This window comes from Salmo trutta, chromosome 21 (assembly GCF_901001165.1).
Source record: "Salmo trutta chromosome 21, fSalTru1.1, whole genome shotgun sequence".
In the NCBI taxonomy this organism is placed as follows: Eukaryota; Metazoa; Chordata; class Actinopteri; order Salmoniformes; family Salmonidae; genus Salmo; species Salmo trutta.
Genome location: NC_042977.1, coordinates 35,763,709 through 35,833,804, shown reverse-complemented (window position 1 = coordinate 35,833,804; position 70,096 = coordinate 35,763,709). Strand labels below are relative to the sequence as shown.

The 70,096-nt window shown below is 44.0% G+C and overlaps 5 protein-coding genes across 16 annotated transcripts; all 5 read left to right on the top strand.

The window, feature by feature from the left end:
• The first annotated feature begins 8,923 nt into the window (after positions 1-8,923).
• trim110 (tripartite motif containing 110) lies at positions 8,924-14,459 on the top strand. Of its 3 annotated transcripts, XM_029705468.1 has the most exons (9): positions 8,924-9,155; positions 9,659-9,785; positions 10,382-10,921; positions 11,005-11,100; positions 11,250-11,483; positions 12,297-12,319; positions 12,424-12,569; positions 13,560-13,831; positions 14,066-14,459. In XM_029705468.1, exons 3-9 carry the CDS (start codon positions 10,424-10,426, stop codon positions 14,333-14,335), a joined length of 1,539 nt encoding a protein of 512 aa, XP_029561328.1. In that variant the 5' UTR covers positions 8,924-9,155; positions 9,659-9,785; positions 10,382-10,423; the 3' UTR covers positions 14,336-14,459. The 3 variants fall into 3 exon arrangements, with proteins under 3 accessions (XP_029561328.1, XP_029561327.1, XP_029561326.1); XM_029705467.1 differs by lacking the exon at positions 9,659-9,785 and having other exon boundaries at positions 8,924-9,021; XM_029705466.1 differs by lacking the exon at positions 9,659-9,785.
• Positions 14,460-15,297: 838 nt separating this feature from the next.
• On the top strand, positions 15,298-20,023 carry LOC115156444 (cerebellin-1). The gene is made up of 4 exons (XM_029703870.1): positions 15,298-15,825; positions 17,201-18,060; positions 19,625-19,731; positions 19,831-20,023. The coding sequence occupies exons 2-4, from the start codon at positions 17,770-17,772 to the stop codon at positions 20,021-20,023; spliced, it is 591 nt and encodes a 196-aa protein (XP_029559730.1). The 5' UTR covers positions 15,298-15,825; positions 17,201-17,769.
• A 6,706-nt stretch (positions 20,024-26,729) lies between these two features.
• Positions 26,730-29,711, top strand: LOC115157313 (uncharacterized). The gene is made up of 2 exons (XM_029705465.1): positions 26,730-27,028; positions 27,829-29,711. The coding sequence occupies exons 1-2, from the start codon at positions 26,843-26,845 to the stop codon at positions 29,527-29,529; spliced, it is 1,887 nt and encodes a 628-aa protein (XP_029561325.1). The 5' UTR covers positions 26,730-26,842; the 3' UTR covers positions 29,530-29,711.
• A 2,024-nt stretch (positions 29,712-31,735) lies between these two features.
• Positions 31,736-61,740, top strand: LOC115157310 (chromodomain-helicase-DNA-binding protein 8). 4 transcript variants are annotated; one of them, XM_029705455.1, is made up of 39 exons: positions 31,736-31,849; positions 32,794-32,877; positions 33,161-34,229; positions 34,399-34,668; positions 34,793-34,903; positions 36,585-37,078; positions 37,177-37,291; positions 37,425-37,649; positions 37,755-37,823; positions 37,938-37,993; positions 38,173-38,290; positions 38,443-38,520; positions 38,656-38,793; positions 38,950-39,071; positions 39,146-39,389; positions 39,603-39,779; positions 39,970-40,212; positions 40,317-40,476; positions 40,732-40,942; positions 41,392-41,587; positions 41,953-42,123; positions 42,230-42,523; positions 42,619-42,839; positions 42,998-43,200; positions 43,554-43,710; positions 43,797-43,886; positions 44,003-44,106; positions 44,228-44,351; positions 44,469-44,544; positions 44,628-44,902; positions 46,559-46,791; positions 55,538-56,200; positions 56,284-56,396; positions 56,579-56,806; positions 57,023-57,118; positions 57,304-57,447; positions 57,594-57,701; positions 57,815-57,919; positions 60,674-61,740. In XM_029705455.1, the coding sequence occupies exons 3-39, from the start codon at positions 33,249-33,251 to the stop codon at positions 61,016-61,018; spliced, it is 7,758 nt and encodes a 2,585-aa protein (XP_029561315.1). In that variant the 5' UTR covers positions 31,736-31,849; positions 32,794-32,877; positions 33,161-33,248; the 3' UTR covers positions 61,019-61,740. The 4 variants fall into 4 exon arrangements, with proteins under 4 accessions (XP_029561315.1, XP_029561314.1, XP_029561316.1 ...); XM_029705454.1 differs by having other exon boundaries at positions 32,794-32,935; XM_029705456.1 differs by having other exon boundaries at positions 32,794-33,065; positions 37,428-37,649.
• Positions 61,741-62,913: 1,173 nt separating this feature from the next.
• LOC115157312 (TOX high mobility group box family member 4-A) lies at positions 62,914-69,616 on the top strand. Of its 7 annotated transcripts, none has more exons than XM_029705460.1 (10): positions 62,945-63,013; positions 64,962-65,021; positions 65,095-65,160; positions 65,298-65,594; positions 65,682-65,936; positions 66,063-66,416; positions 67,259-67,339; positions 67,579-68,343; positions 68,436-68,590; positions 68,745-69,616. In XM_029705460.1, exons 1-10 carry the CDS (start codon positions 63,008-63,010, stop codon positions 68,800-68,802), a joined length of 2,097 nt encoding a protein of 698 aa, XP_029561320.1. In that variant the 5' UTR covers positions 62,945-63,007; the 3' UTR covers positions 68,803-69,616. The 7 variants fall into 7 exon arrangements, with proteins under 7 accessions (XP_029561324.1, XP_029561323.1, XP_029561320.1 ...); XM_029705462.1 differs by having other exon boundaries at positions 62,946-63,013; positions 65,301-65,594; XM_029705464.1 differs by lacking the exon at positions 64,962-65,021 and having other exon boundaries at positions 62,914-63,013; positions 65,301-65,594.
• The last annotated feature ends 480 nt before the right edge of the window (positions 69,617-70,096 follow it).

The following is a 70,096-nucleotide window of genomic DNA, read 5'->3' as shown; positions in this document are numbered from 1 at the left end:
GCTCTCCTGCTCTTATCTCCCAGTATTGAGTCCAAATCAATGAACAGGAGGGGGGCCTGGGGGACACAGAGACACACTGTGCAATACCTCTGTCATCACCAGTGCCAGGTCTTCCACCATCCTAGAGTTTCCACTACGGTGAGTTGCCACTTTCCCCCAACGTCCCCCTGTCCCCTTACATTGTCCACGGTCTCGCTGTTGATTTCAGACTCAACTCGGGCAGGTATGGTGTTGCCTGCCTGACACTTATCAGCCCTTTTCTTACCCAGGAGAATGATCCGCATCTCTGGGAGGTGATTTGGGTCAGACATCTCTGTCTGTCCCAGGGAAACACAGTACTGCGGCTCCTCGGCTGTGGAGCACACTCCCAGTCACTGTCAGGGCTGCAGAGCCTCTGGTCTCGTTTAAGGCACAGCTAAAGACTGGGCTGTTCAGAAAAGCTATCCAAGGACCTTCTATGCTAATTCTGTTTGACAACACCTGTTTATAGCTTTGATCGTTGTCTGCTAACAATGCTCTGTTTTGTTTTTATTGGCACCCTTAAAGATTCTTATAAATAAAAGCAAACAAAATGACATTTGCATTAACATTCTACTTTTTTAAGTTAATCTCATTTTAAGGAAGTGTACAGTATTGTGGCCTTCCATGGCGTCCTGTTTCACTGGGGTATAAAAAGAAGCTAACACGAATGTGAAATCCCTTTGTCATCCATTAACATGGGAAAATGGGAAATCCCTTTGTCATCCATTAACATGGGAAAATGGGAAATCCCTTTGTCATCCATTAACACGGGAAAATGGGAAATCCCTTTGTCATCCATTAATGACTCAAAATTAACATGGGAAAATGGGAAATCCCTTTGTCATCCATTAACATGGGAAAATGGGAAATCCCTTTGTCATCCATTAACATGGGAAAATGCAAAGAACTCAAACAAAAAGAGACAAATGGTTGTTGACCTTCATAAATCAGGCAATGGGTACAAAAAATTGCTATTTTTTTTACTCCTGAACTTATTTAGGCTTGCCACAACAAAGGGGTTGAATACGTGTTGAATCAAGACATTTAAACTTTACATTTTTAGTCAGTTTGTAAAAATGTCTAGGCCAGTGACACATCTCAATTTATTCAATTTTAAATTGGGTGGTGAATATTTTCTGAAGGCACCATACATTCATACTGTACATCCAAAGTACAATTCTATAATGTGTTGTATTTTGTTGAGTGAATGGTCAGAACATTTTCTTTGTTAATTCACAATGCCTGAATTCTCTTGTGCTGTGTTACCAGTGAGCTCAGCTGAATACCTGAGGGTATCCGATTGGCTGACAGAGGGGAAGTCTGGAAATGCTGAAGATATTCCGGGATATAGGACCAGTGAATATAAATCCAGTGAGTCTCATATGAGACCAGTGGGTCCAGTGAAGTGGAGAGCTGGGACAACAAGTTATATTTTAGAAGGGAAAATACACTTTTTAAATCTTGAAAGTGAACTCTTTTATCCACACGATTTAGCTAGTTTGACGAAAACCGAAGCTGACTATGTAATGTAGGCTTATTTTTTTTATTGTGAAATTGACTAATGTTGAAAACATTAGTGAAATCAAGTAACATTTTACAGAGGAAACATCAGCTTTATAAATATTGAACGTGAAACCTGTTATCGATATGGTCATACTGTACATACCATACCACCAAAAACTGACTTTATGTCATGTATTTTTATTCTGAAGTTGCATAATGTTCTTTCTACATGTACAGTCTTACCATGATTTTCTGTGTACTTCGTTTGGTGAACATCATAGAGACATTGTAACACAAGTAAAGGACTTTATAGATCTGTATGGCTGGCATATAGGTAGGTTCCATGTGACATATTGTATACTAACATTTCTGAATAATACTCTAATAACAAGGTAACAGTAAATGTAAATGTAATTTTTTTGTGATACAAAATAAATGTCAATATTTTTGCAAATATGAAATGTTTTTTTCTCTGCATAAGTTGGTGCAGTGCTAAGAGACAGTTCCCTCGTACTGTAGAACTTGGTGCCCACATAGAAATACCAAATAAATTAACCACACAAATATGAGAGGATAGGAAGGTGCCATAGCAGAAAGCCATGTGAATGAAACTGGACATTTTCATTGCACAAAATAATGTTCTCAGACACGATCAACCGGCCAGTCTTGGGCCAGTCTGTGTATCTCCCTGATCAGTCTGTCTACTGCTCCTGTTACCGTCTCCCACACTGAGCAGCCTCCTGCAGCAGGGGAAGGCATCCACAGTGTCTCTGAGGTCCCTCCTCATGAAGATATAGAGGAAGCAGTCAGTGAGAGGGCTTAGGTACAACAAGGCACTGGTTATCACAGAGGACAGGTCCCTGACTGGGTCTGACACTGAGGGGGCATGGGCCTTGATGGAGTAGTACAGGTTCCTGATGCTGTACGGGAGGAAGAGGAGTGTATAACTGCCCAGGACCAGACCCAGAGCTCCCAGAATCCTCCTCCTTCTTTCTGCCCCCCTGAAAGCCATACTCCTGGAGAGGGCCCTCTGAGTGACCAAGAACAGCAACACCAGGAAAGGGGCAGGCAACAGGGAGATGGCAGAGAAAGTCATCAGTGTGTACCGCATGTCGATCAAGAAATTGTAATCAAAGGTAACGTAAACCAGTGCCAGTGCCCAGAGGCTCAGAGAGACCAGGGTGGAGTTTTTGACTGAGCGTCGGCGGCGGTACCACAGAGGACAGACCACCACCATGTACCTCTCCAGGGAGATCAACAACATGAAGCCCAGGCTGGTGCAGAGGCCCAGGCGAACAAAGATCCTTGACAGGCAGCGGGCCTTCATGAAAGGCAAACGTGGTGTCAAAGAACCTACTGAAAATGAAGACCAGCGTGATGGTGATCTGGAGAAGGTCTGAGATGAGCAGGTTGATCACGTAGACGGGAGCCACTCGGCCGGCTTTGACCAAACTGAACAGGGCATAACTGGCCAGGCAGACGGCAGGAAATCCTATGAGGAATATGATCCAGTCCACCACGATACCTATCATGTTTGTGTAGTAGGGTGGATCCAGACCACATGGAAAGGCAGTGGTGTCGTTAACGTCAGTCATCTGATTACCGATGAGTAGTATTTCAAAAAAGCTAAAATGTAGAGTTATGTCCTTTCCTGGTCATTTGAGATTTATAGGTTAGAGTCCTTACTTGGTGATGGATGGAGCAGTGATCAGCTTTAGTCTGTATGATCTATTAGGGTAAGTTGAAGAGGGTGATTGTCTTACCCAACCCCTTTACAATTCCCTGTGAGAAGTGAAAATAATTTAAGTACAAAAAGGTTAAATTCTTCAACACTTTTCAATGACTCTGTTTTTGCTCATCTGTTGCTTTACTGCAAACTGCCTCCCATCTAAGATGGTGAAACTCCTCCCTGTATAATCCCTAGATTTTTTTACTCTGTTTTACATGGTTATGTGCTTACCTAGTCTCTCCGCGTCTGTCAATCCTAGTCACGTTTTGTCCTCTCTCTCTAGACAACATTTAGTTATTAAGACTTATCTACATCCTGGGCAGAACCATTCCAGTACTTACCCTGGTGTCATTATTACATAGAAACATGCAAACCATGTTTACCATTTAAGGTCAGTGCTAGAGAAATAAGTCAGGCGACTGACATCACTCTGTCTGCTGTTCTGGTGTTTCTCTTCCTTCCTATCCATCTCGCTCATTCAATAATAGGCTATCAGGTTAGACATATTTGTTTATATCCATTTTGTGCATACTGTAAAACAGTGACTGGTTGACCTGACAAAATGATAACATACATAATGATGGCTTAAAGCAGATGCCATAAAAACATAGATGATGAGCATATGCAAATAACAAAGGGTTTATAAAGACCGCATGCTCACCTCTACTGTTGTCAACCATGTCACATTGTGGCCAAAAAGGCACAGCTAAAACCTGAATAGTGAGCTTTGCAGTGAAATGTAAATCTTTTAGTGTATTGGAAGTTTGTAATTTCCACTTTGAAATTTCAGATGAAAAATGTATGACGAAAATTATGAAAAATGTATAAACACCTACAAAAATGTCCATACATAATAATCCACATAATAATTCAAATTTCCTGTTGCTGCAAGATTATTTTCCTGCTTTAGCAAACTGTGCTCAAATTAAGATCCTACACCTGTAGTTGTAGAGCACCACAAATGTGATCACTTAGGCCGTCACACTCTCTTGCTCTCTCTTTCACTCTCTCGGTACCTCTCAACAGGCTAAAGTGTTTTTCAGCTCTCATCTGAAAACTCAAGAAAAATAAATAAAAAGCTACCCACTCTGCACAAACTGGTTAAATCAACATTGTTTCAACTTAATCTTTCAATGTATTTTGACGTGGAATCTACGTGGAAAATAGATTGGATTTTGAGTGTAAAATTTCAACCGCAGGATTATGTCATCATGGTAACCAATTTTCAACATAGACAACCCTTGTAAAAAATATGTTGAATTTGTACCTTTGAAACAATGTCAGATCTTCAACGCAATATCCACTATACAAAAAAAACTATAGGCTGGGCAGCACCTCCTACTTAACTCTTTCTTGAACTGCACTGTTGGTTAAGGGCTTGTAAATAAGCATTTCACGGTAAGGTGAAATGCTGTTCTATTCTGCACATGTAACAAATAAAGTTAGATTTAATTTATCTACAGCTATCCCTTGTGGTGGATGAATCAGAATTAGTTGGGTAACATAGATAATTAAGATGTTTTATTTGCATAATATGCTTATGTGAGATACTTGTCATTAGAATGTATCCCTTCGGATTCTGGTGTTGGCAGTTGTACTTCTTCCCTCAGCTGGGGCTCAGTCACTTGGGGCCCAGAGGGGAGAGGTCAGAATGGAACATTGTCTTCATATGTGAATGTGTCTTTACCTATTCTTAAACCATGTGAAGGGATGGCGTGATTAATGGGGAACCAGTTACTTGTCTCCACAATGTCTGTGCGCAAGTCACTCCCTCCTTTTCTATTGGGGGAGGTGTATGGCAGTGTCTAGAACCATGTATGTGTGTGTCCTGTCTTAGATCTTGCACTTATCCTGGGATAGTGTATAACCTAGAGGCTCACTCCCCTCAGTGAGCTTGTCCAGGAGTGGGGTCAAGAGGGGGTTTGCTTGAGATGGGAGTATCTAGAGTTGACAATTGATATATGCCATTGGATGAGCTAATGGTTCTGTTCTATACCGTACCAGGGAGAGGCTTCCAGTTTGGGGTAGGAGGACCAGACACTGGTCTATACAATGAACACTGTTGATACAGCAGTTGCTGTCTGCTATGTTTTATAGATATCTTTCATACAAAACGTAACCTTTGTGAACTGTTCCTAAGATCTGTGGTTTGTCATGTACGTTGAAGGGCTGCATCTTGGCTATAAAAGCTCTTCGTACATTTGTGTAGTCACTTTTCAATGGTTCATTAGAGATAGCGCTTCATTGAAAGTCAAGTGCTTTTGCAAAAGCATCTTAATTATTAATGATGTAGTTTTAAGTATAACTCTGACTAGTGTGTGAAGTTTGTAACTCTCCTCATTTGGTAATGCAGAAATTAGCCACCACACCCTTCCCATCCAGGGTTTTAACCAAGCCCAGCCCAGCTTACAGTGGCTTGCGAAAGTATTCACCCCCCTTGGCATTTTTCCTATTTTGTTGTCTTACAACCTGGAATTAAAATAGATGTTTTGGGGGTTTGTATCATTTAATTTACATAACATGCCTACCACTTTGAAGATGCTAAATATTTTTTATTGTGAAACAAACAATAAACAAGACAAAAAACAGAACTAGAGCGTGCATAACTATTCAACCCCCCAAAGTCAATACTTTGTAGAGCCACCTTTTGCAGCAATTACAGCTGCACGTCTCTTGGGGTATGTCTCTATAAGCTTGGCACATCTAGCCACTGGGATTTTTGCCCATTCTTCAAGGCAAAACTGCTCCAGCTCCTTCAAGTTGGATGGGTTCCGCTGGTGTACAGCAAACTTCAAGTTATACCACAGATTCTCAATTGGATTGAGATTTGGGCTTTGAGTAGGCCATTCCAAGACATTTAGATGTTTCCCTTTAAACCACTCGAGTGTTGCTTTAGCAGTATGCTTAGGGTCATTGTCCTGCTGGAAGGTGAACCTCCATCCCAATCTCAAATCTCTGGAAGAGTGAAACTGGTTTCCTTCAAGAATTTCCCTGTATTTAGCACCATCCATCATTCCTTCAATTCTGACCAGTTTCCCAGTCCCTGCCGGTGGAAAAACATGGATGGTGTTCTCGGAGTGATGAAAGGTGTTGGGTTTGCGCCAGACATAGCATTTTCCTTGATGGCCAAAAAGCTCAATTTTATTCTCATCTGACCAGAGTACCTTCTTCCATATGTTTGGGGAGTCTCCCACATGCCTTTTGGTGAACACTAAACGTGTTTGCTTATTTTTTTTCTTTAAGCAATGGCTTTTTTTCTGGCCACTCTTCCGTAAAGCCCAGCTCTGTGGAGTGTACGGCTTAAAGTGGTCCTATGGACAGATACTCCAATCTCGGCAGCTCCTTCAGGGTTATCTTTGGTCTCTTTGTTGCCTCTCTGATTAATGCCCTCCTTGCCTGGTCCGTGAGTTTTGGTGGGCAGCACTCCATTGGCAGGTTTGTTGTGGTGCCATATTCTTTCCATTTTTTCATAATGGATTTAATGGTGCTCCGTGGGATGTTCAAAGTTTCTGATATTTTTTTTATAACCCAACCCTGATCTGTACTTCTCTACAACTTTCTCCCTGACCTGTTTGGAGAGCTCCTTGGTCTTCATGGTGCAGCTTGCTTAGTGGTGCCCCTTGCTTAGTGGTGCCCCTTGCTTAGTGGTGCCCCTTGCTTAGTGGTGCCCCTTGCTTAGCGGTGTTGCAGACTCTGGGGCCTTTCAGAACAGGTGTATATATACTGAGATCATGTGACAGATCATGTGACACTTAGATTGCACACAGGTAGACTTTATTTAACTAATTATGTGACTTCTGAAGGTAATTGGTTGCACCAGGTGTTATTGAGGGGCTTCATAGCAAAGGGGGTGAATACATATGCACACACCACTTTAACGTTTTTATTTTGTAGAATTTTTTGAAAGAAGTAATTTTTTTCATTTCACTTCACCAATTTGGACTATTTTGTGTATGTCCATTACATGAAATCCACATAAAAATCGATTTAAATTCTTGTTTGTAATGCAACAAAATAGGAAAAACCCCAAGAGGGATGAATACTTTTGCAAGGCACTGTAGCTGTGTTATTTGTCACTGACTAAAACCAATGTGCGCTATCGGGATTATGATTATTGAGAAATCTCCACTTAATACTGTAGATTCACTGTTGCTATCAAAGTCATTACAAAGGGTACGTTCAACAGAGCAAATTAAATGTAATCATACATTATCAATCATATATTGTATCATCAATGACGCTATTTAAGCCTATATAGCATTTGGGAAGTTATCAACAGCTATTGTTTAAATTCAGTTCAGGATTCAACTAAAAATATACAGTACATATAGGCCAAGAGTTTCAAGCTTTGGTTGATTTCAAATGGAATCTACAAGTTAATAATAAATATGTTGGATTCACGTCTCCACCTCAAAAAATAAATCAAAGCGAAAGAATAGGATTAAATCAAATCAAACTGTATTTAAAGGATATTTAAAATTTGATTTGATTTAGTCCTATTCTTTAACCTAGATTTTTGGTTGAAATGGAGACATGAATCCAACATATCAATTATTAATTTGTAGACAAACTGGAATTAAAGCCAGACTCAGTGGCACAGATGGAGCTATCCAAGCAGCAGAAACATCTCCTTCAAATGTTGATATTTGGTAGTGTTGACAACCAAACACAATTCAATATGACTTTTGCAATACTGTAAATAGCCTATTAACACATTTTATTGTGACTTTGGGACTATAAGGTTCTATCTGCGCAAAGCATAGTTCTGAGATATTGAGCATCAAAGTTTTCATATCCCAGATCTCAAAGATATTTTGTGCTGAATTCTTCTTTCTTAAAATTAGTAAGACATCCATTGCCACATTTTGAGCTTAATGTAACAATACATGTATTCTTATGTAATCATAGAAAGTGTGCATGTTCAGGCTCGCAGGTCTGGAAATCTTCACAATTGCTATAATAATCTGCACAGAATCTCAAAACGTCATTGATCACTTGCAGCATGTACTTTAATGTAGTCTCAATTACAATCCAGGTCATTTGGTTGTGGTATTAGATGAAGCATAGTGATAACACATTAAGTTGTTGTAAAAATTAACAAAATATCCGATATAACTTAATTCTAATGGAAAATCAATGTCAGGTAAAAAAAAGAAAGTCACCGAAATGTGTTATCACTGCACTTTCAACCATTTAAAAGCACAACAAAGTTAAAATGGTAATTTATTGTATTCCCATTTGAACTTTATTGTGCTTTTAAATGGTTGAAAGTGCAGTGATTAAAAAAAAGTAACCTAAATGTGTTATCTGACATTGATTTTCCTTTGGAATTTGGTTGTGCTTTTAGATGGTTGAAAGCATAGTGATAACACATTGGGAATTCAACAAACTTTTGGCTGTCTTTTTGAGTGGGTGAAAATAGGCTGGAATCTCATTGATCAACGTATCTACCAAATATTACCCAATTCTCCACGTTTACTGACGTGTTGTGCCCAGTGGGAATATGGTGTTTGCCTACTGGAGAGTTGCTTTCACTCCTCCACTTACTTCATAGCGCTGCAGATGCAGGAAAGGAGATGAGAAGAGGAAGCCTCCTTACAGATTTCAGATGGAAACTCGCTCTCTGAGTTGGTCATGTGACTCAGTGCTCTCAGAGGTCAGTCCCTCTGCTTAAACAGACATAGGTATGGGATTAGCCGGTTTCTACACACAATGACAGGACAACACCTAACGATGGCCACACTCTGACAGCCTTGGGACACAAACAGGTAGGGGGAATCTATACTGAACAATCAGAAGAAAGAAAGAAAGAAGAGTTTCATCAGAATGTGTATAGGACAGTTGTAAACCGGAAAGCAGGATCACATATGCAGGCAGGCCGGTAGTCCCGATGACTTCCATTGTGAGTAGATTGCCACACACATTTACATATATAAAAAAAAAAACGTAAACGTCCCATGTCTGTCACGAATGTTGAATAGAATTATATTTGAATTTACTCTGCCGATTATCCGTGGGGTTGGTCCTTCAGTGGGTCGATATTTTGAGACAAAATATCCACAGGAAGCATTATTAAACCTACTTCAAAATGCGGGTCTCTGTGTGTGGCAATGAAGATTTGTTTGCTCATGACCTAAGGCACGTGCACAAGACGAAAGTACATGCATGCATACTAACGAAAGTCTTGCAGGTGTTTACGTGGTTTTAAGCATGTGCCGGGTGATATACATTTCCATGCCAGTACCAGCACTCTAAAAAGTCGGGTAAATAATACTTTCCTGTGGATATTTGGTATAACAAAAATTACCCACTGAAGACCAACTGCACAGACAACCAGTAGAGTAAGATCAAATTACATTTTATTCAGCATTCTGGCTTGTAAGGAAACTTTCCATGTTTCTTCAGTGGTTTGTTTCAGACTGTTATACCAAGAATTGGTATCTCAGCCAGATTTTTTAGGCAAGCAGGCGGGCAGGGAGGATGATCCCTTGATCCCTCCATTGCGACAGACAGGGATTGGGATGAGCATCAGGTCAGTGTTACAACTCCATAGGATGAGAATAAACTCAGTGATACGGGTTATACCAGTTCAATACAGAATAAACTGTCCTGTCTGCCACCAAAGACAATGGAAGATCTTGAGGTGTTCTAATAATTGAGGACAATGGCCGAAGACCTTATAAACAGACTTAATGGTTGATTAGTAGGCAGATAAAGAGACCAGTTGGGCCCGTGTAGAGGACTACACATAGACTGAACAGGTCCTGTTCCTAATTCCTAGTATTAGTTTTTACATAAGTAACTTTGTTGTGAACACTCTTATAAAAAAGGATTCCAAATGGGTTCTATGGCTGGGTTTTGTTCTGGGTTTTGTTTGGTTATTTAGAATTATAAATGCTTGAGTATGGAGACAGCCAAAAACACTAGGGTTCTAGATAGCACCTTTTTTTTAAAGAGTGTACTGTAAACGTACCTGTCCCCAGGACTCACCGCTTATAACGGTCATCATGTGGCTTCTAAGACCTGTGGCTTGAAAATAAAATGTTGGGAATTAACATGATTTCAACTGCTCATTATTTTTGACAACTTGACACAAATGTTGACATTGTGATGTTTTTGTTTACAAAGGTGCCTTTTCCTTTTTGTGTTCCTGTTGACAAAACGGTTGTCATGGCGTCCCTGGAGGAGGAGTTGACCTGTTCAGTGTGCCGCGACGTCTTCAGCCAGGCCCAGCCCTTGCCGTGCGGCCACAGCTTCTGCCCAGCATGTGTGCGAGACGCCTGGGGCCACGGGGAGGCGGGGGTCAGGGGTCGCTTCACCTGCGCACAATGTCAGGAGGAACAGGGGGTTGTGGCGTGTGACTGCTGCCCCCCTGTGGGGGACGGGGACCAATCTGGGAACGCTGCAGCGGTGAAGACCTGTCTGCGCTGTGAGGTGTCTCTGTGTGCCGAGCACCTGAAGCCCCACCTGGAGCGGCCTGCCTTCAAGACACACCTGCTAGTGGAACCTCTGGGAGACCTGTCCCACCGCAGGTGTCCTGCCCATGAGGAGATGTTCCGCTACTACTGTGCAGACGAGCGGGTGTACGTGTGTGCTGACTGTTTATTGGAGGGTGGCCACGCACAGCACCGGGTTAAAGGACTGAGGAAGGTGGAGGAGGACCTGAAGGTCAGTTAGCGACCTGTAGTTCCTTACAGCTGGTGTTATAGTGTGGCTTTAACAGTTCTAAAGCCGTGTGTATGTTTCCACAGGTCATCCTCCAGAGCCTTCTCCAGAAAGCAGATGAGAAGCTGAATAAAGGTGAACAGATCCTCCAAGAGCACCGGAACACTGACCGCACTATAACAGTAAGTAACCACATACTGTATGCTTATAGCAGTCCATCAATTTACTGTTTGTGCTTATGTTGTCTATCCAGCCTTCTATTCTGCCCTGACGTTGAGTCTTGTTATGACCTTAGTCTTTGGTGGTGGTGGTGGTTGTTGTCCGCCTGCAGGACTTGTCTGCAGCAGATGACTCCCAGGTGGAGCGTATGGGTATAGCCCTGCAGCTGCAGGTGGAGAGGCTGGTGCTGGCCCTGAGGGAGAGCACCAGGAAGGAGAGGCAGCAGGCCGTGGAGCGCCTCCAGAACAACTGCAGCAGGGTTAGAGAGGACCTGAGCCAGACCCAGGACATCCACCACTACCTGGGCTCCTTGCTGGAGGAGACAGACCCCTTCCTGCTCATCTGGGTGAAATGTTTATTAATAACCCTTTTACCAGGTACCAATATGATCAGAGAGGGGGTTTGAAGGAGCCTATTAGTATCTGGGGATGATTTGGGGACCATGGTAGTAAGATGAGCCAGTTTGGGAATTCAGCCAGGCTAGTTAACACTCCTAGTTCTGGGGCAAATTCCATGGGATTATTTGTGACCACTCCAGAGTCAGTTTTGCAATATGGCGATACATATCCAACCTCACAGTAACCATTTCAGGCAGTTATTCTCTGTGCGTTAGACACAACCTTTGAGTAATGTCCAACAAACCAAATAGATCAAAGCCATCATCTCAAACCATCGGATTACATACAGTACGTCACTATTTTGGTTATCATTCTAAATCTCAACATTCACCTTTGTACTGTACTGCAATGTTTTAACCACCTACTGTATTTATTTATGAGACAGCATATGTTGTACACTACATAACGGAGGATTTAAACTAATCTGTTTACCTCCCTGTCCATCTGGGGGAGATTGACAGGGCCGTTTGTGCAGGATTTGTACGATGGCATTAAAGGCTTTGTGCTTCAATTCATTACCGTCAACGAATGTCTATTTTCTTGAGATGGAAAATTTGATTAACTTTATTAAAGGAATAGTTTGGGATTTTGAACATGAGGCCCTTTATCTACTAACCCCGGAGACTCTGGAGAAGTAGATAAAGGTCTTCATTGCCAAAATCCCAAACTATCCCTTTAACAGTTTTGTGTTATTGTCTTATAACAGTGCATTTTAAGTCTTACAACAGTCCTTGACTCCTTTTCTTTTGTTCTGTCCACAGGCATTTCAATCTGATGACTCAAGGTAAATAAAAAATAGGAATTCATTAGTATGATATTGTGTGTGTATGTTCGTGTGTTTTGAGCATAATATGATTTATGTCTAACCTGCTGTGCTCTGTTTAACAGGCTGCTTGCAGACCTTAACTGTCCCCAGTTCACCCCTGACTCCCTCAGCCTGGACAGGAAGTATATTATGGAGGATATCGAGAGCAAGTACAGAGAGTTCATCACCGAGACACTGCGCTGTCTCACTGAACTCAAGAGAGAGCTCTGTGAGTGCACAGGCCAAACCTTCAACCAATATATTTGAGATGGGAGGAATTCAGGCTGTTTATTCATTCATATATTTGTTTCCCTCTCTGCTTCGTACAGTGCATTCTGAAAGTATTCAGTCCCGTTTACTTTTTCCACATTTTAAAATGGATCAAATAGTGTTTTATCCTCTACACACAATACCCCATAAGGACAAAGCAAAAACAGGATTCCCCCCCCCCAAAAATGCAACTGAATTACCCCCCCCCCCGTCTGGCCACTCTACCATAAATGCCTGATTGGTGGAGTGCTGCAGAGATGGTTGTCCTTCTGGAAGGTTTCTCCCATCTCCACAGAGGAACTTTGTAGCTCTGTCAGAGTGACCATCGGGTTCTTGGTCACTTCCTTGACCAAGGCCCTTCTCCCCCGATTGCTCAGTTTGGCCGGGCGGCCAGCTCTAAGAAGAGTCTTGGTGGTTCCAAACTTAATCCATTTAACAATGATGGAGGCCTCTGTGTTCTTGGGGACTTTCAATGCTGCAGAATGTTTTTGGTACGCTTCGAGATCTGTGCCTCTACACAATCCTGTCTCTGAGCTCTATGGACAATTCCTTTGACCTCATGGTTTGGTTTTTGCTCTGAAAAGCACTGTCAACTTTGGGACCTTTATATAGACAGGTGTGTGCCTTTCCAAATCATGTCCAATCAATTGAATTTACCGCAGGTGGACTCCCAAGTTGTAGAAACATCTCAAGGGTGATCAAATGGAAACAGGAGGCACCTCAGCTCAATTCCGAGTCTAAAAGCAAAAGGTCTAAATATTTGTAAATAAGGAATTTTTCATTTTTAATACATTTGCTAAAATTTCTAAACCTGTTTTCGCTTTGTCGTTATGGGGTATTGTGTGTTCATTGATAAAGAAAAACTATTTAACGTGACAAAATGTGGAAAAAATCAAGGGGTCTGAATATTTTTCGAATGCACTGTATGTCTGTTTCTCTGTTTCCATAGTAACAAGTCCGTTGACTCTGGACACTAACTCTGCCCATCCTCTCCTGAGCGTTTCGGACGACCTGCGGTCAGCCATGCGGGTCAAACAGCGCCTTCCATGTGCCACTCACCCTGACCGCTTTGACCACTGGGCTCAAGTCCTGACCGTCCAGACCTTCTCCTCAGGAACCCATTACTGGGAGCTGGAGGCAGAGGGCTTCTGGGACATTGCGGTGTCCTACCGGAGCATCGGGCGGAAAGGGAAGGAGGGCACTGCCTTTGGAAATAACAAGGTACATTATCATCACCCTTCTTCTACATATGGTCTTTAATAATAGGAACAGTTGTGGTAATAAGAGTAGTATTAGATATTAGTTTATTTGATGGTGGAAGCCAAGCCTTTTGGAATTTCTTTGTTAACTGATCAAGGAATTTAATTGGTCTATTTAAATACAACTGACATCACAAGAGAGATTGGTTGGTTTCTCTAATGACTGCTAGATGATGGATGAGGTTTTGATTTGCAGATGTCTTGGAGCCTGACGCAGCAGCACGACAGGAAGCTGGCTGCCTGGCACAACCGCAGGAAGACCCGCCTTTCCAGCCGGATGTCAGGCAACCGTGTGGGTGTGGCCCTGGATTATGGCGTAGGCACAATCACCTTCTCAGAGGTGGGGCCTTCCAACACCCTGACCCACTTGCACACCTTCAGCACCTCCTTCAACCAGCCTGTGTGCCTAGGTTTTGGCCTCTACAAGGCTGAGCTCCACAGCAGAATCTCTATAGTGAGGGTGTGAGGGATCATAGGGACCAGAGAATAAAAATTATATTTCTGTAGCTGGGACACCTTCGGGGTGGGCCTCAGGGATGGAGACTTTGTGGGAGGTTTCCTTCTGGAACATCTCCCAGGATCTCATGAGGGATTGGACTATGAACAAAAGAGCTTGTGTGAGCATGAATAATTGTAAGACTACATTCTTACAGCACTCTGGACTTGAAATACTGTGAACTATGACTTTGAATCAGTAAGGAATGGATGTGTATGTCCTACTTTTGTCACAGTTTAGGGGAATTTGAAAGACCCAAGGCAGAGGGTTTTTTGATCAAATACATCCAAACTACAGGACAATATTCTGAAAGAATTAGAAAAGTTCACATTCAGTTGATAGTTCTAGATTATTGTGATGTAACAGCGATGAGAAACTCCCTTTCATGAGTTTGTTTAGACAATTATTTTATGCATACAATAATCAATATGGGCTCTATGTGGCACCCATGTACCAAGCTAAATACCATACATGATGTTGTTAAGAAAAGGGGGAAGGTATGTGGACTGAACCATATTGTAATATAGATTATAAAATCATCAGGCATTAGAAGCTTTCACAAAAGTTAAATTACACTGAGTGTACAAAACATCATGAACACCTTCCTAATATTCAGTTGCACCCCCTTTTGCCCTCAGAACAGCCTCAATTTGTCAGGGCATGGACTCTACAAGGTGTCGAAAGCATTCCACAGGGATGCTGGCCCATGTTGACTCCAATGCTTCCCACAGTTGTGTCATGTTGGCTGGATGTCCTTTGGGTGGTGGACCATTTTTTTTATACACACAGGAAACTGAAAAACCCAGCAGTGTGAAAAACCCAGCAGGGTGAAAAACCCAGCAGGGCTACAGTTCTTGACACAGAAACCGGTGCGCCTGGCACCTACTACCATACCCTGTTCAAAGGCACTTAAATATTTTGTATTGCCGATTCACACTTTGAATGGCACACACACAATCCATGTCTCAATTGTCTCAAGGCTTACAAATCCTTCTTTATCCCGTCTCCTCCCTTTCGTCTACACTGATTGAAGTGACAGCAATAATGGATCATAGACTGAGCAGGTGAATCTAAGGGAAGGTTATGTCATGAAAAGAGCATGTGTTCCTAATGTTTTGTACACTCCGTTTACATAGGCTATTATATTGAAAAGTATTCACTTGAAGATGGTCAAGGTATGACCTTCAACAAAATAACCTTCAATATTGAAACATCTCAGATGCAATACTTTCACTGGCACTTTTCATTTTTTTAGAAAAAACGAGCGAGAGCGCGTAGTGGGTCCTCTGGCATGGCCATTTAGATGCCTGTTTCAAAGGGAGGTGTCTGATACTGTAGAATGGGAGAACAGAGAAGAGAGAGGTTACGAAGAATGTGTTGCTATCACTACATCTCTAAGGACAAATGACTGACTTCAACTGATATGGAAAGCAAGGAGGACACCTTTCAAACTGAAACAGGTGATATCCTCATCTCTTTTTTTTATTAATATAAACCTAGACTCCGGGATTGTATTACAGTACTCAGTGAATAAATGCCTAGTTTTGCAAATCCCTACATTGCTTGTGTTTAAAATCTCAGATCATTCAGGAAGACTGTTCATCTTCCGACTATTTATTGAATATTGGGGACCAACTCTATAAAACAAACCGTGTTGGGTCTGTGTGAGGGAGTGCGTGGGTGTTTGAAGAGCGAGTGTAAGGTTGTTTATAACCGGGTTAATCACTAATGTCATAGTTTAAAAGGTTTTTTATAACAGGTTAATCACTAAAGTCAAAGAGAGTGTGATCATCAGAGATGTGTCTTTTTACACTTGAATTTATGAAATGTAGAGAGATTATTTTAGGAAAGGGATTCACATAAACAGAGTATAAAGTCTAAAATGTTGTTCTACAGGTAACTGCCAAAATAAAGGAAACACCAATTTAGTGTCTTAATAGGGTGTTGGGCTACGATGAGTTGCCAAAACAGCTTCAATGTGCCTTGGCAAAGATTCTACAAGTGTTGGAGGGATGCGATACCATTATTCCACAAGACATTCCATAATTTGGTGTTTTGTTGATGGTGGTGGAAAAAGCTGTCTCAGGGGCAACTCCAGAATCTCCTGTAAGAATCTCCCATAAGATTGTGTAACTGAGACGGCCAAGGCATATTGTGAAACATCAGCAAGTTAAGCAGTCTTCGTCGCTAAAGCCACTGCCAAACGTGCACCAACAATCACCGCACTTTCAAAGTCACTTGAAATCTCTTCTAGCCATGGTAGCAAACATAATGGACAACTGGGCCTGTCCAGCATTTTTATACATGACCCTAAGCATGATGGGATGTTAATTCCACACCTGTGTGGAAGCACCTGCTTTCAATATACTTTGAATTCCTCATTTACTCAAGTGTTTCCTTTATTTGGGCATTTACCTGTATGTATACTATCAATACTGGATGAAGTGCCATCTTCTCTGTGTGATATACAGTAACCATATATGTAGTTGTGAAAAGATAAACACCTGAGGAATTAAGTGAGTAAATAAAAGAGAAGGACAGAGACACTAAGTGATAACATGGTGGGTGAGAGGAGGAGAGGTGCATGTTGAACGTCAGGAGGGAGATAGCACGTGAAAGATGGTCTCAGTGGAGTTCCTCCCCCACTCCCTCTTTCTTTCTCACTACCTCCTGGATTGTACATCCTCCCCTGCTCCCCCACTAACAATATTCTCCTCTTCATCCTCCTCTTCATAAGCTTCTCTGGTAGCCAATGCCAAGATTCCTCACAGGTGCCCTTTCTTTACCTTTCTCAATTTATCCCTCCCTCCCTACCTTTTTCATTCTCTCTCTCAGGTCTTGTGCAATGAGGAAGTAGATTGGAACACACCCAAATGTCTATTTGTCCTTGCCATCCTGCCCCCTACTGCCGCAGTTGCAAACAAGCACAGAATCCACAGGAGACACATCTGTGAGAACAGAGTGAGAGAGAGAGGAAGGGAAGGACAGACAGATAGTGTGGGGGGAGATAGAGGAAGCGACTGTATGTGTTCTGAATTTGGCCCCTGCTGCTGAACACTAATAACCCCAAAACCTCCTGGTTGTCAGTCCTACCTGTTGACTCACCTGTTTTTATTACTGGGAGAATTCCTACATAGGGTCTACACTAGGTGGGATAAGAGACTGCTGTCTTAGATCAGGGTGTTCGACCAAGTTCAACCAATTGAGGACCCTAATTATCCTGCTGAAAATCAGACACAACATCAACAACATTTAGGGCCAGAGTAAGCAAAGGACAGAATATCTATTGATTTAAAAGCCATACACCTCTTTTGCTTGAGCATGTGTATCTATGTCTCTAAGTAACATTCCTCCATAATTGAATCAATCACAGATTTACATTCAAAACATAGCCAATTAAAAGCATGTATCCCAGGCTGGTTCATCCTTCCAACTTCGAGCCCACAGTGCTGCTAGTGCTGCTGTTCCTATGGGGGCCTCTAGGGGCCCAGGCCCAGAATGACACAGAGCCTATCGTCCTGGAAGGGAAGTGTTTGGTGATCTGTGACTCCACTCCCAACTCTGAGCCAGCGGGAAATCCCCTGGGCATGTCAGTACGCTCATGCACGGGCCGGGTGGCCTTCTCTGCCACCCGCCAGACCAACCATGAGCCCACAGACATGAGCAACCGCACCATGATCAACTACTTCGACCAGGTGAACAAATGCAAAGAAACATTGACCATATAAAGTATCACATCAGCAGGTGAAGTTGACTCATGCTTTCTGATTCTGATTAATGAATTCTCTTTGGTTGTTGATTGATTTCTCTTTGATTGATCATTGATGAATGATTGATTTCTATACCTTACAAAAAGCATGAGCTGGCGCACACCCAGATAAAATTATTGTATGTAGAGGTGCTGACTAACGGCGAATAAACTATAAGCTATAAAATAAAGAGAGTAGCACACTCTATATAAACTCAGGAAAAAAGAAACGTCTCTTTTTCAGGACCCTGTCTTTCAAAAATAATTAGTAAAAATCCAAATAACTTCACAGATCTTCATTGTAAAGGGTTTAAACACTGTTTCTCATGCTTGTTCAATGAACTATAAACAATGAATGAACATGCACCTGTGGAACGGTCGTTAAGACACTAACAGCTTACAGACGGTAGGCAATTAAGGTCACAGTTATGAAAACTTAGGACACTAAAGAGACCTTTCTACAGACCCAGGGTCCCTGCTCATCTGCGTGAACGTGCCTTAGGCATGCTGCAAGGAGGCATGAGGACTGCAGATGTGGCCAGGGCAATAAATTGCAATGTCCGTACTGTGAGACGCCTAAGACAGCGCTACAGGGAGACAGGACGGACAGCTGATCATCCTCACAGTGGCAGAGCAGGTGTAACAACACCTGCACAGGATTGGTACATCCGAACATCACACCTGCGGGACAGGTACAGGATGGCAACAACAACTGCCCGAGTTACACCAGGAACGCACAATCCCTCCATCAGTGCTCAGACAGTCTGCAATAGGCTGAGAGAGGCTGGACTGAGGGCTTGTTGGCTTGTTGTAAGGTAGGTCCTCACTAGACATCACCGGCAACAATGTCGCCTATGGGCACAAACCCACCGTCGCTGGACCAGACAAGACTGGCAAAAAGTGCTCTTCACTGACGAGTCACGGTTTTGTCTCACCAGGGGTGATGGTCGGATTTGCGTTTATCGTCGAAGGAATGAGCGTTACACCGAGGCCTGTACTCTGGAGCGGGATCGATTTGGAGGGGGAGGGTCCGTCATGGTCTGGGGCGGTGTGTCACAGCATCATCGGACGGAGCTTGTTGTCATTGCAGGCAATCTCAACGCTGTGTGTTACAGGGAAGAGGAGGAGATGCACTGCAGTACTTAATGAAGCTGGTGGCCACACCAGATACTGACTGTTACTTTTGATTTTGACCCCCCTTTGTTCTGGGACACATTATTCCATTTCTGTTAGTCACATGTCTGTGGAACTTGTTCAGTTTAAGTCTCAGTTGTTGAATCTTGTTATGTTCATACAAATATTTACACATGTTAAGTTTTCTGAAAATAAATGCAGTTGACAGTGAAAGGACGTTTCTTTTTTTGCTGAGTTTATAAACTCCCAGTAAATGATTGGGTAAATCACCAACGTTTCGGCATCACTGTGCCTTCTTCAGGGGGATTTCTATACCACCACTCCCCATCTCTCTTATTCTCCTGTATTAATTCTCTCCCTTTCTCTTCTTACCTCAGATCCTGGTGAATGTGGGCAATCACTTTGACCAGCAGAGCAGTGTCTTCCTAGCCCCCAGGAGGGGAGTCTACATCTTCAACTTCCATGTTGTGAAGGCCTATAACAAGTGAGATACACACCACACATACATATGTAGCATCCACACATGTCTCACATACGGTTAGTTATTTGGCATTGAGACTGTGGTTTTTCTTCCCCAGGTTAGTCTGATTGTGAATGGGTGGCCAATGATCTCAGCCTTCGCTGGGGACCAGGATGTGACGCGGGAGGCAGCCACCAATGCAGGCCTGGTGATCATGGAGAGGGGAGACAAGACCTACCTCAAACTGGAGAGGGGAAACCTGATGGGCGGCTGGAAGTATTCCACCTTCTCCGGCTTCTTGGTTTTTCCCTTATAGGGAGACAGTCAGCAGGAGGGAGAGGAGAACAGAGGGAACAGGGGATGAGAAAGGACAGAGGGAAATACGTAGTGAAAGAGCAATAGGGTGGGAAAACGGTGCGACTGAGAAAGAGATAGGATTTCACGTCTAAGAGAGGCAATTATAGATGAGGGATGGAGTGAAACAGAAAGACGTAATGAACATTGATAGCTGCGGGGATGTGAATTGTCTCATACCGTGTCCAGTTTATGTGTAACTTGTCCTGTAGGATGAAGGATTGAGAGACTATTTTTGTTCAGATACCAGAGTTGATGATGAGCAGTATCTGCAATCAATTTGTATCTTTTTCATTTTCACTTTTAAAAGTAATAAGATAAGTAAATCCTGTAGCCTTTAAAACATGGCAAGACCTAAATACAACATTCGATTGACATTTGGATCTCTGGTATTTTTACCTGTCAATCTGGCCAGCCCCATGGTTTCCTGTTTTGTTTAACCTGTTTTTTAGGTGACGGATTATATTCCCTATTTGCCTGTATGTGTTTTGCAGAGTGCATACTTCTTATGAAGATTTAAACAAGTCATATTAAAATTAATATATACATTTGTCACGACCTGACCCTTGTAAGATGTAATTTTCTATAGTAGAGTAGGTCAGGGGGTGTTTTGGGTGGTTTTCTATTTCTAGGTTTAAATTCTAGGTTTCTATTTCTATGTTGTTGTTTTTTGGGATGATCTCCGATTAGAGGCAGCTGATCCTCGTTGTCTCTAATTGGAGATCATATTTAAGTAGGTTTTTTTTCCCACCTGTGTTTGTGGGCAGTTATTTTCTATTTAGTCTCTGTACCTGACAGAACTGTATTCTGATCGTTTGCCGTTTCTTATTTTGTCTTTAGTGTTTTTGAGTTAATAAATATCATAATGAGCACTCAACATGCTGCACTTTGGTCCCGTCTATACGACAGCTGTTACAGAACTGCCCACCACAACTGGATCAAGCAGCGTGCTCTGGAGGAGATGGATACCTGGTCTCTGAACGAGAGGCTAGAGAGGGTAAACTGGACTTGGGGCCAAGTAATAGACAGATATAGAAGCCTGCCAGGGAGGCACGAGAGGCTTCAGAAACCCAAATACATTTTTTTGGGGGGGCACATGGAGCAGTCGGCGTAGCCGAGGAGCAAACCAGAGCCAATCCGGGAGAAGAGGGACAATTTGGAGGAGGGAGAAATTGGAGAGTTATTGAGTTGGTGGAGGACGCATGAGTTTTTCCCAAAGGAACGTGTCGTCAGTTTGGTACCACCTGAGTCAGTTCCCGTACTCGTCCTGAGAAGTGTGTGGAAGTTCTGGAACAAGTGATACCGGCTATACACACCAGGTCTCCAGTACGTCTCAACAGCCCGGTACGTCCTGTGCCTCCTCTCCGCACTCGCCCTGAGGTGCGTGTCATCAGCCCGGTGCCACCTGTACCAGTCCCACGCATCAGACCTCCGGTGCGCCTCCACAGCCCACTATGTCTTGTGCCTGCTCCTCGCACTCTCCCTCCAGTGTGCTTCCACAGCCCAGTACGTCCTGTGCCTCCTCCCCGCACTCGACCTGAGGTGCATGTTACCAGTCTGGCGCCACCTATGCCTGTCCCACGCATCAGACCTTCAGTGCGCATACCCAGCCCGGAGCCTCCAGCGACGCTCCCCAGCCCGGAGCCTCCTGAGGCGGCCCGCAGCCCGGAACCTCCGGCAATGATCTACAGTCCGGTTCATCCGACGACGATCCAGGATCCGGTGGTACAGAAGCAGAGGGATCTGCGGGCGGAGCGAGGGTTACGCCCCGAACCGGAGCCACCTCCGCTGCTGGAGGATCTGCTGGATGGTAAGGTTCTGGGTACTGCACTAGAACAGCCATAGACAATTGTCACCCTCCCTACCCTCCCTTTTTGTTTTGTGTTTTTTTTTTTTTGCATTCGGAGTCTGCACCTTTGGGGGGGGGGGGGTACTGTCACGTCCTGACCCTCGTAAGATGTCATTTTCTATAGTAGAGTAGGTCAGGGCGTGACGGGGTATTTTGGGTGGTTTTCTATGTTTTCTATTTCTATGTTTAAATTCTAGGTTTAAATTTCTGTTTTTTGGGATGATCTCCAATTAGAGGCAGCTGTCCTCGTTGTCTCTAATTGGAGATCATATTTAAGTAGGGTTTTGCCTGTTTGTGGGCAATTATTTTCTGTTTAGTCTCTGTACAGAACTGTATTTTCTGTTTAGTCTCTGTACAGAACTGTATTCTGATCGTTTGCCGTTTGTTATTTTGTCTTTAGTGTTTTTGAGTTAATAAATATCATAATGAGCACTCATCACGCTGCGCTTTGGTCTCCTCTATACGACAGCCGTTACAACATTAGCTCTTTAGAAGTACTATGTGAATTAGATTATTATTTTTGTTTTATGCATGTTAGATTATCAATATTCATTCTTGTGTTTTTCATTGAACCAGTATCATGACAGCTGTTTGTAAATATAGCTCTCACCACCAGAGTTGGCATGATGGCAGGGCATTGGCAAGTGTGGAGCGCATTAGCATAGTGAATAACGGATACTCCTCATAGGGCTAACAGTCATGCACAAACAGATGGAGGCTTTGGCGAGCACACAAGCACGTCTTCGCCGGACTCCTGTGGATCAAGTGTGGTGTGCTGTCACAACTAGTCAGTCACGCTTCCCTAGTTAGGGGTTCAGCAGCTAAGCTGGTGAAACCCTTGTATTTGTTAGCGTTTATTATTATTAGAGGTTCAGCAAGCATGGGCTCTAAAGACCTCTTTTTATTATTCCAGTTCATTATTAGAATGTATATTTCCGTGAGATGGTAATGCCTACAAAGGTGCAACTTAACATGATGGTAAAGTCCCGTCTGCCACGCCCTCTCTTGCAATCCCATGCCAATTGGCCAGATGGTGGCACTATAACAAGCGATTAAAATGCAAACTTTGGAAGATCACGCCCCTCACAACGTGACCTACGGTCATGAAATTCGGTACATAGGTCTCTTTCCTCACAAGAAAAACCTTTTCCTCAAGGACCCATAACGTCCGCCATGTTGGATTTTCTGCCATTTAGAATTTTGTGAAAAGCACTAAATATTCTACTACTCTGGCACCGAATGACCAATCTACAAGTAACTTGATACATGTCATGTATTGGCCAAGGTCTCTGAAAGCAACATTTTTCCAGACTATACTCAACCTATGCAAGCACATTCAGATCAACCCCACAGTGGCGCTATAACTGGCACATGTTTATATCACTTGATCTGTTTGACCGAGTGATGAAATTTGGCACACAAGCTCAGGGACATGCATCTAGCTAACCTCTAAAGCATGGTTAGTTTGGTTTCAAGCTCTTTGCTCATAGTGGCCATATTGTTTGATCTAGAGTCTTGAAAATGTTGCGTTTAAAAACATGGGTACATGCTGTAGATGCTATGTACCAAATGTGGTGCTGATCGGTCCCACGGTCCTCAAAATCATTGGAAATGTTCCAAAATACCTCAAAAGCATATTATATTGCATGATCAGTTTGATTTTGAGTTCTGATATTTGTCAAGTGTGATAAATGGTACAGAAGTAACTTGTCATAAGGAAATCCGTAAACATTTTCCTGGTGGTGGCACAGTGGACACAGCTGATCCCCGGCAACGCAGCTTGCAGCATTAATTATTATTCCTCTACTTCTGTAAAGGCAAATTAAAATGCATATTCCTGTGAGATTATAAGGCCTAGGAGGATGCAACCTGGTATGATGGTAAAGGTCCAAGGGCCACACCCTCCCTGCAATGTCTTGCCAGTAGGCCACATGATGGTGCTATAACAATCGATTTAACATGCAAACTTTGAAAAGGCACGACCCTCACACCGTTTGACCTAGTCATGAAATTCAGTACGTAGATCCCGCTCCTCACAACGAACAAATTTGCCTCAAGGATCCATAAGGTCTGCCATGATGGATTTTCCGCCATTTTTTATTTTGTGAAAAATACTTAAAGCTTCTCCTCTGGCACCGAATGACCGATCTGTATGTAACTTCATATGTGGCATCTATGTACAAAGTTCTCCCAACACAACATTTTCCAGACTAGTACCTAAAACAACATGGCCGCTATTGACCAGTAAGCATTCACATGGGCGTGGTCTGGCACATAATTGCATATAAATCAGTCACGGATATTCATATTGTAACAAAAGTTATTACACGTCCCAAACACTGTGAAGACTCGACATATTCAAGCATATCGACCACACAGTGGCACTATAAAGGGCACATGTTTATATATCTTAATCTGTTCGATTCAGGGGAATGACCAATGAATGTTTTTTCATGTCCAACAGCGCCACCATGCGGCATAACTGAACCACACTTTACAGGTTAGCTAGACTCATATCCCTGAGCATTTGGCACACATGCTCAGGGATATGAGTCTAGCTAACCTGTAAAGTGTGGTTCAGTTATGCTGCATGGTGGCGCTGTTGGACATGAAAAAACATTCATGCAAGCTCATTGGCTCATAGTGGCCATATAGTTTGAGTTAAAATCCTGGAAAATGTTGCGTTTAAAGACAGGGACAGAGATGATGGATACCAAATTTGGTGACAATCGGTCCAGCGGTCCTGAAGAAGATGTTTAAAGTAATCAACATCATTGAGGTATTTTGGACCATTTTCAAAAGTTTAAAACAGGAACGGGAAACTCCAGTCGTCAGGGGCCGGAGAGATGTCACACTTTTTCCTCATCCTTACCAAACACAGCATATTAAAGTAATTGCATTCTAAAGTGAAGATCATGATTAGTTGATTATTGGAATCAGGTGTGTTAGCTGGGGCTGGGGCAAAAGAGTGACACCAATCAGGCCCCTGAGGACTGGAGTTGCCCATACCTGCTTTGAAATGTCATTGGAGACAGACTATTGAGTCATGCCTAGATGGGATACAGTTTTTGCCCCCCCAAAAATGTGTGCCTTTTAGCTAACCCTAACTATTCTCTTAACTCTTTAGCTACCCTCCAAGCTCATCATTAAGATCGGGGCCCTAGGTCTGAACCCCGCACTGTGCAACTGGGTCCTGGACTTCCTGATGAGCCGCCCCCAGGTGGTGAAGGTAGGAAACAACACCTCCACTTCGCTGATCCTCAACACAGGGGCCCAACAACGGTGCGTGCTCAGCCCTCTCCTGTACTCCCTGTGCACACATGACTGCATGGCCACACACGCCTCCAACTCAATCATCAAGTTGCAGACAACACAACAGTACTAGGCCTGATTACCAACAATGACAAGACAGACTACAGAGATGAGGTGAGGGCCCTGGGAGTTTAGTGCCAGGAAAATTACCCCTCACTCAATGTCGACAAAACAAAGAAGCTGATCGTGGACTTCAGGAAACAGCAGAGGGAGCACGCCCCTATCCACATTGACGGGACCGCAGTGGAAAGCTTCAAGTTCCTCGGCGTACACATCACTGACGATCTAAAATGGTCCACCCACACACGTGGTGAAGAAGGCGCAACAGCAACTCTTCAACCTCAGGAGGCTGAAGAAATGTGGCTTGGCACCTAAAACCCTCACAAACTTTTACAGATGCACAATTGAGAGCATCCTGTCAGGCTGTATCACTGCCTGGTACGGCAACTGCACCGTCCTCAATCGCAGCGCTCTCCAGAGGGTGGTGCGGTCTGCCCAATGCATCACCAGGGGGAAAATACCTGCCCTCCAGGACACCTACAGCACCCGATGTCACAGGAAGACCAAAAAGATCATCAAGGACAACAACCACCCGAGCCACTGCCTGTTCACCCCACTATCATCCAGAAGGCGAGGTCAGTACAGGTGCATCAAAGCTGGGACCGAGAGACTGAAAACAGCTTCTATCTCAAGGCCATCAGACTGTAAAATAGCCATCACTAGGTGGCTTCCACCCGGTTACGTAACCCTGCACTTTGGAGGCTGCTGTCCAATATACAGACTTTAAATCACTGGCCACTTTAAAAATGTTTTCATATTTTTGTTTTACTCATCTCATATGTATATACTGTATTCTATTCTACTGTATTTTAGTCTATGCCACTCCAACATTGTTCATCCTAATATTTATATATTCCTTAATTCCATTCTTTTACTTTTAGGTTGTGTATATTATGTGAATTGTTAGATATTACTGCACTGTCAGAGCTAGAAACACAAGCATTTTGCTACACCTGCAATAACATCTGCTAAACATGTGTATGTGACAAATCAAATTTGATTTGAACCTGCTGCATAAATTCTCTTAAACCTACAACCTTTAGGGTGGATGGTAGCCTAGTGGTTAGAGTGTTGGGCCAGTAACTGAAAGGTTGCTGGATCAAATCCCTGAGCAGACAAGGTAAAAATCTGTCGTTCTGCCCCTGAACAAGGCAGTTAACCCACTGTTCCCTGGTAGGCTGTCATTGTAAATAAGAATTTGTTCTTCTTGACTTGCTTTGTTAAATAAAAACATTAATACAATGAAAAGTTATCTTTGACAAAATATGTATCCCTTCCAGAAAAACTCACTATTGGGGAAGGAATTATACCCAGGTGCCACATCAATATCATCTCCTAAATTGTGATCATACACGACTGTAATAAAGACCATTTGGAACAAAGCCACAAACATACAAGGGGCTGGCTTACTTCGGTAGAAAGTAACCAATGGTAGTAACGCATTACAAGTAATCCGGATTACGTGGTTACGTAATCAGACTACCGCAGTGTGCTTTGTCTGTTTCCACAAATTGCTGTCTCGCTCTAAATGCAACACATTGTACGGATAAATTGTTAAAAATGGATACCAGTATGGATACCAGTACTCTTGCCACATCTTTCCACGTCTGGCGATATCGACAACATTTTATTTTCAAGGAAGTAAAAGACAAGAATATAATCGTTCAATGTGTTCTATGCAAACCCAAAATCCGCATGCTGTCTACCTCCAAGAACTCGACATCAAATCTGAAGAAACATTTAGAGGTTAGTAAATGCTTTCAATTAACACGTTGTATGGCGTGTTAAAAATGCAGATAGTTTATAAAAAATGTAGCCAAAGCCCGTATCAACTTTATATACCAGCTGTGGCCTAGCTATGACTCTGCTACCATCTCTTTCCCAATAAAGAATGAAGGCTTCACTGTGTTTTGATTGGGTGGCGGTGTATTTCGTCCAGCCCATAATACTGACATTTCATTGGTTCCTTCGTGCGTCGCCATACCCCCCAAATACAATTACACGATCAGACAAAAAAGTATATTGGAAATGTAATTCGAATATTCTTAAACATTGCAATATGTTGTCATTTTCACCTACTGAAAAATAACAACAAAGACAGCAACCACAAAGACATTTGGGAAGGGGTGCGCTTCTCAATAGAGTAGCCATGTTCAAGAGCATCACATTTGTTCATTTGCTGACTGACTGACTGATATATTTTGTGACTTGGCTAAGATTGTGTTTTGCATACAAATAAATAAAGAAAAGGGTGAAAGTAAAGGGATCTTGCTAGTTTCACCTAGCCTGTTTCTTCCTATAAGTAAAGCTGGAGAGGAGGCGAGGATGCCACTTAAGACTTGAGATGCATGAAATGTATATCATATGGGTAAACAGGATTCTACTGGTGGTCAGTGTGTGTGTTCACCTGCAGAAGCAATTGCACAAGGATGGGCTGTGTGTATATTGCAATAAATAAGTTGGGCAAATATTTGGGGCATTACAAATACAACAGATGTTCTGATATGTATGCTTCTGTATTAATGCATTATATTTTTGTATTTCAGAGAAAGCATCCCAGCATGTATTTAAAGTCCCCTAAAGTTGAGATGAATGGACCAAATGGACCAACCACCTCAGACTCTCCTAAGGAGCCAAAGTACAAGAAATCCAAGCTGGAAAACCTAGTCCATCAAATTACGTCACAGCCAAAAGTGAACGCCCTGGTCTTTAACTTCATGGTGGACGATGTCCAATCGCTGTCTGTCTTGGAACAGCCTGCGTTCAGGAAGCTGATTGAGGGCTTAAGTGGAGGGAAGATGTCCATGACCCGAAATACATTTATCAATAGAATTGAGATGGCATTCTCCAAAATGAAGGATAAACTAAAGGAAAATCTGGACAGTGTACAATCAGTGTGCACTACAGCGGATATCTGGACAGCCCACAACAGAAGCTACATTGGGATGACATGTCATTGGATTGAGAAGAATGAGCTGGAGAGGAAGTCTGCTGCACTTGCCTGTGCCAGAATACGGGGCGCACACACATTTGATACAATTGCAGCCAAGATAAACGAGATTCATGTGGCCTACAATATTGAAAACAAACTTCAGGCTACTGTCACTGATAATGGCAGCAACTTCGTCAAAGTCTTTAAAGAGTTTTTAAAGGGGGACGATGAAAATGATGAAGATGACGATGTTGAATTTGAGGACGTGGGCACCATTCTTGATGGAGCAGATGAGGCAATGCATCTCTTTCTGCTGCCGCACCAGAAATGTGCATCACACGCATTGAATCTGATTGCCTCCCATGACCTAGCGCAAGCTCTATCACAGGGAGAAACTGCCCAAGTGTACTACAGCGCAATGGCCAAGTGTTCTGTAGTATGGAACAGGGTCCACCAATCCCCATTGACTATAGCAGCAGTGGAGGACATAGAGAAAATGAAATTGACTGCTCCTTGTGAGAGTTGCTGGAATTCTGAATACTGTGCAGTGGAAAAGATGGTTTCTCTCCCAGAAACAAAACTAATGGATGTTTGTGACAGCCTGGGGGTCCCAAGACTGCTATCTTACGAGATAGCATTTTTAAAAGAATACATAGATGTCTTCAAGCCACTTGCTTTTGCACTGGACCTCTTCCAAGGAGAGCAAAAATGTTTTCTTGGACTGGTCATACCAACGGTACTCACATTGAAGAAAAAGCTATGTGAGAAGAAAACTCTTACACTCTATCTCTTCGACGTAATCAACCCTGTTCTAGAAGCAATAGATTCCCGCTTCAAACAGCTGTTTGCTAGTCTGGATGCAAAAATGGCAACAGCAACTACTCCACAATTTCGTTTGTGGTGGCTACCAGAAGCTGAGAGAGAAGACATGCATTTGATGCTAGTAGCTGAGGCGACCCCAATGGAACTGACTGATGGTGCACCAATCGGCAGCGACGACATGCAGTCAGAAGATGAATTCTTCAGTTTCGGACCTGGGACCGGCAACAGTGACACAGAAGAGGAAGTTCGGAGGTACCTAGAGGGAACCAGCAAAAATCTCAGCTGCCTGAAATACTTCCCAAGAGTGAGAAAGCTGTTCATCAAATTCAACACCATCCTACCCTCAAGTGCTCCTGTGGAGCGCCTCTTCAGTCATAACGGGAACATTCTCACCCCCCAAAGGAATGGTCTGACTGATGATCAGTTTGAGCAAGTTCTCCTTTTGCGTTACAACAGCAAAATATGCACACAGGACAAAATATTCCCTGAATGAAAAAGGAATGTGATTTTTCTCACAGATTATGTATTAGTGGTGTATTCTTTGTGTTTGTTAAGCTGTTTAAACGTAATCGAAGGCTGTGCGTACTGAGGTTTAAACAGAGATTTATGTTTGAAAAATGTTTGTCTGCGTAACATATTATTATACTGAACAAAAATATAAATGCAACATGTAAAGTGTTGGTCCCATTTTTCTTGAGCTGAAATAAAATCCCAGAAATGTTCCATACACACAAAAAGCTTATTTCTCTCAAATTTTGTGCATAGATTTGTTTACATCCCTGTTAGTGAGCATTTCTCCTTTGCCAAGATAATCCAGCCACCTGACAGGTGTGGCACATCAATAAGCTAATTAAACAGCATGATCCTTACACAGGTGCACATTTTGCTGGGGAAAGTAAAAGGCCACTAAAATGTGCAGTTTTGTCACACAACACAATGTTGCAGGTTTTGAGAGCGCGTGCAATTGGAATGCTGACTGCAGGAATGTCCAACAGAGCTGTTACCATTTAATAGAATGTTCATGGCTGTGCTCCTACCCAGTAATGTGAAATCCATAGATTAGGGCCTAATGAATTGATTTCAATTGACTGATTTCCTTCTATGAACTGTAACTCAGTAAAATCTTTGAAATTGTTGCATGTTGCATTTATATTTTTGTTCAGTGTATATATATATTTAATTATATATATGAATTTATATATTCTGAATATTGAGTTATGTACTAGTTGTTAAATGTGAACATAGTCTACTAGTTGTTAAATGTGAATGTTTACTTAACTATACTTGTCAGAACATTGAGTGTTCTTTACTAGTTGTTAAGCGTGACAATCTACTTTTCTTTACTACTTTGCTTAAAAAATTTACACAAGGCTAATAGCCTACTTTTTACACGAGTACATTTGAAAATGAGTAACAAAAATAAAATGTAACGTGTTTATTTGTGCGTTTATTAAACATGAGGTTACCTTAAATATTTTAAAAGATGTAATGTAATTTGTATCATGTAGGGTGGCAAAATTCCAGTAAATTTCCCAAAATTCACAGGTTTCTCAGAAATCCTGGTTGGAGGATTACAGATATCCTGTTATTCCTTCCTGATTCCTACCAGGATTTCTGGAAAACAATGGCATTTGGGCAAAGTTGCTGGATTTTAGCAACTCCAGTATCCGGTAACTGATTTTCTGTGCTCCTACATGGCTTTGGAGACCTCCAAACAGGATCCAAACTATCACCTCTAGGCGGCAATGTTGAGTGTGTGTACTGTGAGTGTGAACCTGTTCCTCTGTTTGGAGGTCTCCAAAGCCATGTAGGAACACAGAAAATCCGTTACTGGATACTAGGGCTGTAAAAATACAGTAACTGTTGGCAACCTATCTTTCATTTAGCAGGCCACTTTTAGTATAATGTAACAGTTCAGTTTGTGTGTACCAGGAAAATAAAAACACAAGACAATACCCAGTTTCAACTTAAATAGAGAGCACCATACAGAAAATCACCTACTTGGAGCATAATGGGGCAAAGGTGAAATGAGGGCATCTCATCAGGTGGGAGTTAATGGACAACTGGGCATTTGAAAGAATTGAGGTGAGGTGTCATTTTTTGCTCTGCTGCCAGTGATTTTGTTAGTGAATCCAGTGCTAATAATAATATATTTGATGGATGCGTCTTCTAGAGACCATCACAACATAAGCCTCAAGGTGCATTTCAGTTTTGATTTAGTGTACAGAAATAATATAATTAAGAACATTTTAAAATAAGCATTGCATCTCCGGTCTGGGCACAGCTAAAATTTTGAGTGAAGGGTTATAACATGGTCACCTTTTGTAGAGACTGAAAATATAAGAGGTCAAGTTGTATTATTGCCTGGATGGTTAGCAAAACATTCCCCATTAGTAGATACATTATGCAGGTAATAGGACATATCTTTACTTCTTATTCAAGTTAAACTTGCAGTAAACTGGTGGTTACGCGTTTGTTTGGATGTTTGACAGCAAAATCCAACGTGTAGGACCTCTGAGCCAAATTGTCCCAACTAGGCCGCATTTATTGTTTTCTCAACCTAACTATGTCTATTACTGTCTCCCGCCCAGTATTCCGTTCATTATATGATGGACAGCCCTATTCAGCCAATGGTATGTTAGAATCCTGCCGGTTTGTGTAAATTCAGACCAATGATAGTCAAGCGGATGAGATTCGATGGGCAGACGTTCATTTTTTCGTTGACAAGAACGTTAGTTCCTGCTCTTTGCTGGCCGTTTCCTGTAATCGTACAGTGTTGTGAGACGGAGAAAGCCATGTGTGTCGATGGAAAGGTACATTTAGCACCCCTAAATTATAACTGAGAGTCGGGGCAATGGATAGTATGGTTATTAGGGGATATTTTTTCTGATGAACAGACCTAGTCCAACCCAAATAGCATTGCGGCCTTACCCGTGTCTGATCGTAGACAGACTATGGTTATTGTGGCACGTTGCCTTTGGTTTGGTCCGGTTTGTTGATGAGATTGAAATAGTGGATGGTAACGTTATGCAGTAAATTATGGAGATGCTGCTACCTATTGACTGATCTATTATATAGTACCGTTTTTATATACCATTTGAAATAGATTCATCCCAAAACAGCCTCATCCAATGCAAATAGCAATTTAATGCTAACGTTATATCTGTACTGAAGCGGGTTTGCGGAGAGCAACACGGTCAGAAAGAAACCATGTTATCCTAGACAGATGTTTTTCGCCCACTTGCCATTTAAACTATTACTTTCCATACAAACACTGCTCGTAAAATAGTCTATGATCACAATGAAGGCATGTTTGATTGAAGGAAAAACAGAAACTACTAGTTAGTGTTTGTTGTTGTTATAGCTAGCTAGCATCGATGGATCAACTTATGATTCCGGGAAACGGTAAACAATACACGAATGACGATATAGATAGCTTTTCAGAACCCCTACTTGAAGCTGAATGCATCGATTGTTTTCGTATTATTGAAACAATCCGTATATGTTATATTATTTTCACCAAAATCATGACAATACGTCAGCAACAGGGCCCCGATACCTAGTTAGCTTACTAACTACCTTACGAACTAGCTTACGTTACTAGCTAACTAGGTACCACATGATAACTCAGACAATTTCATCCCACCAAGAGCAGCGAGTGTCATGGCACACTTTGCCTGCTACTTTCAGTAAGTATATTGGAATAGTGATTTTCCCTGATTAAGCTAACCCCTTATCTTCTCTCTGTCTTCTTTAGGAAAGAGACATCAGCGAATGATCTCTCAGATGGGGATCATTGCACACAGAGAAGTAGGCACTGAAAACAAGGAAGAGGAAAGGGGTGAGGAAGTGGTGGAAAAAATAGTGCGACTCTCCTCTTCCCTGAACCTCTTTCTCTGGTATCTAGCTTAAACGTTGATTTTTTTTCCCCCACCATCTACACCACCACCCCAATATTTGTCATTAGAGGACACAGACAAAGCCCAAGTAAATTGTCTGCACAGGACTGAAACCTCAGAATCCATTTTAGTAAGTGATTGACGTTTTGATAGAAATGTGTTTTGGTTATCTAATCACAGAAGGATATTTATGATCTTTTTGTTTTTCCAATTGTTTTTTTTTAGGACATACTGGTCAGATCTACGGTTTCCCCATCTTTCTGACTGAGAGCAAGGCTGTTTTGTTCTCTATATCTTCTGTGGACTGGGAAAAATGGCAGACCCCATCATGGACCTCTTTGATGACACGCCACTGTTTAACCTGGATGCCCTGCCAGACGATGCCTTCACAGACCCTGTGGAGGAGGCTCTGAAACTGGCTCTGGGGCAGGTGGACCCCCCTTCCGAACCAACCCCAGACCTCTCCACCCCAGCGCTCAGCATACCAGTGGCAGCTCCAACCATCCCAGACCCAGTACCTGTGCAGCAGCCGGCCCCAGTCCCGGTTGCCCTCCCTCAGACTGTTTCAACAGCTACAACAGTACCTCAGACAACACTCTCTGTAGCCAGTAACACCAGTGGGGCTGCCACAGTCCTGCTGGGCTCACCTCTGACTGTCAATAGCTCTACTGGCACCACACAACACATCACCACACAACAATTCACCACACAGCAGCTTACACAGATCGCACAGCAGCTTACTCCTCAGCAGCTAGCTGCCATCACCCAGCAGGCCGGAGGCCAGGGAGGTGCCAAGATCGTCATCCTGAAAGGACCCGGGGGGCAAGCACAGGTGCTGCAGACTGTTGCTGGGACAGGCTCCCAAGCGGGGAAGGTCACCTTTGCCAGGGTACTGTCTGGAACCCAACTCAGGCCTGGCATGCAGATACTGTCTGGAGGAACGGTCCTGAACCAAGCGTCTCCTGGGCAGGGACAGGTGAAGGTGGGAACTGGGGTACAGAGGCTGGTTCAGTCGCCCAACGGACCCCTGAAGCAGGTACAGTTGATCTCCATTCCTCAGGGCCAGTCCCAAAGCCAGACTCAGACTGTCCAGGTGCAGATACCGCAAGCCCAGCTTGCCCAAGCCCAGGCTCAAGTGCAGCTCCAGACCCAAGGACAGGCAACGCAAATCCAGCTACAGCCCCAGACACAGGTGCAGCTGCAGTCTGCCATGCAGACACAGGTCACCGCCGCTGCTACAGGCACCACTACAGTCCGACCACAAGGGGTCACCCTCACTACAGTACCACAACAGGTAAGATTGCCCTCTGAGCTCAACTTGGCCTAACCCTCAGGATCGTCAAATACTATGTTTTCAGTAGTCAGTAACCTCCATTAACCAGGGCTCTTCACCTCAGGTCTCAAGATTGTACATTTCTAACTAAATTAGCATCTTCTAATTGATCATTTTTCTCTCCTCTCAGGGTGAAGCCAAGAGGATCACCCTGGTGCTGCAGCAGCCTCAGGGGGGTGCGGCCCAGGGGGGTGCTGTGACAGTCGGTGGGTCGGGTCAGCTGCAGCAGGGCCAGCAGCAGAGGCTGGTGTTGGGTAATCTCCCAGGGAAGCTGGTCCTCCAGGGGGGTCAGCTGGCTGCTCTCACCCAGGCAAGGGCAGGGCAGACGGGGGCGCAGCCTAAAGTGCTCACCATCCAGCTGCAAGTGCAGCAGCAACCCAACCAACAGGGGGGACCCAAGGTAAGGAGGAGGAGTGGCTTGAATTAGTCGTTTGGAAAGTCTCCACTCTCAGTTAACTAATCAGAAATACTGGCCTGTTCTATGAAGACTTTGATCTGTAACTAGAACGGTCTCTGTCCTGCAGTTTCAGCTGGTGTCCGGAGGGCAAGGTAGTAGCCCACAGGTTGTTCAGATCTCCCAGGGCCAAGGTGGACAGAGACTAGCCGTGCCCCTCAAACTGCTGCTGCAACCACAGGTACACATATACACACACATACATACCAGTCAAAAGTTTGGACACACCTGCTCATTCCAAGGTTTTTCTTTCTTTTTTACTATTTTCTACATTGTAGAAGAATATTGAACACATCAAAACAATGAAATAACACATGGAATCATGTAGTAACCAAAAAAGTGTTAAACAAATCAAAATATATTTTATATTTGAGATTCTTCAAAGTAGCCACCCTTTGCCTTGACAGCTTTGCTCACTCTTGGCATTCTCTCAACCAGCTTCACTTGGAATGCTTTTCCAACTATCTTGAAGGAGTTCCCACATATACTGAGCAGTTGTTGGTTGCTTTTCCTTCACTCTGTGGTCCAACTCATCCCAAACCATCTCAATTGGGTTGAGGTTGGGTGATTGTGGAGGCCAGGTCATCTGATGCAGCACTCCCATCACTCCTTCTTGGTCAAATAGCCTTTACACAGCCTGGAGAGGTGTGTTGGCTCATTGTCCTCTTGAAAAACAAATGATAGTTCCTCTAAGCGCAAACCAGATGGGATGGAGTATCGCTGCAGAATGCTGTAGCCATGCTGGTTAAGTGTGCCTTGAAATCTAAATAAATCACGGACAGTGTCACCAGCAAAGCACCATCACACCATCACCTCCCTGCTTCTCGGTGGGAACCACACATGCAGAGATCATTCGTTCACCTACTCTGCATCTCACAAAGACACAGCGGTTGGAAGCAAAAATCTCAAATTTGGACTCATCAGACCAAAGGACAGATTTCCACCTGTTTAATGTCCATTGCTCGTGTTTCTTGGCTCAAGCATGTCTCTTCTTATTGGTGTCCTTTAGTAGTGGTTTCTTCAGCAATTCGACCATGAAGGCCTGATTCACAGTCTCCTCTGAACAGTTGATGTTTAGATGTCTGTTACTTGAACTCTGTGAAGCATTTATTTGGCCTTCAATTTCTGAGACTGGTAACTCTAATGAACCTATCCTCTGCAGCAGAGGTAACTCTGGGTCTTCCTTTCCTGTTGCAGTCCTCATGAGAGCCAGTTTCATCATAGCGCTTGATGGTTTTTCCGACTGTACTTGAAGAAACGGATTGACTGACCTTCATGTCTTAAAGTAATGATGGAGTGTTGTTACTCTTTGCTTATTTTAGCTGTTCTTGCCATAATATGGACTTGGTTTTTTACCAAATAGGGCTATCTTCTGTTTACCAACCCTACCTTGTCACAACACAACTGATTAGCTCAAATGCAAAGGAAAGAATTTCCACAAGTTAACTTTTAACAAGGCACGCCTGTTAATTGAAATGCATTCCAGGTGAAGCTGGTTGTGAGTGCCAAGCGTGTGCAAAGCTGTCATCAAGGCAAAGGGTGGCTACTTTGAAGAATGTCAAATATTATACATATTTTGATTTGTTTAACACTTTTTTGGTTACTACATGATTTCATGTGTTATTTCATAGTTTTGATGTCTTCAATATTATTCTACAATGTAGAAAATGGTACAAATAAAGAAAAATCCTTGAATGAGTAGGTGTATCCAAATTTTTGACTGGTACTGTATATACACACACACATCTAGATGATAAATGTATCGAGGTGCAAATCTCACTTGTCAAACCTTACACGTGTTGGTTATTTTGCCTCTTAACAACTTTTAACTCGTGTGTATCTATCTATATATATCTCCACAGACAAGTGCCACCTCGACGGCAGGCAGAGCTGTCTCTGTAGTGAAGGTCATCAACACCTCAGCTGCCGGCTCCGCCCCTTCCACCACCACCACTATGTCGTCACCAGGGATACGGCTAGCCAAGGCCCAGGAGCCTGTACGGCGTTTGGAGACCCTGTGCAAGCAGGAGAAGGCCAACCGTATTGTGGCCGAGGCCATTGCCAGGGCCAAGGCCCGGGGAGAGAGGAACATTCCACGAGTCCTCAACCAGGACGAACTGCCTGCCGGACAAAAGGCTGCTCACCAAGGGGCCGCTGCAACGACCACTGGCATGCCTGGAGCCAAGAAGAAGGGAGGAGGGAATAAGAAGAAGAGCCCAGCGGCGGCAGCAGGGAAGGGCGGGGCTGGTGCAGAAAAGAAAGGCAAAGCCAAGGCAGCAGGTGGGGCTGCTGGTGGGACACCTGGAGGGGCGGCTGGAACCGGCTGCAGCAAGAGCAAAAGCAAGGCAAAGATCAAGTAAGTTGCCATGTTCTCATTCTGTCTTTTTGGGGGGGGTGTTGTATCTATTTCTCCAACTAATTCTCGTTCTCATCCTCCCCTATCTCTCGCCCAAGTACAATCACTCTAGTGGGGGGTAAGAAGAGGAAGAGGAATGCCTCCTCAGACCACTCTGATGGGGAGTTGAGCCCCACCTCTCCCTCTAAGGCCCTGGAGGAGGACATGCTTGCGGTGAGTCACGTCCCTCCTACTGACACACGCTTACCCCCCCCCCATAATACGTACAGTACTGCACTGGATTTTTGTCAAGACTTCCTGACCGATGTCTGCCATTTTTTTTCATGTCATCTCCCTCTTCCACCAGAAGAGGCGTTCTAACCGTCAGGTGAAGAGGAAGAAATACACTGAGGATCTGGACATCAAAATCACTGACGACGAGGACGAACCGGAGGAGGACGTGGACGTAACCACCACCACGGCGGCGGTGGCGTCCATTACCGGAGGAGCAACGGGGCAGCTGATGGGAGAGCAGCTCAAACAGGAGCTGCAGTTGGACGGGGACAGCCTTTCCAGCATGCAGTTCTTTGTGGTGAGTGTGAGATTTTGATCAGGTTTGAGCTGTTCTGTTGAGTGAGTGTTGGTTATCTTATCACCTGCACATGACAGCTGTATAACACATGTATATGTATCACAGGAAAACCCCAACGAGGAAGATGCAGCAATTGTTGACAAAGTTTTGTCCATGAGGTTAACTAAAAAGGAGGTGAGTGTGCTTACTGTGCTTTTTTCTGTTGATTGTTAGTATTTGGGGATTTTGCTAATTTAAGAAGTTGCAAATCATTATGTATCATGTTTGTTCCTCTCTTCATATTTAAAGGTGTCTCCAGGACATTACATCAATGCTGAGGAATTTTTTGTCAAGTATAAGAACTAGTAAGTCTCACTCTGTCCTCATGTTCATTACTCTTGGGTTTGCTAATCCCTGAGGATGTCTATTGACTAAAATGTCGGTGTGAGATCCATGAAATTGTTTGTGGAGCATCCAAGATCAACAGTGCATGGGGAGTGTCTTCCTTTATATCCATGGCTGACCCCCCCGTTCTCTCTCTCAGCTCCTACATGCACTGTGAGTGGGCCACTCTGGAGCAGCTGGAGAGAGACAAGAGGATCCATCAGAAGCTCAAGAGATTCAAGGCCAAACATGCACAGATGAGACACCTCTTACAGGAGGTAAGGGAATAATATGGCCTCTTTCACAGAAACATTTTGGAACCCATCTACTTCACAATCGGAGGGTTATGTGTATAGAGGTGTAACTTTAGGGATCATAGTCGCTGTGTTTTTTTGTGTGTGTCTTATCCTCTCTGTGCTCCTGTCCTTAGGAAGAGGAGCCCTTCAACCCAGATTATGTGGAGGTGGACCGGATCCTGGATGAGTCCAACAGTGTGGACAATGGAGAGGTGAGAGAAGTCAATGACTGAATTCTGATCTCTAAAGGACAAGTATTAATCTGTTCTGGTAAACCATGAATTGATCTCATTGTGAAAATTCTGAGTTAGGATTATTTGTCTCTAAGTGTGTATTGTATCTCTCAGCCGGTGGTGTATTACCTGGTGAAGTGGTGCTCTCTGCCATATGAAGATGCTACCTGGGAGCTAAGAGAGGATGTGGACGAGGGCAAGGTGGAGGAGTTCAGGAAGATCCAAGACCGCCAACCTCAACTCAAGAGAACGGTGCGTGTGGGTATTCACTAGTCGTGTGTGTGTGTGTGTGTGTGTGTGTGTGTGTGTGTGTGTGTGTGTGTTCACCACGTTCCATGTGAGTAGTTCCACTGCTTTAGTCCAATATGTCATCATTCCACAGTCTAAACCATTCACTCCTCTCATTAGCCCCGGCCCCAAGCAGCTGCATGGAAGAAGCTGGAGGAATTCAGAGAGTACAAGAGTGGGAATGTACTCCGAGAATACCAGCTAGAAGGAGTCAACTGGCTGCTCTTCAACTGGTACAACAGGTACTAATGTTTCTTTTATTGAATGCATTTCATATCCCATTCTATTCATATTAACACATCCTCTCACCCTACAGGCAGAACTGTATCCTGGCAGATGAGATGGGTCTAGGGAAGACCATCCAGTCCATCTCTCTGCTGTCCGAGGTGTTTGGTGCCGGGGTCCAGGGCCCCTTCCTGGTCATCGCTCCTCTCTCTACCATCACCAACTGGGAGAGGGAGTTTGCCACCTGGACTGACATGAACGCCATCGTCTACCACGGCAGCCTGGCCAGCAGGCAGATGATCCAGCAGTACGAGATGTACTGCAAGGATGACAAGGTGTGTGTGTGTGTGTGTGTGTGTGTGTGTGTGTGTGTGTGTGTCACATTCTGTTTGTGTAACCTTAGAACAGAAGAATGGATTACAGTGGTTGCAGTGCTAGTGTTGTTGTGCAGTAGGAACTGTCGGAAGACAATGATTCTCTCGTGTTCAAATCATTTGATTCTTGGTACATCGACATCTAGTTCCTCTAACTAGAGTGTTGTATTACAGGATCATCTGATCCCAGGGGCGTATAAGTTTGATGCCCTGATCACCACGTTTGAGATGATTCTGTCCGACTGCCCTGAGCTGAGGGAGATCTCCTGGCGCTGTGTGATCATTGACGAGGCTCACCGCCTCAAGAACCGCAACTGTAAGCTGCTGGACAGTCTCAAGATGCTGGACCTGGTGAGTAATCAGGGGATAGATAGTCTAAGGGACAGGGTGACAAATGTATTACTTGTGATGTGACAACGTTTTGGTCTTATGTTTAGAAAGAGGCATAATAACACCCTCTCTACCTCTCTTTCTCTCTGTTCATCTCCTTATCTTCCTCCTCCACTCTCTATTCCACTCCCCTGTCCTCCCTGGTTCTCAGGAGCATAAGGTGCTTCTAACTGGTACCCCCCTCCAGAACACAGTGGAGGAACTCTTCAGTCTGCTGCACTTCCTGGAGCCAGCTCAGTTTTCATCAGAGTCTGAATTCCTTCGTGACTTTGGAGACCTCAAAACAGAGGAGCAGGTCCAGAAGCTCCAGGCCATTCTGAAGCCTATGATGCTGCGCAGACTCAAAGAGGACGTGGAGAAGAACTTGGCGCCAAAACAGGAGACCATCATTGAGGTAAGATTTGACACTCAAAATTGATAATATTGCACCATATAACCGAGGTGATGAGTAGCAGAATGGACCATAACCATCAAGCTAATACAACCTTATTTACACAGGTGGAGCTGACAGATGTGCAGAAGAAATACTACCGAGCCATCCTAGAGAGGAACTTCAGTTTCCTCAGCATGGGAGCCACCAGCAACAGCAACGTACCCAATCTGCTCAACACCATGATGGAGCTACGCAAGTGCTGCAACCACCCCTACCTTATTACCGGTACCTTACACCACAACAACACTTCAATACCCTTCCTCCTCCAAAAACAATACCCTTCCTCCTCCAAAAACAATAACCCCAACAGCGTCTCCTCTTAATGCAGCTAGCCTGCAATCACTTGATGCTTACCACAGCATCTGTTGACCTAACATCACTCCAACTGTTCATCTGTATACGCCACTGTCTTCATACCTTTCCCAGGATGCAATGGTATACAATGGGATAGTAACCCCCCCTTCTGTCTGTTCTGTCCAGGTGCAGAGGAGAAGATTGTGGCTGAGCTGAGGGATGTTTACGACCCTGTGGCCCCAGACTTTCACCTGCAGGCGCTGGTGAGATCCGCAGGCAAGCTGGTCCTGCTGGACAAACTGCTGCCTCGCTTGAAGGCCGGGGGACACAAGGTGCTCATCTTCTCCCAGATGGTGCGCTGCCTGGACATCCTGGAGGACTACCTCATCAACAAGAGGTATGGGGGTCTAGATAGACTGCCTCATCAACAAGGGGTATCGTACAGCCCAACACATCACTGGGGCCAAGCTTCCTGCCATCCAGGACCTATATACTAGGCGTGTCAGAAGAAGGCCCAAAAAATTGTCAAAGACTCCAGTTACCCAAGTCAGACTGTTCAGTAAGCATTTCATGATAAGGTCTACACCTGTTGTATTCACATGTGACAAATAAAATTTGTCACATGTGACAAATAAAATTTGATTTATGACGGTCTAGATAGACTGCCTGCCTCATCAACGTGTATGGGCATGTTGAAAAACAATAGATTTTGTTAGTAAGTTTTGTTTTACTACATTATCAGTCTGCGGTAGTAGACTAGGATGTGGGTGATTTAAAAGTAGACAGACTGGATGTGAAGAGTAATCTAGATGAGTTAGAAGTTGTCTTTATCAACGTTCTGCCCAGATACCTGTACGAGCGTATTGATGGCAGAGTGAGAGGGAACCTGCGTCAGGCAGCCATTGACCGCTTCAGCAAACCAGACTCGGACCGTTTCGTCTTCCTGTTGTGTACCCGGGCTGGAGGTCTGGGCATCAACCTGACTGCTGCTGACACCTGCGTCATCTTTGACTCCGACTGGAACCCTCAAAACGACCTGCAGGTGATGTCTGATCTCCCGCTTTTGTGTCTGGTTCCTTCCAATGTTTTGTCCTAGTACCCTTACCACACTGTACAAATTGTCCTAGTACCCTTACCACACTGTACAAATGGTCCTAGTACCCTTACCACACTGTACAAATGGTCCTAGTACCCTTACCACACTGTACAAATGGTCCTAGTACCCTTACCACACTGTACAAATGGTCCTAGTACCCTTACCACACTGTACAAATGGTCCTAGTACCCTTACCACACTGTACAAATGGTCCTAGTACCCTTACCACACTGTACAAATGGTCCTAGTACCCTTACCACACTGTACAAATGGCATCCTATTGAGGTACTAATCCTGCCTTCTCCCAACAGGCTCAGGCGCGGTGTCACCGTATCGGCCAGTCCAAGGCGGTGAAGGTGTACCGTCTGATCACCAGGAACTCTTATGAGAGGGAGATGCTGGACAAGGCCAGCCTCAAACTGGGTCTGGACCGGGCTGTACTGCAGAGCATGAGCGGTAGCAAGGAGAGCAACGTCAACGGAGTAAGGAGGTCCAAGCTGTTGTTTACTTAATATGGAGTTTTTCTTGGTCTACTGTTTGTTTAGATGCTAACTGGTTAAGGTCCGTCCTGTTCCACCCGTTTCGTAGCAAATCCAGCAGTTCTCCAAGAAGGAGATCGAGGACCTCCTGAGGAAGGGTGCGTACGCTGCCATTATGGACGAGGAGGATGAGGGCTCCAAGTTCTGTGAGGAGGACATTGACCAGATCCTCCAGAGGAGAGCCACCACCATCACCATCGAGAGCGAGGGCAAGGGCTCCACCTTCTCCAAGGCCAGCTTCGTGGCTACCGAGAACAGGACCGACATTGCCCTGGACGACCCCGAGTTCTGGCAGAAGTGGGCCAAGAGGGCAGACATAGACTTTGATTCCATGAATAGGAAGGTAATGCTGATGTCTCAGGTGTGTGTGTTTACTCTGTGCTTGTTTTTTGTGAGAAAAGCTAATTTTCCTTATGTTTTCTCACACCCTCCCTGTAGAACACCCTGGTGATTGACACACCCAGGGTGAGGAAGCAGACCCGTCAGTTTGCCACCCTGAGGGGCGAGGGTGGGGAGATATCGGACCCCGATAGTGACGACGAGTACCCGCCCGCCAATTCCCGGCAGTCCCGGTCCTCTAGGCGCTCCGAGCGCCACACCGGAAACGGCTACGGCCGCACCGACTGCTTCCGTGTGGAGAAACATCTGCTTGTTTACGGGTAGGTGTATTTGGCTAGGGCTTGGAGGGTTTTTTCTTTTCTGGACAGGTGTAGTTATAATACATATGATAGTAAAGTTGTGACCGGAGTTTCTAATAAAGTAAGCTCCACACTATTGTGTTGAGCCTCCTTTCTCACTCTGCGACCGGTTTGTCCAGGTGGGGGCGCTGGAGAGACATCCTGTCTCATGCACGCTGTAAGCGGCGCCTCGGGGAGCGAGACGTGGAGACCATCTGCAGGGTCATCCTGGTCTTCTGCCTGCTGCATTACCGTGGAGACGAGAACATTAAGAGCTTCATCTGGGAGCTCATCACCCCGCCGGAGAACGGCCGGGAACCCCACACACTCCTCAACCACTCTGGTACGGACTGAACCCCACACACTCCTCAACCACTCTGGTACGGACTGAACCCCACACACTCCTCAACCACTCTGGTACAGACTGAACCCCACACACTCCTCAACCACTCTGGTACAGACTGAACCCCACACACTCCTCAACCACTCTGGTACAGACTGAACCCCACACACTCCTCAACCACTCTGGTACGGACTGAACCCCACACACTCCTCAACCACTCTGGTACGGACTGAACCCATTGTCCAAATATTTCTTGCTGTTTTGGATAACTGTTTGTGTTAATGTATTTTCTCTCCCTTTAGCGTTGCCTTCCAGGGTCCTGCGTATATGTTTCAATGTGTTTCTCTGTCTAGGTTTGTCCATCCCTGTTCCTCGGGGCAGGAAGGGGAAGAGGGTGAAGGCTCAGAGCTCCTTTGATGTTCAGAAGGTGGAGTGGATCCGCAAGTACAACCCCGACTCCCTGCTTCTGGACGACAGCTACCGCAAACATCTCAAGCACCAGTGCAACAAGTCAGTGTGTGTTCACCCTCAACCTCTAGAGATTACTGAAGTGTTTGTGCTCAGTGTCAGAGCATTAACCCTTTCCTCGTCGTCAGGGTGTTGCTGAGAGTACGTATGCTGTACTACCTGAGACAGGAAGTCATTGGAGAACATGCTGAATCTGTGCTGAGAGGAGCTGATGCCAGGTCTCAACCTATTAAAAATCCTTGTTATCTGCTATACACATGCGCACACACATACGTCTACACACGCACACACACTCTCAGGTGTATACTGAATCCATCTGTCTGTGTCCTCGTAGGGATATTGACATCTGGATGCCTGAGATGGAGCAGCTTGAGGTGCCATCAGGCTGGTGGGATACAGAGGCAGACCGCTCCCTCCTCGTCGGAGTTTTCAAACATGGTGTGTGTGAATGTGAAAAAGTATTTAGGAGTTTGTTTACTTGTCAAGAATATCTTGTTTATCAGTAGGAACGTGGTGTTTAGTGAGTGTGTTTTGTAGTAACTCCAGTGTGTTGCTCCAGGGTATGAGATGTACACCACTATGCGTGCCGACGACTGTCTCTGTTTCCTGGAGAGAGCTGGTCGCCCTGACGACCAGGCCATTGATGCTGAGCAGCACTCTGCAGACGCAGAGCTGGGAGACGGGTGAGCTACACTGGCTAATCTTATTACCACCTCACCAAACAACCCGCTAACTATATATTACAGAATTATTTAGAACTGGCCTCACCACCATTAACTTGAAAACAAAAATTCCCCCAGAGGAGACGATGACAAGTATTCTGAAGACCCGGAGTTCAAGCCTGCGTTAAGGCACACCAAAGACCTATACGAGGAGGTGTGAATCAGTGCTTATTATTCTCATTGATTGATTTTGGTTGCAGAATATTGTTGACATTAATGATAATCCCTCTCCCCCAGGCTGACTCCTTGAACATGGATGATGATATCTGTGTCGAGGACAAGGCAGGACCTGTTAAAACCAAGGGGCCGCCCTCTGGCCAGTCCGGAGCCTGTGAGTGGCCGACCAGCTCATCACTTACCGCGCGGCTCCGGCGTCTGATCACGGCATACCAGCGCAGCTACAGGAGAGAGCAGCTGAAGGTGGAGGCAGCAGAGAAGGGTGACCGCAGGCGCAGGAGGTGTGAGCAGGCCAGTAAACTGAAGGAGATTGCACGCCAGGAACGCCAACAGAGGTACCAACTACTACCCTCAGCTATTAACTCTGCAAGCATATGTGTCCTGAAACTGAGGTACAGTTATGTTTGTTTAATGTGTCTGTATGGTATAAGGGACAGTTGGAAATTTACTGGGTTGGGGGTCCAGAATAGCGGAATGTTTTCTAGCCGAATGTTACCTGCTTGCATGCTCCTCCCCTATCAATACTTTGATTATGTACTACACTTCTCAGCATGCTAACTATACAGTCAACTCTATTCTGCCCTCTATCCAATGTGACAATAGTGGTAGGTGGATTGTTTGTCCAAATCTGCAATAGGTTAACTAGCAATCATATCAAACATAAAACCAATTTTCAATATAAATCCACAAGAACATAGAGGATAAGCTGATGGGCAGTGGAGAGGCCATTGTCCATGAAAACTTTCAAGATGTGACATGCAGCTCAAAGGTCTCCTATTGATCTTGTTAAGGCTATACAAATGTAATATACTGTAACGGATTTTGTAGATTCTTAAAGTTGATTTGGACATTCAATATATGGTACATTGCAACTCAATAGATACTTGTAGTCAGCCTGAAGTAAACATTTCTAAAGGTAAGATAGCTATAGCTTATCGGCTCTATAAAATCAGCAATGCGTGCGTCTAGTCATTTTCAATGATTTTCCCCAAAAACCTTCCCAGTTAAATGTTGACTGCAAAGTAGTAGAATGATATCATGATGATTTTATATCAATCGGGGGCACATTTGTTTTGAGTACTCTGCCATGTGCAGTACAGAAACACTGATAGACTAACACAAATGTACTGTGACTAAAACTTGTCTGGGACATGCTTTCAAAGGTGCTATCAACCATCACAATCCTCGCTATATGAGCCATGATACAGTTCCTACGAACTGGGTTAACTCTATTGGCACGATGCAGGGTGTTTGGCTTTTACGCTAGTGACCCGGTTTCACTTCCTTGTCCTGCCGTTTACTACATTGGTCTTCTACAAAGGGTGTTTTTAGTGTTTTTAGTATTATTACAAGTATTATTCTGCCTCCTTTCCGATCCAAGCAGCTATTCCTCGACTCTAACGCTTCAGTATAACCCAAATATTTAATTTAACTTTTCAAATGTATTATCTTTTTGTATGTGGTATAAACACAACCAGTCACAATGTTTTAATCTGATTAGGCTACTTGAAAAGTCTCCTGTAGGCTAAGTGCTCACATTCATCCACTAATATAATTCCAGCATCCAAACTGCGCACCGGCCATTCGATGAATGGAAAGAGACATCGAAGAGTGTCGAGCCAATACTGACTGGGAGGGATGTATTTTCTGTTTGTCGAGATTGACATACTTCATTTGATTGTGGTGTTGAAAATGCAGACAATGATGAAGCGCTCAGTCTATAATCAGTATGCAGTGATGTGTCACTTATTGGTTGTGTGTGGTGCATTGGCACAACCTGTTGGTGGAAAATGTGTTGCATACATTTAATATAATTATAAATATGGCGTCAATGTTAAATCAAGGAGGGTGAGATTATTTATTTTTTTACAGTACAAAGGGAGGGTAATGTGAATTTCGAACTGTCCTTAACCGTACATTCTGGTATAAGATTGGGAGTGAGTTTTTAGTGTTTTACTACTTTAACCATCAGTCTTTTGTCTCCTTGCTAGGTGGACCCGTAGAGAGGAGTGTGACTTCTACCGTGTGGTGTCCACGTTCGGTGTGGAGCGGATAAAGAAAGAGGCAGATGCCCCAGAGGGGGAAGAGGCTGAACTGGAATGGGCTCGCTTCCGGACATTTGCCCGTCTAGAAAAGAAGACTGACGAGAGTCTGAGCCGCTACTTCCGCTGCTTCATGGCTATGTGCCGGAGGGTGTGCAACCTGCGGCCCGCCCGCGGAGAAGGTCAGAACGACATCAAGTGTTATTACAGTCAAGGTGTTGATAAAGTGTGTAGTCACTTAAAGGTAGACTCAGCAAAATGATGTTGCCACGAGCCGCACCGCATATATTGAGATGTGCGAGATGCAAGACTTCGCTCTCACACAGTCACAAACAGTATCTGCGCGTGCGCACGAGTTCACTTCACTCTGTACTAGAGGTTGACCGATTGATCGGAATGGCCGATTTAATTAGGGACGATTTCAAGTTTTCATAACAATCGGTAATCGCCATTTTTGGACACCGATCATGGCCGATTACATTGCACTCCACAAGGAGACTGCGTGCCAAGCTGACTACCTGTTATACGAGTGCAGCAAGGAGCCAAGGTAAGGTGCTAGCTAGCATTAAATGTATCTTTATAAAAAACAATCAATCTTAACATAATCACTAGTTAACTACACATGGTTGATGATATTACTAGTTTATCTAGCTTGACCTGCGTTGCATATAATCGATGCGGTGCCTGTTAATTTATTTATTATATACTTCGCCAAACGGGGGATGATTTAACAAAAGCGCATTTGTGAAAAAAGCATAATCGTTGCACGAATGTACCTAACCATAAACATCAATGCCTTTCTTAAAATCAATACACAGAAGTATATATTTTTAAACCTGCATATTTAGTTAAAAGAAATTCATGTTAGCAGGCAATATTAAACTAGGGAAATTGTGTCACTTTTCTTGTGTTCATTGCACGCAGAGTCAGGGGATATGCAACAGTTTGGGCCGCCTGGCTCGTTGCGAACTAATTTGCCAGAATTTTACGTAATTATGACATAACATTGAAGGTTGTGCAATGTAACAGGAATATTTAGACTTAGGGATGCCACCCGTTAGATAAAATACGGAACGGTTCCGTATTTCACTGAAAGAATAAACGTTTTATTTTCGAAATGATAGTTTCCGGATTTGACCATATTAATGACCTAAGGCTCGTATTTATGTGTGTTATTATGTTATAATTAAGTCTATGATTTGATAGAGCAGTCTGACTGAGTGGTGGTAGGCAGCAGCAGGCTCGTAAGCATTCATTCAAACAGCACTTTTGTGCGTTTGCCAGCAGCTATTGCGCTGTTTATGACTTCAAGCCTGTCAACTCCCGAGATTAGGCTGATGTAACCGATGTGAAATGGCTAGCTAGTTAGCGGGGTGCACGCTAATAGCGTTTCAAACCTCACTCGCTCTGAGACTTGGAGTAGTTGTTCCCCTTGCTCTGCAAGGGCCGCGGCTTTTGTGGAGCGATGGGTAACGATGCTTCGAGGGTGGCTGTTGTCGATGTATTCCTGGTTCGAGCCCAGGTAGGGGCGAGGAGAGGGACGGAAGCTATAATGTTACACTGGCAATACTAAAGTGCCTATAAGAACATCCAATAGTCAAAGGTATATGAAATACAAATGGTATAGAGAGAAATAGTCCTATAATTCCTATAATAACCTCAACCTAAAACTTCTTTCTACCTGGGAATATTGAAGACTCATGTTAAAAGGAACCACCGGCTTTCATATGTTCTCATGTTCTGAGCAAGGAACTTAAACGTTAGCTTTTTGACATGGCACATATTGCACTTTACTTTCTTCTCCAACACTTTGTTTTTGCATTACTTAAACCAAATTGAACATGTTTCATTATTTATTTGAGGCTAAATTGATTCGATTGATGTATTATATTAAGTTAAAATAAGTGTTCATTCAGTATTGTTGTAATTGTCATTATTACAAATAAATAAAGCTTTAAAAATCGGCCGATTTAATCGGTATCGGCTTTTCTGGCCCTCCAATAATCGGTATCGGCATTGAAAAATCATAATCGGTTGACCTCTACTCTGTACAGCATGGTAGCCACGGAAACCAAACAGCGGAGAAGTTGAGCCTTGCGCTTCAACGCGCATAGTTATTGTGGAAATTCAGCCACTGTGCTATTTACTTTCTGCGTCAACGTTATATCGTTGTCTACCTTTTAAATCAGTCAATTACAGTGAACAAAAATATAAACGTAACATGTAAAGTGTTGGTTTCATGAGCTGAAATAGAAGATCCCAGAAATGTTCCAATACACACAAAAAGCTTCTTTCTCTGAAATGTTGTGCACAAATGTGTTTACATTCCTGTTAGTGAGCATTTTTCTTTTGCCAAGATCATCCATCCACCTGACAGGTGTGGCATATCAAGAAGCTGATTAAACAGCGTGATCATTACACAGATGCACCGTGTGCTGGAGACAATATAAGGCCACTCTAAAATGTGCAGCTTTGTCAAACACAATGCCACAGATGTCTCAAGTTTTGAGGGAGCGTGCAATTGGCAGCGTGCAATTGCACAACCAAAGAATTTCTGCACAAACTGTCAGAAACTGTCTCAGGGAAGCTCATCTGCGTGCCAGGGTCTTAACTTGACTGCAGTTCGCTGTCATAACCAAATTCAGTGGGCAAATGCTCACCTTCCATGGCCACTGGCACGCTGGAGAAGTGTGCTCTTCACAGATGAATCCTGGTTTCAACTGTCACGTTCAGATGGCAGACAGCGTGTATGGCGTCGTGTGGGCGAGTGGTATGCTGACGTCAACGTTGGAGTTATGGTATGGGCAGGCATAAGCTACTGACAACAAACACTTTTTATCGATGGCAATTTAAATGCACAGAGATACCTTGACGAGGTCCGGAGACACCTTGTCTTGTCATCCAGCCAGCTCCACCTCATGTTTCAGCATGATAATGCACGGCCCCATGTCGCAAGGGTCTGAAAATGTTTCAGTTCTTCCATGGCCTGAATACTCACCAGACATGTCACCTGTTGTTATTTTTTACTGCTGCTCTTTAATGACTTGTTCCTTTTATCTATTTTTCTTACCCATATATTTTTTTAAACTGCACTGTCGCTTAGGGGCTTGTAAGTAAGCATTTCACTGTTGTATTCGGCGCATGTAAGATTTGATTGAGCATGTTTGGAATGCTCTGGATTGACGTGTATGACAGCCTGTTCCAGTTCCCGCCAATATCCAGCAATCAAAGAGGAGTGGGACTAGGGCTGTTAAGGTTAAGGTGACTGTAATAACACCACGACGGCAGTCAAATCTCACCTGACTGTTAAGTCACGGTAATTGGGCTTCTCCAAGCTATGATGCTGCTGATGGTCATTAGGAGCCTACCAAACTTGCTAACTCTCTGGTACTCAGCACTCTATTGTCTCTCTAATCACTCTGACATAAATGCAAATGTTATCGAAAATCTAATCAAACACTTCATGAGAGCTAATGTTGCGTAACATTTTCTATAGGCTATGCAATTGCTTGAGAAAACAGTGATGTACTCTATTAAAAGGATCCCATCACCTTTTTAGAGGCTAGGCCTACTATTTATTTTTAAACTTTCCTAATATTAAGCACATTGCTTCTCTTTACAACATGAGTATAGCCTACATGGCTGGCATAAAAATTTACCGCGGGAATTTAAGTGCATAGATGACATTTTCTATAAATGTTTTCCCCTGCCCCTGTTTCGAGACGGGTGCATGAGAATGATCCATTCTAAATCAAAACAAATTTCACACTTATATGATTTAGTACATGTAAAGACCAGATTAAATCAAGAATAGTCTGATGGGTGATAACATTAGCCTATCACTTGTGAATGATGACCAGCTTGTGTGCAGTAAGGCAAGAAACAGCGCATGCCATTTTTTTTACTTTTTCAGATCGTAGTCGAACACCTCATGTAGCCTAGCCCAAAGGCCTATATGTTTTGATTCACAACTGAAATGTCCAAATAACTTCTTAAAATGAAGCACATTTAATCCGCTTTACAACGAGTGTAGAGCCTAACTGGCATACATACGCAGCGTGTGAGTTTCAAGTTTGGGGGAGGATTTTCGCCACAAAAAGCACCTTTTTAAAAAAAAATTAAAAGCATTACATGCATAATCGCATTTCCAGTCACTTGAAAATAGTGTTTTCCAGCTAATTGATTGCATTTTGGAATTTTCGCGCTTATCGCCTACTGCCGTGTGCGCATTTCTGAGTTTATTTGAAGAAATAGCCTAATAGTTTATCAAAAATGTTCAACTAAACGTTCTGATCTGTTGCGTCAGCCTAATTGAGTATAAAAGTTTTTTTGATGCTAGTGGTTGTATTAATTTGGGATCTATCGCATCCCATAACTGTCCGACTATGTTTGGAATATATATTTCTCGCACAGGATAGAGTAGGTCAACTATTTATTTATTTTATTTAACCAGGTAGGCCAGTTGAGAACAAGTTCACATTTACAACTGCGACCTGGCCAAGATTAAGCAAAGCAGTGTGACAAAACAACAGAGTTACACAAACAAACGTACAGTCAATAACACAATAGAAAAATCTATGTACAGTCGTGGCCAAAAGTTTTGAGAATGACACAAATATTAATTTCCACAAAGTTTGCTGCTTCAGTGTCTAGATATTTTTGTCAGGTGTTACTATGGAATACTGAAGTATAATTACAAGCATTTCATAAGTGTCAATGGCTTTTATTGACAATTACATGAAGTTGATGCAAAGAGTCAATATTTGCAGTGTTGACCCTTCTTTTTCAAGACCTCTGCAATCCGCCCTGGCATGCTGTCAATTAACTTCTAGGCCACATCCTGACTGATGGAAGCCCATTCTTGCCTAATCAATGCTTGGAGTTTGTCAATTTGTGGCTTTTTTGTTTGTCCACCTGCCTCTTGAGGATTGACCACAAGTTCTCAATGGGATTAAGGTCTGGGGAGTTTCCTGGCCATGGACCCAAAATATTGATGTTTTGCTCCCCGAGTCACTTAGTTATCACTTTTGCCTTATGGCAAGGTGCTCCATCATGCTGGACAAGGTATTGTTCGCCACCAAACTGTTCCTGGATGGTTGGGAGAAGTTGCTCTCGGAAGATATGTTGGTACCATTCTTTATTCATGGCTATGTTCTTAGGCAAAATTGTGAGTGAGCCCACTCCCTTGGCTGAGAAGCAACCCCACACATGGATGGTCTCAGGATGACACAGGACTGATGGTAGCGTTCACGTTGTCTTTTCCGGACAATATTCTTTCCGGATGCCCCCAAACAATCGGAGAGGGGATTCATCAGAGAAAATGACTTTACCCCAGTCCTCAGCAGTCCAATCCCTGTACCTTTTGCAGAATATCAGTCTCTCCCTGATATTTTTCCTGGAGAGAAGTGGCTTCTTTGCTGCCCTTCTTGACACCAGGCCATCCTCCAAGAATCTTCGCCTCACTGTGTGTGCAGATGCACTCACACCTGCCTGCTGCCATTCCTGAGCAAGCTCTGTACTAGTGGTGCCCCGATCCCGCAGCTGAAACAACTTTAGGAGACGGTCCTGGCACTTGCTGGACTTTTTTGGGCGCCCTGAAGCCTTCTTCGCAACAATTGAACCGCTCTCCTTGAAGTTCTTGATGATCCGATAAATGGTTGATTTAGGTGCAATCTTACTGGCAGCAATATCCTTGCCTGTGAAGCCCTTTTTGTGCAAAGCAACGATGACGGCACATGTTTACTTGCAGGTAACCATGGTACACAGAGGAAGAACAAGGATTCCAAGCACCACCCTCCTTTTTGAAGCTTCCAGTCTGTTATTCGAACTCAATCAGCATGACAGAGGTTTCTCACTCCTGTGTTAACGAGAGAATCCCTGACATGATGTCAGCTGGTCCTTTTGTGGCAGGGCTGAAATTCAGTGGAAATGTTTTTGGGGGATTCAGTTCATTTGCATGGCAAAGAGGGACTTTGCAATTAATTGCAATTCATCTGATCACTCTTCATAACATTCTGGAGTATATGCAAATTGCCATCATACAAACTGAGGCAGCAGACTTTGTGAAAATTAATATTTGTGTCATTCTCAAAACTTTTGGCCACGACTGTACAGTGTGTGTGCAAATGTAGAAGAGTAGGGTGGTAAGGCAATAAATAGGCCATCGAGGCGCAATAATTACAACTTAGCATTAACACTGGAATGACAGATGTGCAGATGATGATGCAAGTAGAGAATAGAGATACTGGGGTGCAAAAGAGCAAGAGGATAAGTAACAAAATGGAGATGAGGTAGTTGGGTGTGCTATTTACAGATTGGTTGTGTACAGGTACAGTGATCGGTAAGCTGCTCTGACAGCTGATGCTTAAAGTTAGAGAGGGAGATCTAAGACTCCAGCTTCAGTGATTTTTGTAATTCGGTCCAGTCATTGGCAGCAGAGAACTGGAAGGAAAAGCGACCAAAGGAAGTGTTGGCTTTGGGGGTGACCAGTGAAATATACCTGCTGGCGCGTGTGCTACGGGTGGGTGTTGCTATGGTGACCAGTGAGCTGAGATAAGGCGGGGCTTTATCTAGCATAGACTTATAGATGACCTGGAGCCAGTGGATTTGGCGACGAATATGTAGTGAGGGCCAGCCAACGAAAGCATACAGGTCGCAGTGGTGGGGTAGTATATGGGGCTTTGGTGACAAAACGGATGGCACTGTGATAGACTACATCCAATTTGCTGAGTAGAGTGTTGGAGGCTATTTTGTAAATGACATCGCCGAAGTCAAGGATCGGTAGGATAGTCAGTTTTACGAGGGTATGTTGGCAGCGAAATAGGAAGCCGATTTCTAGATTTAATTTTGGATTGGAGATGCTTAATGTGAGTCTGGAAGGAGAGTTTAGAGTCTAACCAGACACCTAGGTATTTGTAGTTGTCCACATATTCTAAGTCAGAACCGTCCAGAGTAGTGACGCTAGTCGGGCAGGAGGGTGCAGGCAGCAATCGGTTGAAGAGCATGCACTTAGTTTTACTTGCATTTGAAAGCAGTTTGGAGGCCACGGAAGGAGTGTTGTATGGCATTGAAGCTCGTTTGGAGGTTTGTTAGCACAGTGTCCAAAGAAAAGCCGGATTTATACAGAATGGTGTTGTCTGCGTAGAGGTGGATCAGAGAATCACCAGCAGCAAGAGCGACATCATTGATATATACAGAGAAAAGAGTCACCCCGAAAATTGAACCCTGTGGCACCCCCATAGAGACTGCCAGAGGTCCGGACAACAGGCCCTCCGATTTGACGCACTGAACTGTATCTGAGAAGTAGTTAGTCAACCAGGCAAGGCAATCATTAGAGAAACCAAGGCTGTTGAGTCTGCCGATACGAATACGGTGATTGACAGAGTCGAAAGCCTTGACCAGGTCGATGATGGCGGTTATAATATCGTTTAGGACCTTGAGCGTGGCTGAGGTGCACCCATGACCAGCTCGGAAACCAGATTGCATATTGGAGAAGGTACAGTGAGATTCGAAATGGTCGGTGATCTGTTTGTTGACTTGGCTTTCAAAGATTTTATGAAGTCCCAAAACTTTTTGGAATTAGTGCTACAGGAAGCAAATTTCTGTTCGAAAAAGCTAGCCTTAGCTTTCCTAACTGATTGAGTGAGCTTTCCTAACTCACTTGTAGCATTTGAGAAAGACCCTATCACGTGACGGGCATTTAGAATTTAGCTATTTGAGAGAGCCATGTGAGTGAGAGGTGCTTCGGAGCATGCAGCCAGGAGAAGGGAATTCTAATTATTATATTCAGCCCAATGACACAACGGCCACTGGCTGCAAAAGGCATGGATTTTTTTGAAGGGGCATTACGTCCACACAAAGGTTGATGCCGCCGGGAAATTCAAGGCATTATCAATTGCTTGTCAAATTGTGAATTAGAGACTGAAGTGTGTGCAGCACGAGGAAAAAACAAAGCAGAGCTCATACCTTTTCATGCGACTTTTTTCAAATCCTTGTTAGTTGCTTCATGCAGCCTTCGAATGTAATAGAAATCTAAACATATAGCCCAACATTTGTATCACAACTAAAGTTGCATAAATAACTCTAAATTAAGCATATAGGAGGACCTGTTTCTTTGTTAACCGTTCAACACGCAATAGCTGCATATGCGCACTCCTTAAAAAAAAAACATTTTTATTATGCTATGTTCAATTGTATTCTTCATATTATAAAATAATGCCATGGAATTCTATGCAAATCTTGTCTGCTAAATGAACGAGTGTAGCCTACAGCCATATGGCATAGCCAGATCGGAGCGTAACATTAGAACAACTCCCACTATTCTGTTCTTCTGAAATAGACTACATTTTCTTCATGTCATGTTTCTTTAGACCTGTCTAAAATAATGGATTTATTGTGAAGGTGTAGACTATATTTCATGGATCTATTCGACTTTTTAAAATATAGAAGTTCCAAAGGTCTGCATCAGTGGTTTGTAGGCTATGTGTGGAAGTCAGGAGATGCTAAATGTGTTTGTTAATTAACGGTCAATTACTGTGAAACCGGCATTTATTTGCTTGACAATCACCGGCTGACAAAATGTCATGACCACCACATCCCTAAGTGGGACAACATTCCACAGGCTACAATCAACAGCCTGATCAACTCTATGTGAAGGAGATGTCGCGCTGCATGAAGCAAATGGTGGTCACACCAGATACTGACTGGTTTTCTGATCCATGCACTAGTCATGTGAAATCCATAGATTAGGGCCTAATGAATTGATTTCAATTGACTAATTTCCTTGTATGAACTGTAACTCAGTAAAATCTTTGAAATTATTGCATGTTGCGTTTTTATATTTTTGTTGAGTGTATATTAAAGCATGGTGTTTAATATTTTGGTAGATCTGAAGAGAGACAGGTCCCTAACCCCTCTCTCTGTCCCCAGACCCTTCAGAGCTGGGCCAGTCTCTGGCCCCAATCACTGAGGAGCGGGCCTCTCGCACCCTGTACCGCATCAGCCTGCTGCGCCGTCTCCGTGAGCACGTCCTGCCTCACCCTTCTCTGGAGGAGCTCCTCCTGCTGGCCCCACCCAGCTCTGAGCTGCCTGCCTGGTGGAACACTCCAGCCCATGACCGGGAGCTCATGCTGGGTTCCGCCCTCCACGGCGTCAGCCGCACTGAGCTCTCGGTCTTCCTCGACCCGCAGTTCTCATTCAGCCAGGCCCGCCATGACTACCTCGAGAACCAGCAGAACCAGCCCGCCCCCGCCACTCCCCTCCTCCAACCACAGGCAGAGGAGGGCTCAGTCGTCAAAGAAGATGAGGGTCTGGACAAGGAGTCCCGCATCCTTGGAGCCTCTGAGGCTCTCGGCCACTCAGATACCCAGATCACACCCCTCTCCCGTCCCGATGGGAAGGGCCGAGCCCGGACCGGCTTGGGATGGAAGAAGAGCAGGGGGAGAGGCCCGAGAAGTGGAGGAAGTAAAGGAGAAAGAAGTGTAGGAGGGATTTCCGATTCCGATTCGGACTCTGATTCTGGCTCGTCTACCTCCTCCCAGCGATCAGGCAGCTCTGACGACAGTGGCGACAGTGACACAGAGAGGGAAAGAGGTGAGTGCGGACTGAGTGATATCGAAGTGTGAGGATTGAGATAAGACAACACACATTGATGTTTTTTTTTATTCTGTTTTCAGCTGCTTTGAAGATGGAGGAAGATGGGGAGAACAGCTTGCTCTCAATGACTCCATCTCAAGATGGCGCGCCACCAGAGTCCCTTACCGACCCCTTCAGGGTTGATTGGCCCAAGGTATGTAGGTGGGGGACATGTACAGTCTGCAACTATAGAGTATGGATGGATCCAGATATGTGGATGATCTGGTTGCTTGCACATTAGTACTTCAAATACAGTATTAACAGGAAGTTGAATATGAACTGTACAGTAGAAGGGATTGTTGTGTTGGTGGAGTGATTGGCTGGTTTCTCCCTCAGGACCGTGTATTGATAAACCGTCTGGACAGCCTCTGTACCCTGGTCCTGTCTGGGCAGTGGCCAACAGGGCGGCGCAATGCCTCTGACACCCAGCTCAACCCAGGCTCTGACGACCTAGGGGCAGGGGATGAGCTCAGCTTTGCACGGCTCATGCGGAAAGGCAACAGCACGCCTGGTGGAGAAGGAGCAGACGGACAGGAATCTGAGTTCACCGTCAAACTCCTGAAGGTGAGATGAGAGGAACACCGAAAAGTTTAATAAATTCTCGTGCTGGGGACCCACAGAGTGGTCAGTATTTTGTTCTAGCCCAGTAATAACACCTGATTCAGCTTTTTAAGCCATTGAAGTACATTGGGATAAAGCTTCTTTGACTGAAGTACAGATGGAATGACTAAATTGTCTGTCTTTCTCCATCCCCTTTTTTTTACTGTCCTACTCTCTTAGGAGGAGGGGCTGAAGCTGACCTTCTCTAAGCATGCCTTGATGTCCAATGGGTCAGGGGGCGAGGGGAGCGGACGCAGGAAGCGTAGGGACCAAGAAGTACACATATATACAATACTAGTGCACATTCTCATAGTCAGAGGTTAAGACTGCTCATAATACACAGATACGCAGACAAAGAAACAAACTCGCAAAAACTGACTAAACAAACTCTGAAATCTGCATACTCAAACATTCATGTAATGTTTGCATTTATCATGCCTCATTCATAATCTTCCACCTAGTTGTCAGATCCAGATGGAGCGGTCCCGGTGGTCGATGCCATGACGGGCACAGTGCTGAGTGGGGAGCGAGCCCCTCGCCGCAGAGACCTGCCCAACTGGCTGAAAGAGAACCCAGACTATGAGGTGGAGGGAGACATGTTGGAGGTAGATTTACCTGGAAGATTATGTCCATGTCTGTCTCTGCCTATGTCTCAATTGAAGCTCTGGCCAGAAGTACTGCACTTTGTGAGAAATACAGTATCATTTGAGATTTTCATGGTGACTGTCTCCTGTGTCTCGCCCCCCCTCAGCTTCTTGTGAACCGGAAGAGGAGGAGGAGGAAGAAGAGGACTGAGAAGACCGCAGCACTGTCGGGCAGTGAGAAGGTTAAGATCATTGATATGAGGACAGGAAAGAAGGTGAGAAATGGCAAAGGATGAATTACATGGGTGCATTGGGATCCTCGGTCAAATATTTATTTATTTGTGGATGTTGATTGCTTAAGGGTGGATTTTCTTTCCTTTTTATTCAGGTTGGGGCTGCGTATGGACCTATGCTGCAGGATCTGAGGGAGTTTCTGGAGGAGAACCCTGACTGTGCAGTGGCACCAGAATGGGCTGAGATGGTCCAGAGCTCTGTGAGTACCCTTAACTTATTTACAGCACACGTTAGGGCTGGGCGATACGGCCAAAATCTCCTATCCTGATATCGGTCATTTCAAATCCTGATAACGATACAAATCACGATATAGCACATTTTCTGTAAATTCAATGAGTAAATAGTTTATATAAAATGACCACATGTAAAGGCCTATTTCTTATTACATTTTGAATTATACTCAACAAATAAAAGGTACTTACTCATATTTGATTATTTCTCCTTTTATTTAGAACCTTTGCAAATGTTCAATTAAGCATGTAACAAAATTAATGTATAAAATCTAAAGGTAAATAGAAAACACTTCAATTATAGTTCAACTATCTATCTATATATATATATCTATCCTATCTATCTATCTATCTATATATACTGCTCAAAAAAATAAAGGGAACACTAAAATAACACATCCTAGATCTGAATGAATGAAATAATCTTATTAAATACTTTATTCTTTACATAGTTGAATGTGCTGACAACAAAATCACACAAAAATAATCAATGGAAATCCAATTTATCAACCCATGGAGGTCTGGATTTGGAGTCACACTCAAAATTAAAGTGGAAAACCACACTACAGGCTGATCCAACTTTGATGTAATGTCCTTAAAACAAGTCAAAATGAGGCTCAGTAGTGTGTGTGGCCTCCACGTGCCTGTAAGACCTCCCTACAACGCCTGGGCATGCTCCTGATGAGGTGGCGGATAGTCTCCTGAGGGATCTCCTCCCAGACCTGGACTAAAGCATCCGCCAACTCCTGGACAGTCTGTGGTGCAACGTGGCGTTGGTTGGATGTCCCAGATGTGCTCAATTGGATTCAGGTCTGGGGAAAGGGTGGGCCAGTCCATAGCATCAATGCCTTCCTCTTGCAGGAACTGCTGACACACTCCAGCCACATGAGGTCTAGCATTGTCTTGCATTAGGAGGAACCCAGGGCCAACCGCACCAGCATATGGTCTCACAAGGGGTCTGAGGATCTCATCTCGGTACCTAATGGCAGTCAGGCTACCTCTGGCGAGCACATGGAGGGCTGTGCGGCCCCCCAAAGAAATGCCACCCCACACCATGACTGACCCACCGCCAAACCGGTCATGCTGGAGGATGTTGCAGGCAGCAGAACGTTCTCCACGGCGTCTCCAGACTCTGTCACGTCTGTCACGTGCTCAGTGTGAACCTGCATTCATCTGTGAAGAGCACAGGACGCCAGTGGCGAATTTGCCAATCTTGGTGTTCTCTGCCAAATGCCAAACGTCCTGCACGGTGTTGGGCTGTAAGCACAACCCCCACCTGTGGACGTCGGACCCTCATACCACCCTCATGGAGTCTGTTTCTGACCGTTTGAGCAGACACATGCACATTTGTGGCCTGCTGGAGGTCATTTTGCAGGGCTCTGGCAGTGCTCCTCCTGCTCCCCCTTGCACAAAGGCGGAGGTAGCGGTCCTGCTGCTGGGTTGTTGCCCTCCTACGGCCTCCTCCACGTCTCCTGATGTACTGGCCTGTCTCCTGGTAGCGCCTCCATGCTCTGGACACTACGCTGACAGACACAGCAAACCTTCTTGCCACAGCTCGCATTGATGTGCCATCCTGGATGAACTGCACTACCTGAGCCACTTGTGTGGGTTGTAGACTCCGTCTCATGCTACCACTTGAGTGAAAGCACCGCCAGCATTCAAAAGTGACCAAAACATCAGCCAGGAAGCATAGGAACTGAGAAGTGGTCTGTGGTCCCCACCTGCAGAACCACTCCTTTATTGGGGGTGTCTTGCTAATTGCCTATAATTTCCACCTGTTGTCTATTCCATTTGCACAACAGCATGTGAAATGTATTGTCAATCAGTGTTGCTTCCTAAGTGGACAGTTTGATTTCACAGAAGTGTGATTTGACTTGGAGTTACATTGTTGTTTAAGTGTTCCCTTTATTTTTTTGAGCAGTGTATTATTTATATATATATATAATTTATTTATTTATTTGGGGGGGGCTTGCCTGTTTTGCATGTTATTTTGGCATTAATACGTGTCTTATCAATTTGCATTTGGTACCTTGGGTTGAGTGTTAGCACCAACTCACAAAACCCCCGTTTCTCGACCGTGTAAATTGGGGTCACGTCTTTGCAGATGTAAGTTGTAACGGCAGCTGTTATCTCCTTCCATCTTCATGATTCTTTGCCATATGGTGTGCCGCAGGCAAAACCCTCTTGCAACATTTGAGTCGGGGGTTTGTTTTGAGCACTCGATTATACTTTTTTGGGTCTCATCCGTAGACTCTCTCTGTACTGTTTCACATGATTCTTGCGTAGGTGGTAAAAGATGCCAGTGGTTTGAGCCTGTTGTCGGGACCGGCCTGCGGCATATTTTGCAGAGGACGGTTTTCTGGTCCGTGTCAGACTTCATACCCAAACCACATCCATACAACCGAAGTAGCCCCTCTTTTAGGTACGAGCTCTGTGTCAAGTTCACTCTCCTCCAAGCTTGTGTTGCGAATTTCCTTCCACACGTGAACACAAAGCGTTGTCCAATTGACAAAAAATATTGCCGTAAAGAGTGTGATTTGCAACACAACGAAATAAACGATAGAGCATAATATGAAACGATAGAAAAACATCTATCGTAACACGATATATCATCGTATCGCCCAGCCCTAGCACACGTCATAATGTTCAGTGAATCAGTTCTGCTTCACATTGTAAAATATTCCCAAAAACTGATCCTGGTTCATTCCATTTTGTCCTTCCAGGGCTTTCTGCCAGACAGCCTCTTCCACCGGCTCCTCTCTGCACGCCCTGTCATCCCCAAGAGAGTCCGCCACCGCCACCACCACCACCATGCTCCTCAGTCTGCCCCGCTGGAGGACCCAGTCCTGGGCGGAGGTGAAGAGACCCTGGTCTCAGACGGGGCCTACATGATGGAGGACGAAGACTTGGAGAATTCCCCTTTCCTGACTCAAGCTTTTGATGTTAAGATGGAAGGCGGCGACAGCTTGTCACAAGGCGGATATGAGAGTTCTGACAGGGAGGCCCTTTTGGACGACGTCATCATGGCGCAGAAGGACTCAGACTCTTCCTCCAGCTCAGAAGATTGACCAAGCCCATTTTGTCTGATATAGTCCCAGAAAAATCATGTTATTTTCCCTTTCATGTTATTGCTCATTGTTTATTTTTATCATGATATATATATTGAATTTTGGATGAATTTGGTTTTTGTTCTTTTTACTCACTTGGTTTCTGTAGATTTTTGGAAAGGACCAGGTTTGCACCCAACTCTTTCCATTCCCTTCATTCATGATATTCCCCCTCCCTCCATGACCATCCCCTTGGCACCCTCTACCCACACAGTGAGTCCACGCCCAACTCTGTTTCTCAACCCACTGCTCTTCTCCCTCAAACCCATTCCCAGTCTCAGCTTTAAGGGGAGCCCTGCTGTGAAGGCATTTGATCGAAGAACCTCCTAGCTAGTCCTCCAGTATAACTGGACGAGAGGACATGCGTACTGAGCAGACCAGAACTTTGCTCCCATGATGCCTGAGTCTGATGTCATAGGCCAATTCTGCTCCCTGTTGAGTCAGTGAACTTTAAGGGGTCCAATTTGTGATGTACATTTTTCTGGTAGGGTAAAAGGTGTGTGGGGGGGTGGTACCAGTATATAAGTTACTGATCCAGTGCTAGGATGATGGGTGTATTGTACAATGTAGAACTGGTCGGTTGTGTGCTATGGTGCAAAGATGACCACGATGAGTTAATATTCTTGTTTTATGACCTGAATGTATCTGTGATATGAATAACAATCTACAGTGAAAGCAGCCAAGTCCTCTTGTCCTTGTGTATTTGTGTGAAATAGCTGAACACATGCTGTCAAGAAAAAGCTGTTTTTTCAGGCATTTTCCCTGTTCACTTACAATCCTGAGTTTTAAAAAGGATTAAATTAAGATGTTTTGTGATAATCCCACGTTTGTGAAGGCGGAAACCAATGCCCCAGGTCTCTGGTTTTCAGGGTTCTGACTAGAGTACAGTTATGACCGGAAGCGACTTTTTCTTATGCAGGTAAGGAGAATTTACGCAGCAGGTTAGAATAATTAAGGTGGCAGGTTGAGACTTCGGTTAAGGTTGGCTGAAATACTTGGCTAACCTACTCCCTCAAGTCACAGGCGTTTTTCAGGGGCCACGAACAGTGTAAAGTTACAATACCAGATATCCATCAAGTGGACTTGTGCTCTGACATAAACAAGCATGGTGCTGGTCACAATCTATTTACGTTTATACGTAGTCACCGGAAAGCAGTCTAAAGCGAAGAGTTGAATCTGGCGTACCTTATCTGGTGCCTATACTGGAGTGAATTTTCTCCTGCCTTGCAAGCGCCAATGAAACTTTTAGAGATGTCTTTAGTGTGAGCGCGCTGCCATGTTTCTTCAATTCTATCAACGAAATTGGAAAAGGGTATACACGCTGGTCAGCATAATTTTTTTGTTGTACAACGCTTTAGCCTCAATGTGAATGGTTTAATTACACGCGACCGGCATTGATTGCATAACTGGTTTTCATTCGATATGGCTTTATAACAAATCCACTATCTCTCCATCTCAGAAAGTGGACCTCGCGGACCAGCCCCCAGCTCGGCCCATCCGGCCCGGTTCTTCCCCCGGACGACAAGTTCTCGCGGCACCGAGTGACACTGATATGCTTCGGGCTCCAATTCATGTGCTAAAGTAGCACATACTGGTATGTATTAGCGCTACTGAATACTCACTCACCCATTTCCGTTTTATTGAATTATGTTGTGCAATATTTGTTGGGGTTACTTTAAATGGGCAACTCGTTCTTCAAGATGACAATGAAAATAGTGAATAAAGTATGTTTTTGTTAAATAACCCTCTTACTGTTCTATTTTACTTAATTTGATTGTGTGTTGTAAATAGCATTCTTATGGTATGTTTTGATATCAAATACATACCATAATGATAACCGGTAAATAAGGCCAACGGAATCTGAGTGACGTCATTTCCCTGAATCCCGGAAACCAAGTGTATCAACTAAAACAATTAATTAGAAAATGAGTGGACCGATGTAGTGCGAGGATGGAGGTAAGAGAGAGGATAATTAGTAAAAAAATGTTTTTATTGAAGATTGAGTATGATTAAGTCTACTGAACGCCTTGATATTTTGTACCGTCTTTCCACTTTTAATAGCCTTCTGTCTATGCTAAGTATTAGCCACGCCAGGTAGCTTGTTAACCAAAACTTCCCCAACAGTCATTTTTGACACGACCGTCATGCTGGTTGTCATTTGTAAAGCTGATAGTGGTTTATCACAGCTATTATCACACCACGTTTTTACTATGACAATATTTAGCTAAGTACAGTAGTTATAGCCTCCATGTAAACAAGGGTGTATTAATTACGCCTATACTGTGGCAAAACTTTTTCTAAACCTATTCAGTCTGTTGGTGTAGGTGGTTTCCAGTTTCCACTATTATCACACCAATCCATTCCTTAATAATCCACGAGGGGGTGTACAGTCCTCTTTTAGGACAATGGTGACATAATTCTAGATTGACCTATATCCCAATTTCTTAGACATGTTGGATAGGTCTCAGCAGAGTTATATTTCGACGTCCAGTTAGGTGAGATTTGACGATAGACGTTCCAGCGATATTTTCTTCAAGCTGTTTAATGAGAGAATCCTGTCTACTATCTAGAGCGTCGAACGAGAGATGCTGTCTTACTCACTGGACAATGGGTTAAACACCACAGTGTACAATCGCAGCAGCAAGATTGGTGACCTGTTGCCACAAGAAAAGGGCAATTATTTAACCTTGACCTAAATACCTATTTATGTTTATTCCCCATTTTGTACTTTAACTATTTGCACATCATTACAACACTGTATATAGACATGACATTTGAAATTTATTTTTATTTTGGAACTTTTGTGAGTAATGTTTACTGTACATTTTTGTTTATTTCACTTGCTTTTGCAATGTTTACATGTTTCCCATGCTAATGAAGCACTTTAAATTGAAATGTATACTTTTGAGGAAATGGTAAATGTATGCGTCGGCAGTGTGCCGCGCGGTGCATTCTGGAACAAGGAGAGCTCTCCTTCAATTAATGAATAGCAGTCAATTGGGCACTAGCTCAAAAAACAAACATTAGTAATAATTTCGTAAAGAGGTACAACAGTACAAATATTTTCCGATATACAATATAAAGAACTTGTTCTCTGTGATATCGTATAGCTTTGGAATCGTAACATTCCGTACTTCCGAGGAAAATAAGCAGGTTTCTCGACACCCTGATTTTGAGAAGCGATTGCGTGGCGATTAGCTTTGCAGCGGTGTTGATGCAGCATGACAACGTGAACGCGATTGGTCTACAGGCTGCTTGGTGATGCGTTAAGTTTCTCAATTCATTGACCAATGGGATCCCTATCTCCTTTTTCTAATATATCTGCCTAAAATTATTGGTCGAGCTTGCTGAGTAGGGACCGAATGAACCCTAGCAACGTGATTTTGACACATTGCCTTATAGCTAGCTAAATATCATACGGGCACATTTAGGTTCTTATGTGGAACAAAGATTGTTACCATAATTAGTTAAAAACAGCAAACGTGAGCTAAATCGGAATGATTCCCTGGAAGCTAGCATTAGCGTTGTTGGCTAGCCTGCTTGCTAGTTAAGTACTTTATTAATTTCATCAAATACTCAATTAGCTCTCTGATAATGCTGAACAAATCCTTTACTTGCAATGTAATTTTGTAAATCAGTTACCTAGCTAACATTTGTCAACTTAAATATATTGATATACAGCTAGTGGTTAGCTAGCTAGCACACCAGTTAGTGAGGCGATTGATTCGTCTCGTTTGGCATGATGGTGCTCTCAAGCTAGTTTGGAGTTCTTATTATAGCTCAGTGGCTAGGAGACTGCATTACAAAGAGCTCACCACTCTTGTTGGTTAAATTGCACAATTTTGATTGGTCTGTCACGATGGATCTTCATTTTTACTCTGACCTCTCTGATGGCACCGATCAGAATGCCGACCAGGAGTTCTTGGAAGCACAGGGTTATAATGGATACGACCCAGTTAACAAGGTATGTGGTCTATTTCTAAACAAGGGGAAAGAGAGAGTATTCACACAACATGAAAACAATGTGTGTTTTGCAGTTTCCGGGAGGCAGTGATACTTACCTCACCATCTCTGGGGCAGGTCATCCTTTTCTCTCCTCTGAGGTGGGTGTCATGATCCTCGAAGCCTGCACACATTCCACAATGCGTATTATTCACATTGTGCAGTGTATTCGCACCTAAAATGTTAATGTAATCGATTTGTCCCATTAACAGTTGTCCTTCTCCTTCTCTCTGTTTAGCAGACATTCCATACCCCCAGTCTTGGAGATGAGGTGTTTGAGATTCCTCCCATCTCCCTGGACCAGGACTCGGCCCTCAGTGTGGGGGACGAGGTGTCCCATTTTGGGGAACTATCGGGGGGAGCAGGGGGTCCTTCCGGGGCTGGAAGCCTGGCGAGGAATGCTGTGGTGGGGGGCAATGACCCCTCCTTTGCCTCCACCTATGTGAACCCAAACTCTCAGGGCCTGGAGCACCTGAGTCTTAGGGTGATGAGCCAGCCTGGAGGGGGGGCCCTGCTCAGCTCAACACTGGGGGTGGTAAGTGGTGTACTTATGAATACTACTAGAAGACTTTGTGCATCATCAAATTGTAATCCTTTAAGACTTGTGAAAACTCCTGTCTAGGAACTTGGCCACTCCATTGGCTCCCATTTCAGCAGCTCCTCTCCAATGACCATTGATGTCCCACTTGGTGACATGAATCATGGCCTATTGGGACACAATCAGCTAACCACTATTGACCAATCAGAGTTGAGTGCCCAGCTTGGGCTTGGTCTTCATGGCGGGAACATTCTGTCCCGTTCCAAGTCACCTGACCAGCTGTCTGCCACGCCTTCTCCAGCAGGCTCCCTCCAGGATGATGACATGGATGACTTCAGGGTGAGTGTCTGTTTATATGTGTAGGACTTGTTGGTTTGTCATGTGTTGTTGAAGTCTTGCTAAGTCAACTGATCTGGCCTTGTATCTTTCCGTGTCTCTCTGTCCACTGTTCCCACTGTCACCCAGAAGAGTGTGCTGGTTGACTCTCCAATGTCCCTGTCGGTCTCCCCTGCAATTCTCTCCCACCTCTCCACCATGCCGGGCTCTGCCCCCATGCTCTCCTCCTCCATCTCCCCTGCATTAGTGAGGCGCGGCGGGGGAAAGCCGGCCATGGTGGCCGCTACGGCAGGGCCTGGAGGAGGGAAGAAGGGAAAGAAGAAGAAAGACCCCAACGAGCCCCAGAAACCCGTCTCTGCGTACGCCCTGTTCTTCAGGGACACCCAGGCTGCCATCAAGGGCCAGAACCCCAATGCCACATTTGGAGAGGTGTCCAAGATCGTAGCCTCCATGTGGGACAGCCTTGGGGAAGAGCAGAAACAGGTATACAGTACACACTTTTACTAAAAGATATACCGTAAATCTTCAATTAATAGCATAGGCGCTTATTTGCCCCAATCACTGAACACAACCGACGCTTATTAAAACAGGGGTGGCAGGTAGAGCGGTTAGAGCGTTGGGCCAGTAACCGAAAGGTTGCTGGATCGAATCCCGAGCTGACAAGGTAAAAATCTGTCGTTCTGCCCAAGTTAACCCACTGTTCCCCGGTAGGCCGTTTTTGTAAATAAAATACAAATTCTTAACTGACTTGCCTAGTTAAATAACAACTAACATTTTAAATGTATTAGTCGGGTGTCTATTTTCTTAATGCACACAGCTTTTTCAAAAAATATATATTTTTTGTGACCAGTAACAAATTCATCGCCGATCAGACTTACAAAGACTAGGCTGCCTATCGTACACCCACGATTTCGCTCATCATCACCGTTCTCTCACCCGTTCCACCTCGTTGCGCCTTGTGCCCCCTGTAGTTGAGCCGAGTATGTCAAACCACACAGCTGTCTGATCCATGACAATGGTGTTGCTTTCCTTTATCTTCTTTTGCCAATCTTTATGTTACACACTGCAGGGAACTCGTAAAAAATGAATTTGAATCTGCCGTTTATTTGAAACAGGAGTTTATTTGTTGAAATGACGGGGCTGATGCCCGGCTATTAAAAGGGACAGGCGGCTATTTGAGACTGCATTTCATTGAAGTTTTACAGTACACTTAGAACAATTGAAGGACATTGTGGATAAAAGGATATACTGTAATTCATGTAATAAACAGGATTTGTGTTTACTCTTGTCTTCATCTACATAATTATACCCTCTGTCACTATTAGGTGTATAAGAGGAAGACGGAAGCAGCGAAAAAGGAGTACTTGAAGGCATTATCAGCTTACAGAGCCAATCAGCTCTCACAGGTCAAATCTCTAGGCCTGTCTTTGCTTAGAAATCGTGTGACTGTAGCCATGACAATGTTATATTGAAAATGTCTATAAGCTGTACCTCTCAAAATTGTCATTTCTGAAATGTAATATACTCTTATCTCACCAATTCAATAATATGTTTTATTTATTTATATTTATTTATTAATAATAATACAGAAATAAAATCTCTTTTTTTATTATATATATTTTTTCCTTCCCTGGGTTCTCTTTAGCCCTCCATTGAGATGATGGACACGGCCTCTTCACCACCTCCAGTGCCTGAGCCAGTGAATGTGGCCCTCCTGGCTCCCGCCCGCCCCTCCCGCCTCCCCCAGCACAACCCTGACCAGAATACCATCACCAACATCTGCACCTCCAACATCATTCTGGACGTCCCCCAGGTCACCACACGCTCCCGCACAGGGGCTCACAAGCCCCTCACCCTGGGTCCCGCCACCCCGACCCTGATCCCAAACATCACAACCACCCTGACCCCCGCCATCACCAAGATCATCATCTCCAAACAGATGCTCCAGGCCGGGGCTCAGCTCCACCAGATCCCCACCTCCATGGTGACTGTGCTCCCTGGCGGTGTGCGCACCCTGCTGCCTTCAGCCCCACGCCAGCCCCCACCTCTGCAGCAGATGCAGCATGCCCCTCCTCCCCCGCGGCTCCAGCAGATGGTACACTCCGCAGCCCCGCCTCCCCTCCAGGCCAAGCCCAGAGGAAGTGCTGGACCTGGGCTTCCTGTGTCCATCACCGCGACACCTCCCCCTCCACTACAGATCACGATAGTCCCTGCTTCTTTGCAAGCAGACGCATCCTTGCCCATTATTGTTACGACAACAGCAACCGCCAACTCAATTTGTGTCACCAATTCCATTGTACCTACATCTGCTTACTCCACCCCTACAGTGGCTCTGCAATTGGCAAAATCCACTGACTTGACGGCCAGTGCAGATGAGGATGCGGTTACGGAAGAGTTCACGTCAGGAGAGGTAGGCTGAGGTTTTTCTTCGTAAATTGACCCAATGTGCATGTTAAATATGCTTGGTGTTTTAATCATCAACTTTTCCCTATTTTTCTTCAGATGGAAATGGAGTTCAATATGTCTCCAGGTGCCACTGATGTGGCTTCTGGCCCTCTGACTATGTGTGTGCGCGCAGGATGCACCAATCCTGCAATAGAGAGCACAGACTGGGACAAAGAGTACTGCAGCAATGAATGCGTCGCCACTCACTGCAGGTGTGTGGGTTTGGATTTAAATGTATGTGTTCCTTTATTTCTGTGAGGAAGGTTGATGTTGTTTTTGGGACGTTTAAGTGAGTGGTGTTGGAGTAGAAAAGGGAACATGATTATGTCAACTGACTTAAACACTTGTCTCCTTTCTCTCCTTCAGGGATATCTTCATGGCCTGGTGCTCGATCAGGAATCACAACACCATGGTTGTCAAGTAAAGACGAGCATTACCCAGACAAAGGGAGAAATGTGTCTTGTTGGGTGATAACAGACCTACGGTAGACTGATTGGGGTGAGGGGAAAAGATGGAGTTCGGAGGGGAAAAGAAAAGCACACAGTGTACAACGACGCGATCCATTGGAAAGAATTTCTAAACATTACACATGGGATTCATTTACAAATTAATGGATAGTTGAGACAGTGGCCGAGATGTTTTATTGTTTGGATGTGCACAACTTTAACAGGTCTAGTTACACTGATAGTGTTAGAAGAGGATGTAGCCCAAATGAAGGGACCTAAAGTCATAGTGGGATTCCAAAGGGTTCTATTCCAGAGGGTACATTGGAACATAGTGCCACTAGTTGTGACAGCTCCATTTGATCGGTTCATTGAAATCAGGTTTGACAGAGAGAAATTAGGATACCAATTTTTTTTATCCATGGCAGCCAAAAGATTAATAAAGTGTGCTATTTTAACTATTTGGATAAATATATATTTGATACCCACCTATTTTTTTGTTGGTTACCTTTAGGTCCTTGAAAAACATTTGTCAGTGTCTCTTCTTTTTAGAGAAACAGAATCAGGAAAATACAAAACATTTCAGTGACACTGAAAATATGTGATTTGGAGTAGTGTATCATACAATACTCCTGTTTTTTTTTACATTTAGTTAGTGGCCTCTAGGGTCAATACTCTTTTTCATTATTATGAAGGAAATGTTCACCACGTCCGTGGTGAGTAAACGACAGCAGAAATCAAGGTCAATTTGTTATTCGCATTTTTAATAAAAGCAATGAAGATAAGGAGCTCAAACTCTGGTCTCATTTATTGAGAGTAGCGGTGAATAGTGTTTCAGTGCTAAAGGGGATGCTTCAATCAGACAACAACAGACGGCATTTCAGTAAGTCATTTCTGAGCCTCACTATATAATGCAGTTCCTTAATACATCCTTTACAATAAGCAATAGTTAAATACACCGATATTTGTACATAAACAAAACATTTCATCAAAATGCTATTGCGTCATGTCAACATTTTAATATAAAAGAAACCTGAGACAATGGAATTGTACATTTGGTTCAGTGCTTGGTGAATAGTGTCATAAACCTCTTTTACACCTTGTGCTAACGTGTTCTGTGATCTGATCAAGGTTCGTCGCTTGTACACGTATTCAAATTTGTCATCCTTCCACTGTGTCCACATTGTGACCAGATTAGCTGGTGCCTCCCTGTATGCAAAATATTGGACAGATATTCTTTCAAAATCATATGAATTTCTTTTAAGACAATTACTT

Bases quoted from the DNA above. Each gene is read 5' to 3' on its own strand.
- trim110 (XM_029705466.1), top strand. The intron at 12,320-12,423 runs GTAAATAAAAAA...TCTGTTTAACAG, and splicing joins TTTCAATCTGATGACTCAAG to GCTGCTTGCAGACCTTAACT. The intron at 13,832-14,065 runs GTACATTATCAT...TTTGATTTGCAG, and splicing joins CTGCCTTTGGAAATAACAAG to ATGTCTTGGAGCCTGACGCA.
- LOC115156444 (XM_029703870.1), top strand. From the start codon at position 17,770: ATGTATCCCAGGCTGGTTCATCCTTCCAACTTCGAGCCCACAGTGCTG. The intron at 18,061-19,624 runs GTGAACAAATGC...TTCTTACCTCAG, and splicing joins TGATCAACTACTTCGACCAG to ATCCTGGTGAATGTGGGCAA. The intron at 19,732-19,830 runs GTGAGATACACA...TCCCCAGGTTAG, and splicing joins GTTGTGAAGGCCTATAACAA to TCTGATTGTGAATGGGTGGC.
- LOC115157313 (XM_029705465.1), top strand. From the start codon at position 26,843: ATGGATACCAGTATGGATACCAGTACTCTTGCCACATCTTTCCACGTC. The intron at 27,029-27,828 runs GTTAGTAAATGC...TTTGTATTTCAG, and splicing joins ATCTGAAGAAACATTTAGAG to AGAAAGCATCCCAGCATGTA.
- LOC115157310 (XM_029705455.1), top strand. From the start codon at position 33,249: ATGGCAGACCCCATCATGGACCTCTTTGATGACACGCCACTGTTTAAC. The intron at 40,213-40,316 runs GTAAGATTTGAC...TTATTTACACAG, and splicing joins AACAGGAGACCATCATTGAG to GTGGAGCTGACAGATGTGCA. The intron at 43,201-43,553 runs GTACGGACTGAA...TTCTCTGTCTAG, and splicing joins CACACTCCTCAACCACTCTG to GTTTGTCCATCCCTGTTCCT.
- LOC115157312 (XM_029705457.1), top strand. From the start codon at position 64,917: ATGGATCTTCATTTTTACTCTGACCTCTCTGATGGCACCGATCAGAAT. The intron at 65,161-65,297 runs GTGGGTGTCATG...CTCTCTGTTTAG, and splicing joins ATCCTTTTCTCTCCTCTGAG to CAGACATTCCATACCCCCAG. The intron at 67,340-67,578 runs GTCAAATCTCTA...GGTTCTCTTTAG, and splicing joins GAGCCAATCAGCTCTCACAG to CCCTCCATTGAGATGATGGA.